General features: G+C 48.3%; 5 protein-coding genes across 9 annotated transcripts; 3 read left to right on the forward strand and 2 right to left on the reverse strand.

Annotated features, from left to right (window-relative positions):
• Positions 1-30,027: 30,027 nt before the first annotated feature.
• LOC120661347 lies at positions 30,028-32,604 on the forward strand. The gene is made up of 6 exons (XM_039940174.1): positions 30,028-30,356; positions 30,453-30,525; positions 31,741-31,792; positions 31,873-31,942; positions 32,140-32,263; positions 32,366-32,604. The coding sequence occupies exons 1-5, from the start codon at positions 30,285-30,287 to the stop codon at positions 32,221-32,223; spliced, it is 351 nt and encodes a 116-aa protein (XP_039796108.1). The 5' UTR covers positions 30,028-30,284; the 3' UTR covers positions 32,224-32,263; positions 32,366-32,604.
• A 1,629-nt stretch (positions 32,605-34,233) lies between these two features.
• On the forward strand, positions 34,234-39,288 carry LOC120662782 (vegetative cell wall protein gp1-like). The gene is made up of 2 exons (XM_039941859.1): positions 34,234-34,349; positions 38,844-39,288. The coding sequence occupies exons 1-2, from the start codon at positions 34,234-34,236 to the stop codon at positions 39,286-39,288; spliced, it is 561 nt and encodes a 186-aa protein (XP_039797793.1).
• A 169-nt stretch (positions 39,289-39,457) lies between these two features.
• Positions 39,458-43,302, forward strand: LOC120661348 (protein sym-1-like). Its single transcript, XM_039940175.1, has 8 exons — positions 39,458-39,773; positions 39,876-39,963; positions 40,739-40,833; positions 40,936-41,008; positions 41,159-41,251; positions 41,344-41,430; positions 41,516-41,596; positions 43,036-43,302. The coding sequence occupies exons 1-7, from the start codon at positions 39,502-39,504 to the stop codon at positions 41,594-41,596; spliced, it is 789 nt and encodes a 262-aa protein (XP_039796109.1). The 5' UTR covers positions 39,458-39,501; the 3' UTR covers positions 43,036-43,302.
• A 1,121-nt stretch (positions 43,303-44,423) lies between these two features.
• On the reverse strand, positions 44,424-50,134 carry LOC120661349 (polygalacturonate 4-alpha-galacturonosyltransferase-like). Of its 2 annotated transcripts, none has more exons than XM_039940178.1 (9): positions 50,028-50,134; positions 47,824-47,849; positions 47,695-47,739; positions 46,930-47,125; positions 46,807-46,847; positions 46,380-46,714; positions 45,935-46,292; positions 45,217-45,804; positions 44,424-45,090 (listed from the first exon to the last, which is right to left on the reverse strand). In XM_039940178.1, exons 3-9 carry the CDS (start codon positions 47,725-47,727, stop codon positions 44,815-44,817), a joined length of 1,827 nt encoding a protein of 608 aa, XP_039796112.1. In that variant the 5' UTR covers positions 47,728-47,739; positions 47,824-47,849; positions 50,028-50,134; the 3' UTR covers positions 44,424-44,814. The 2 variants fall into 2 exon arrangements, with proteins under 2 accessions (XP_039796112.1, XP_039796110.1); XM_039940176.1 differs by lacking the exon at positions 50,028-50,134 and adding an exon at positions 48,501-48,828.
• On the reverse strand, positions 49,199-51,603 carry LOC120661350 (protein STAY-GREEN, chloroplastic-like). 4 transcript variants are annotated; one of them, XM_039940181.1, is made up of 4 exons: positions 51,004-51,603; positions 50,520-50,873; positions 50,028-50,389; positions 49,199-49,449 (listed from the first exon to the last, which is right to left on the reverse strand). In XM_039940181.1, exons 1-3 carry the CDS (start codon positions 51,139-51,141, stop codon positions 50,048-50,050), a joined length of 834 nt encoding a protein of 277 aa, XP_039796115.1. In that variant the 5' UTR covers positions 51,142-51,603; the 3' UTR covers positions 49,199-49,449; positions 50,028-50,047. The 4 variants fall into 4 exon arrangements, with proteins under 4 accessions (XP_039796115.1, XP_039796116.1, XP_039796114.1 ...); XM_039940182.1 differs by lacking the exon at positions 49,199-49,449 and adding an exon at positions 49,456-49,655; XM_039940180.1 differs by lacking the exon at positions 49,199-49,449 and adding an exon at positions 49,456-49,663.
• Between the last annotated feature and the right edge of the window lie 18,087 nt (positions 51,604-69,690).

Genomic DNA, 69,690 nt, shown 5'->3' on the forward strand with positions numbered 1-69,690 from the left:
TCAGATGTACCACCTGAAAAACAAAGCCACAAGCAAGGCTGAGTATACTAATACTCAGCAAGGCTTACCCGACTAAGGGTATACTTAGCCCTTTATCTAGATATGCAAGACTTTTGGCTTGAGGGGTTTGTTTGCCGAAAAGCAGTAAAGAGTAGATCCTTAACTTCATATTTTAGCTTTCAGGTTCTAGTTCAATTAACCATTCTAGGTGAGCATCTATCCAATAGCATACATGGTGGAAACAATTATCTTTCATCATCCAACCAACCATATTCATCATCATCTTTCACTTCTTACTCTATGTGGCAAAAGGGTTAAGCAGTCCCAAACCGTGAGAAGCGGACGATTCGAATCGAATTTGTTAACCTGACCAGGCAGACCTAACACACACGCATGGGGATCGACGTCTCGCTTCGCCCACGCGACTTTTCCCTTCAATTCCCGCTGCACGGAATAGGCCCACCGCCCTCGACTACAAGAATCCACGCCACGGTACGGCGCCGGGTCGTGAGCCTCCTTGCATCCGCATGTGGCCGCATGAGAACAACGCTCAAAGACGGTGGGGAGGTATGTTCCGGCCTCGGTGCAATCCAGTACTTAAGCTTACCGATTACCATATTTCTCGGCATGTGATTAGTACGTTCAAAAGCTAAACCACCACTACCACACACTGCGGCCTTATCCATTTTCACTAAACAGATGGGGTATCACAAGTACCACAACCCCGGCCGTGAGCCTTATAGTTGCAGTATGTAGTAAACATTCAACCCCTATAATTCTCGCGAGTAACAGGAAATCACTCGACTTCTACCGAACCATTAGCCTAGCCATCTAGCGACCTACACATACTAGTGTTCAAGCATAGGTACCTAGGAATCATGCAGCTAAGGTTCCAAGCAACTCCTTTAAAATTAAATGCGCAAGTAGATAGAAATCATAAGTTGCATAAATTTAAAATAGATAGGACATGCTCCGGGGCTTGCCTGGGATTAACACTAGTTCAGTATTAGTTAGAGAACAACTGCTCGGCGAGCATCTTCCTTCGGTCATGCACATCGGGATCCATCCATCCATCTTCTAGATGTGTCCACCATTCATCGTCTTCTGGCTCGGCTTCAACGTCACATCTTTCACGTGGTTCATCTATCGTACCTAAATGAAATGCAGCAATGCATATGTATGAATGCACAGTTCCGAGTTGTTTAGCGATTTAGGTTTTATTATTTTTCCTCCACGAAAAAGTTGTAGTCCAACATAAAGTGAGTTGATATGGGAAACTTGTCAATTAATATTTCCTGGGCAGTCATTTATAGAGTAGTTATTTAACACAATTTAGTTCATAAAAGAACGGGGTGGGTTTCAAACTTTTGCTAAGACATGCAACACAAGTATTTCAACAAACAATAGACAAACAAGAATAAACTGTATAGATCAAAACATGCAAGTAATGGTAAAATTTTCAGATTTTTACAGATGAAACAACTATTTATCATGATATAGTGCCATTTATAAGGATTAAATCACAGAGCTAGTTACACATATCTAAAAATGTTCAAATCTAGATAGTTGTGTTCACATAGTATGCTAAGCACACAGAAAAAGTTTCATCCACAGATTTGTAGTGTAACAATCAGAACAAAAATACAAAGATTTATCCAAGATCTAGCAAAGGCTAGGTTTTCATCTAGCTACATATGTTATCTGGAGTTCAAAATTTTACACCAAGGTAGAGATAGCACAAAGTATTTACCAGCCAAAAATCATCAACAGATACTGAGTAGAACTTTTTGAACAATTATGTCCTATTTAAACTAACTTTATTTATGGATAAAAATAGAATCTGAATCTGAACATGTGAGTGTAACAAAACTTGTAGTTCTTGTTCTAAGGATTCTGGAACAATTTAGTTTGTATTTTTATGATTTTGTTACGATTTTATATGGAATTTACAAGTTTGCTGCCTTGAGGGTGTTTTTACAGATTAGACCCCGAAGTTTCGTTTCTTCTCATAGGAGGTCCCTGGTCGGGTCTCAGCAGAGGGGAGGGATGGGAGGCGCCGCTTCCAGCAAAGTCCGGCCCTGGAGGCGAGGGGAAAGTTGGGGGAAATAGAGAGGGGCTCAAGGTGCACCTAACGGTGGTCGTAGCTCGTCGGGAGAGGGCTGTAGGAGGGCTCCCCGCGGTGACCGGCGGACGGCGGAGGGGGTTCTCGCCGGCGGCGGCGCTCCAGCGCGTTCTGGAGGAGACGGTAAGGTCCAGGAGCTTCACCGAGATGAGGGGGTGCTAGTGGGGTGGTTAGTTCGGGCAATGCGTGAGCGGAGGGAAGGCTCCACGGCGAGCTGATCTCGCCATCAATGGAGGGCGCTGCAGGGGGTGGTCTGGTCGCGCGCGTGGGGTCGGGCTCTACCCTTTTGTAGTCGCAGTGAGGGAGGGAGGAGCTGGGCGCGCACGGGGTTTGGGGCGTGGCCTAAGGGAGGAGGGGAGAGGAGGAGGGCACGGCCATGGACGTGGCGGCGACCATGGCGGGCGGCGAGGCTCGCTCTGGGCAACAGGGAGGAGGGGAGCTCGGACTCTGGAAGAGGCAAAACGAAGAGGAGAAACACGGTTTGGCTTCGATGACAGCTTAAGCGGCGACGAGGGCAGCGGCACGGCGACGCGTGGACGCGGACGCCGAGAAGCTGCGGCGGCGCGAGCAGAGGAGTAGATGGAGGTGATGGCAGTTTCGTAAATAAAGCGAAGTTCAAAACTCCAGTTCGTAAACTCCATTTTTATCCCTATTCCAAATGTCAAACGAAAAACTTTTGAATATCAAACTTGCTTAAAATTTCGAGATCTCCAACTTTCGTTGTAGGCACTTTTTCATTTGAACACTGGTTTGGAAGATAAAAATTGAAACTTGAATACATTTGAAAATGTCGTATACACTTCGGAAATCAACTTTTTCTCCCATTTTTGTGTAGCAACTCGAAAAACTTTGAACACGAAAGTTGTTCGTCATTCGAAAACCTATAACATTGGTTTTGGGCAAAAATTCATTTGAGCAACAGTTTAAAATTAATTTTTAAAACATGTTCGTTACGATTTGAAAGATAATTTAAACGTTTAAAAACTGTGATTTGAAGAACTCGTCATTTCATGAGTAAAATTTTATTTTCTCCCCTTGACATCAACTAAACTTTGGTTTATCATGATGTTAATGATATGTCTAATCAATTTCACATGCACACGTGCATCGGTTCAAAAGTTATTTAAGTGTTCTCCCCTGTGTTCAAACACAAATAGACACACATACATATAGACATTCATACATACACATGCATTAATTCAGGGTTTCCTATTTAATGATGCATGATTTGGTTCTAATTACCCTAAATTGGCTATTTAAAAACCTGGGCCGTCACACTAGGCTGCTTCTGGCTGCATGGCTGCTGGCCGTCTGATTCCGACTGGAGCAGCTCCAGCCCATACCAGCCGGAAATGGTCCAGCCGAACACGGTTAATGCCTGAAGGTGAATTGAGCTAAACGACCGAAAATATAAAAAAAAAAGCTTGCCCCGTGCTGGCTGGACTCTGGAGGCATCTCCGCGGGTTAACACTAATGGTCAACAATGCAGATTTTCTTTCCTTTTCAAGACGAACGGTCAATACCGAACAACAGGCGCACCGCCTCCTAGCCCGGTGGTTGCTTTGCTTCCTGTCCGTGCAGTGCCTCTGCTCCAACCCACCCAGTCCAGAGTCCAAACTGCAAAGTCCACACGCACAGCTAGCAAGGGCGCGGACGCGGCCCAACCCTCGTCACCTCCCCCATCCCCTTCCCCAACCCTAGTGTTGAGGATTGGACCTTCGGATCAAGCCCCCACCCTCGGAAATGCTCCCTAACTCGTTTGCAGTGCCCCAACAAGAGGAAGGCAAGCATACCCGAAGGTGACGAATGGCTGCTCAGAAGCACAAGCTCAAAGACCAAGACCTTCGGTGACGAAGGATATCGCCTTCGGTTGGCCGAAGGTGACGAATGGTTGCTCAGAAGCGCAAGCTCAAAGACCAGGACCTTCGGGCAAAGGGATCGCCTTTGGGAACGAAGGCGACGGCTGATCGCTCGTTGACGGAACCAGGGCTGTGACCCCCGGAGCTCCCCGAAGGAAACAAAGACCTTCGCTTGGTGCAAGCGTGCGTGTAAAACGTGAATACATGAGAAGGTCGGGTTTGTACACCTGAATACGTGAGAAGGTCGGAGTTGTACACCTCTAACCCTGTAATTTTACCCTGAAACCGGTTGTAAGTGAGCTGTAAATGAGTTGGAAGGGGGCAGTTTAGGAAAACCCGGACGAAGGCTAGGGGTATAAATAGCCCCCTCCCTCCACAGTGTAAAGGGTTGAATTTTTCTGGCTATTACTGGAGAATTAAGTTCCTACTTTCATTGCCATTTTTATAATGTTCATGCTCCCTGTTTGGGCATCTAAGAAGCTAAGATCCCAACAGCGGCGCCCACCATTCCAGCTCGAGAAACAACCTTCGATGGCCCCAGCGAAGAAGAAAGCCTCCGCCGGCACCACAAGCAACACCGTTGAGCAGCACGAAGAAGCCAACACACGAATTCAAGACACCAACAACGAAGTTGTTCTTCATGGAGATCTGGTTGACGACATCGAAAACACCGAAGCTCACCAAAACCAATCCAAGGAGCTCACAGAAACAGCACTCAAGCTCAAGGCCCTGGAAATGAAGAAAAGTAACATCGAAGCTCAGCTCGCCACCAAAAAGAGGGCACTGGACCAAGCAAACAAGCTAGCTGAGGCTAGGCGCAAACTAGCAGAAATGGAGGCGGAAGTTGAGAATTTGCAGAGGGCATACCAAGAAATGCCCAAAGGTTACCTCCAACAAGAAAACCGCATCATCCACCAGACAACATTCGCTCACAATGAAGACCGAAGGCCACCACCGGTCAACCTCCCATATGACCCGACCTTGCCACTCTCAGTCGCTCTGCAGCGAACTTCATGGCCGCCTGGCTACAAGCCTACACAGCTCCCCAAGTACAACGCAACAACTGATCCAACCCAGTTCCTCATGGCCTACGAAGCAACCATCGCTTTGGCCGGAGGTGATGACTCTACCATGGCCATGTCCTTCGTCATGGCCTGCGAAGGTTCTGTGGCCAACTGGTACTCATACCTTCCCCTGCAATCAATCAACAACTGGTACCAGCTGAAAGGCAGGCTCCTCCAGGACTTTCAGGGATTCAGAAGGCTAAATACCAACACTGTGAAAGACTTCAAGTGCCCACAGCACGACCGTGAGCCTCTCTATGACTATTTCCGGAGGTTCGTGCAGAAGAAGGATCAAATCCCAAACTTCCCAGAGAAGGATGAGATCGAGAAATGCATCGAAGTTCTCCTGCCTGGCCAGCTTGCTTCTCATCTCACAAGAGAGCCCCCGAGGACCCTGGAGGAGCTCTATACAAAAGCAGAGAAGTACGCGAAGTCAGACACCGACCACCGCAGAAGGGTCGAGCAAAGAAGAATCATGCGTCAGGCAGAAAAATACAATCAGCAAACACGGCAGCAAGAGCAGCCAGCTCAGCAGCTCATCCTACCTCTGAAACCTTCGCATGATGATGAGGATAAGATAACCTTCGATCCCTTCATGATACCGCCAGAGTCAGAACCTAAGCACTCAAACGACAAGCAACCTACGTCCGGAGCATGGGGCAGAGGTCGCGGCAGAGGAAGGGGCCGAGGTCGTGGACCTTCGCGCGAGTCCAAAAAATTCTTCTGTCACTTCCACGGGTCTAACTCCGACCACAGAACAAACCAGTGCCCGGAGAAGAAAAAGACCCTCGACAGAATGGAGTCCGAGAAAAAAGCCAAGCTAGTTGGGCACACTACATGGCCTCAGACTCTACAAGCTCCTCAACAAATACAGTACACACAACCTTCGTTCATTCCACCCCCCACATTTACCCAAGCATACCGACCACCCATGTTCAACTACAACTACAACCACAACTGGCAGCCACAGCCAAACCCGCAAACACAACCCAGTCAACCCACCACCCAAGCTCAACCAACACAAGAACAGCTACCACCACCCCCAGCCCACCCACCAAAATAAGAAAACCAAACCACAAATGGCCAACCCGCGGCACTGCCAACCTTCGGAATGATCATGCCCATCTCCGGAGGATCCACCCTGGACTTCGAGAACAAGAGACAGCCCAGAGACTACTTTAGGCAAGTCCATTGCATCGTCTCCGAAGGTCCAACCAAGAGAACCCAGTGGTCACACTCTCCGATCACCTTCTCCGAAGAAGATGTCAACCTCATCAGCTACCCACACACAGATGCTCTTGGCATTGAGGCAAACATTCAGGGCTGGAGGATTGGCAAGAAACTGGTTGACACTGGCAGCTCTGCAGACACCATTTTTTCCGACACCTTCGACAAGATGGGCATCGACCGAAACCTGCTTCAGCCTTCGGATATCCCTTTAATGGGTTTCGGAGGAAAGAGAGTGAACGCAATCGGCAAACTTTCGCTCGTTGTGTCCTTCGGAGACACGACCAACGCAAGAACAGAGCACATCACCTTCGATGTGGTAGAGATGCCCTACCCATACCGCGCAATCCTAGGAAGGGGGACAATCAACAAGTTCGAAGCTATCGTTCATCAATTGTACTTGTGCATGAAAATTCCAGCTCCCGCGGGGGTCATCACCGTCCGTGGGGACCAGCAGCTTGCGCGGGACATAGAGCGGGGATACACCCCAGGCCAGAAAAATGTCCACAACCTTCGGACTGAATCCAAGCCTGCTACCTTCAAAGAGCAGCAGAGAGACAACGAGAAAGCAACCTTCGAGGAAGACTGCGAAGTCAAGAAGGTCCCCCTTGACGTACATCTACCCGACAAAATGGTAACCATCAATGCAACCCTAGAGCCCGAGGAAGAAAAAGAGCTTCTTGAATTTCTCCGCAAGAATCAAGATGTTTTCGCATGGTCCGCCAGTGACCTACGGGGCGTCAGCAGAGATATCATTGAGCATCACTTGGATATCAACCCAAACATCAAGCCAAAGAAGCAGAAGCTTCGCAAAATGGCAGATGAAAAAGTTGCAGCAGTCAAGGCCGAAGTCCAGAGACTACTAGATGCAAAAGTTATCCGAGAAGTCAAATACCCAACATGGCTGGCAAACACCGTGCCGGTCAGAAAGAAGAATGGCAAGTGGCGCATGTGCATCGATTTCACTGACCTCAATAAAGCCTGCCCGAAGGATGACTTCCCACTGCCAAGAATCGACAGAGTCGTCGATGATGCGGCAAACAGTCAACTGATGTCTCTGCTGGACTGCTTCTCCAGATACCATCAGATTTGGATGAGGAAAGAAGACGAAGAAAAAAGAAGCTTCATAACCCCCTTTGGCACCTACTGCTTCGTGAGGATGCCCGAAGGATTGAAAAATGCAGGACAGTCTTTTTCAAGAATGTCTTCGGTGGTCCTGGAGCACCAACTCAAAAGAAATGTCCTGGCTTACGTTGATGATATTGTAGTAACCAGCTCAATAAGAGGCAACCATGTGGCAGACCTGGCTGAAACCTTCGCAAGCCTAAGAAAAGCAGGCCTGTCCTTGAACCCCAGCAAGTGCATCTTCGGAGTTCACAAAGGAAAGGTGCTAGGATGCCTCGTGTCCACCAAAGGCATCGAAGCAAATCCTGACAAAGTAAAAGCTCTCTGGAACATGGAGGAGCCCAAGTCCATCAGGCTTGTACAGAAGCTCACAGGGCAGATAGCAGCCCTAAACAGATTTATCCCCCGCTCTGCTGACCGAAGCCTACCATTCTTCAAGGTCCTTCGCATTGCAAACAAATTCGAGTGGGGCCCCGAGAAAAGCGAAGCCCTTCAGGCACTCAAAAACCATCTCCAGAACATGGTCAAAATGACCTCACCTGACCCGAAGGATGTGTTGCTCCTGTACATCGCGGCATCCTACTCTGCTGTCAGTGCAGCGCTCGTGCTCAAGAGAGAAACCGAGGGAAAGAAGAAGAAGCTACCAGTTAACTTCGTATCCGAGGCTCTAGCTGGCTCGAAGCTCCTGTACTCAGAGCTAGAGAAAATTGCATATGCAGTAGTCATGTCTGATCAGAAGCTACGACACTACTTCGAAGCTCACAAGATAATTGTAGTTACAAATCAACCTCTGCATGACCTGTTCAACAACAGGGAGGCCTCAGTCAGGATTGCCAAATGGGCTTCAGAACTCTCTGAGTTCTACATAGACTTCGAGAGAAGAACAGCCATCAAGTCACAGGTATTGGCAGACTTCATTGCCGACTGGACATCCCCAGTCTTCAAGGAGGAACCTTCAACTGAAACCTGGACCGTGCACTGCGACGGAGCCTGGTACAACGAAGGAGCAGGAATTGCTGCAATCATAGAATCTCCTTCGGGAGCAAAAACAAGATACGCAGCACGGCTAAGCTTCGACAACCTCGAATCATCAACCAACAACACCACCGAGTATGAAGCCTTGCTCCTGGGCCTTCGCAAAATGAAAGCCCTTGGCCATCAAAATTTCATAGTCAGAATAGATTCGAAGGTTGTCAGAGACCACGTCGAAAAAGACGCAGAGGCAAGAAAACCAGAACTAATCGAGTACCTCGATGCCGTCAGAGCAATGGAGAAGCATTTCAAGGGCTTCGACATCATCCATATCCCGAGGCACATGAACGACGAAGCTGACAAACTGTCAAAAGCAGCATCTAGAAATGAACAATTACCCTCGGATGTATTTTTCGAAGAAATCACAGAACCTTCGGTCAAGCCGAAAAAAGAAAAACAAGTTTCAGTCATCTTAGCCGAAGATTGGAGAACACCTATAATGGAGTACCTTCGGGGAAACATCGAGCTGCCAAATGAGAAAGAGGAGAAAAAAATGTTCCAGAGAGCGAGGGGCTATATCATCTCCGAGGGAGAGTTGTTCAAGTCAGGCGTCACCAGCCCATGGTTAAAGTGCATCACGACAACCGAAGGAATCGAACTCCTCAAGGAAATTCACTCCGGGTTTTGTGGATCACACATTGGCTTCAGACAACTTGTCTCCAAAGCCTTTAGGCAAGGATTCTTCTTGCCAACGGCGCTGAAGGACGCTCAGCACATAGTGAAAACATGCCAAGCATGCCAAATGATGGGCCCGAAGTCCTCTAAACCTTCGGAGTCAACTCAGCTGATACCTCCGATCTGGCCCCTTCAAAGATGGGGAATTGACCTAGTTGGAACTCTACCCACAGCTCAGGGCAATTACAAGTACGCAGCAGTTGCTGTTGAGTACTTCACAAACTGGATCGAGGCCAAGTCATTCATCAACATAACATCAAAAACAATCAGAAAATTCTTCTGGCAGAACATCATCTGCAGGTTCGGGGTCCAAAGGGAGATCACTGTCGACAACGGCAAATAATTCGATTCACAGCTCTTCAGAGAATTCTGCTACAGTGTGGGCACGAAGGTAATCTTTGCCTCGGTTTACCACCCGCAATCCAACGGGGCCGTTGAAAGAGCCAAAGGCATCATCTTCGGCAGCATCAAAAAGTGCCTGTTTGATCAGAAAAAGGGCAAATGGGCCAATGGACTCCCGAAGGTCATCTGGTCACACAACACCTCAGAATCAAGAACAACCAAGTTCACCCCATTCAGGCTACTCTACGGTGCCGAAGCAATGACACCAGAGAAGCTCAAAAACCGAAGCCTAAGGGTCACCCACCAAGTTGAGGCCATCCCCTCTGATGACAAAGACCTCATGGAGCTAGACATCCTACAAGCCTCGGAAAACCTAGAAAAGTATCAACAAGAAACAACGAAGTGGAGTGACAAGAAGTCGTGAAAAAAAAGCATCACAGTCGGAGACTGGGTCCTAAAAAGAAAGCCAAACGCCGAAACCTCCGGCAAACTTCAATCCAAGTGGGAAGGGCCATTCCTAGTAATCAAGAGCAATAGGCCGAGGTCATATCACCTATCTGACGCCGAAGGCAATGAGCTGCAGCATCCTTGGAATGCGGACAGCCTTAAAAAGTACTACATTTAAGCTTGTGAAAAGGCCGCATCGCGAAACTATAAGCGATCGCGGACCTTCGTAGATGTTTTCAGTTCTTTTTACATTGTAAAAGGGACGTACTCTTTTCCTCACAGGGGGAAACTCCACACCGGAGGTGAGGTTTTTGATGAGGCGGACCCATTGTAAACCATTTCAATACAATGAATTTCCCCCAAACAAAAATCACCTTCGCCTAAGCAGCCCAAATGGCAAGCTTCGGCCAGCACCTACATGCTGCATAAGAAAGTAAGTTAGCAAAGTATGCAGAATCCGCAAACTTTGCATACTTATCAAAACGAGCGCCAAGGGGCTTCGACCTTTCAAAAGGTCCGAACCAAAAAACCTTCAGCACAATAAGTGCAAAACGAACACCAAGGGGCTTCGACCTTTTAAAGGTCCGAACCAAAAAACCTTGGCACTAAAGGCACAAAAAAGTGCAAAACGAACGCCAAGGGGCCTCGACCTTATAAAAGGTCCGAACCAAAAAACATTCGGCACAAAAGGCACAATAAGTGCAAAACGAGCGCCAAGGGGCTTCGACCTTATAAAAGGTCCGAACAAAAAAACCTTCAGCACAAAAGGCACAATAAGTGCAAAACGAACGCCAAGGGGCTTCGACCTTTTAAAGGTCCGAACCAAAAAACCTTCGACACAAAAGGCACAATAAGTGCAAAATGAACGCCAAGGGGCTTCGACCTTTTAAAGGTCCGAACCAAAAAAAAACCTTCGGCACTAAAGGCACAATAAGTGCAAAACGAACACCAAGGGACTTCGACCTTTTAAAGGTCCGAACCAAAAAACCTTCGGCACAAAAGGCACAATAAGTGCAAAACGAACGCCAAGGGGCTTCGATCTTTTAAAGGTCCGAACCAAAAAACCTTCAGCACTAAAGGCACAATTTGTGCAAAACGAATGCCAAGGGGCTTCGACCTTTCAAAAGGTCCGAAACAAAAAACCTTCGGCAGAAAAGGGGGCTTCGACTTCCAAAACGAACCGAACCAAAAGACCTTCGGCACAAAACAAAAAGAAAAAAACCCCTCGGAACGATCGAAACATGGATGCCAGAAAGGGGGGAGACGTTTTTTCCATCCAACACCTCGGCATCAACCACTCAATCCACAAGAAACAAAAAGAACAAAATCCCCCGAAGACAACAGCGCGCAAGAAAGGGGGGAGACATTTTTCCAAAAATACAAAATTTCCGCGTGTTGCATCGGGGGTAAGCAGATAGTCTATCAAGGTTCCACAAAAGAGAACTCCCCTTTCTACATAAACTGCCTCCGGGCAACAACTCGTTAGGAAGGGGGGAGACGTTTTTCGAAAAAAAACAATACCCTAACGAGCGTCACCTCGAAGGATGTACAAAATACAGCACCTCAAAGGATGCACATAACAAGGCACCTCGAAGGGTGCACAAAACACAGCACCTCGAAGGATGCACATAACAAAGAACCTCGAAGGATGCACAAAACACAGCACCTCGAAGGATGCACATAACAAGGCACCTCGAAGGGTGCACAGAAACAACACCTAGAAGGATGCACATAACAAGGCACCTCGAAGGGTGCACAGAAACAGCACCTCGAAGGATGCACATAACAAGGCACCTAGTCGGATGCACAAATAAAAACACCCGAAGGACATCGCAGGCATCTCGAAGGATGCACACAGAAAGGAAACCCGAAGGATACGCAATAAGAAGCCACGATAAAGGCAATTGCGAAGGTCACATTCAGACGAAAGAGAAAAACAGATTATAATGAATTTCTACCGGACCAGCATAAATATTCTGCAACGCTGCATCCAGGACGAGCAAGGCTGAAAGCCTCCCAGCTCATCAATACCATAGCGTTGTTCATATCCTGCACCATTGGAATATTTACAGACCAAAGTGCCAGAAACTACCAAAGTAAACTACAAACTAATCTCTAGACCTGAGCCCCCGACGAACCACCGACGTCATTCCCCGAAGGAGACCTCCGATCCTCGGACATTCGATTGTCCTCCGAAGGCCGATCAGGAGTCGCCCCTGCACCAAATAGACGAACCCAATCAAAAACAAGCAGAAGAAAAACGAACGATTGCTGGAACCAACCCTAGCTCAGCAGCAGCGGCTGCCAGAGTCCGAATGGCGACCTTGCCCGAAGGTTCCCAGAACTGCTCAAAAACGCAGCCTTCACCTCTTGAATCCTTGCCACCTCCTCAGCCAAACCTTCTGTAGCGAAAATGGCCTCTCATGCCATATTTCAATATAATGTTTTGAATATTGATGACACACACAACACTTGGACTAATATGATTGTTAAGATGACCATCCTCAGGCTTTTAGGTTCAAGTGATGACAAAGAGAATCAGGATGTAGCTAGGCCCAAAGGACAAAGAATTGAAGAGACCGTGAAGAAACCAAGTCAAAGAAATCAAGATAGAGATACTTTAGTATCACCAGTTGAACCGATGCTGAGAAAATCACATACGTCGGTGCATTGACTTGGAGCACACCAGGAAGTTTAGTATCACCGGTTGAACCGACGTTAGGAAAGTTGAATACGTCGGTGCAATGGACCCAGAAGCTAAGGCAAGGTCTATACACCGGATGAACCGACGATGGGGTCTTGGTGAACGTCGGTGCAGTTGTCCAGAGAGTTGGTTTTTCAGAGTTCACAGGACAACTACACTCACCGGTTAAACCGACGCAGCATCGGTTGATTGCCCATACACGTAACGACTAGTTTTTGAGGCGGGCAGTTTAGTATCACCGGTTGAATCGACGATGGCTATTGGAGGTGCGTCGAATTAACCGGCATTAAGTATTTTTTGGCAGCTTTTCTCCAATGGCTATATTTGCTTGTGCTGCCTATATATACCCCCAAGGCCGGGTCATTTGGGTGTGCTGGAGTTGCTGAAGCCTGCTACACTTGAAGAACACCTCCAACCACCTTAGAGCTTCATTGTACATCATATAGGCTTAAGCACACTTAGTGCTTAGTGCTTGATTAGGCTTAGTTCTTGAGAGAACTAGCTTGAGTGAAAGTCTTGCTGCGGCAAGCATCTTGTGTACTCGTCGTGTGATACTCCGACTTGGTGTGGAGAGGCAATGACACTTTGTGCGGGGAAGGAGACCACTCGGTGAGAAGCTCCGATAGTGAAGACGGTGCCGTGGGTGACGCTTCGAGAGAGACGGTGGCGGTGGCCTTGTCTTGGTGACTTGGGGTCACTTAGCCTTTGCTTGCCGGGAACCTTGGTGGCGAACGCAAGACGGTGATCAAGCGGAGAGACTCGGCATCACACTTGTTCGTGTTGGACAAGTGGCCGTGGACGTAGGGAGGGACTTGGTGTCCTAACCGAACCACGTTAAATCATGTGTCTTGGTGTCTTCACGGGAGTTTGCATATTCTCTCCCTTGCCACTTTACTTACCGTATTACGTTTCCGCATTTGCTCTATCTTGCGTGCCTTTACTTTCCTAGTTAGTTTGATTAGGATTGGCTATAGGTTGCAAGTCTTTTAGGGGTAAGTAGAGAGTAGCATAGATAAACCTTAGTCATAACTAGCATGTGTAGGACGTGTTAGGTTTATCTTATGCAAATAGATTGAGCCCTATGTAACACCCGGTTTATAAAAGAACATAAACCGAGCAATCATATACGTGCCAGGATCAAGTCACACGTATATACAACAGAATGAACAGTATATCACAGCACATATCACGAATAAGACATAATAAATCGAAATACGAATGTTATTTATTACAATAATGACAAAATGTCTGATACAGCGGAAGCGAAGTACAAAAATACGAATAAAGCTCTCCGAAGCTGAAGCAGGGCGCCACAGGGACGTCGACTGGGAGACGAAGCACCTAGAAGTCCTCGTAGTCCTGGTAGCGCTGGACGAACTCCCTCGCGTCGGCAGGAACTGAGCTGCAGTAGCGTAGCCAAGAGGAAAAAGTAGAGAAGAGGCAAGGGTGAGTACACAACTTGTACTCAACAAGTATAACACAAACTATGAGGCTCTAGGCTGGCTGACTCAACTGCATTAGCTTTTAAGTGTTGGCAAAATTGTATTAAAGCTATTTACTACGAGTTGTTGAATTACCATTAACCCAGTTACATAGTAATTAATCAGAATTGATCATACTACTACTGAGAACCAAACCACGACCAAGCCACCAAGGTAACCCCGAGAAGCACCTCCCTCGTCGGAAGGAGATAACTTCACTAATCAAAAGGAGGATCTGGGCCGCTCATAACCGTGAGCACGGCTAGTATACCAGTTTTACACTCTGCAGAGGTTGCACATCTTTACCCACAAGTCGTGAGCTACGCCAGTTGTTCATCACACTTCCTTAGGTGAGATGACCAGCGACTCACTACGAGGCCTTTACAAAGAATCTCGTTGGTAGGGAGTAACCGCGAGGGTGGATCAGCGACTATGGAGCAGGTCTAGTGGGCGTCAAGACACGAAGCACAGACGAAGCCACTCAGCACGAGGGCCATAGAAGCTTACCGCCCCTGCCCCGCAGGTAAGTTACTCCAGACCAAAAAGATCTAATTATTACGCCAAGTCTATCCCATTCTAGCCTTGTGGTAGCGCTGTTGTCCCAGGTTGTCGCTCTATGAACCGGTCCTTATGGAGAGTGGCCAACCAAGCACTAAGCACCGTGCTGGCCCCCTAAACCATGTTTCTACAAAACCATATTTTAACGAGACGTGAGCCTCTCAAGCACGAAGCACAGAGGGCCACTCTCAGAATTAAGTTCAAGTAAACCATTAATCAAATTAATTAAAAAGGACCAGAGTATGTTATAGCGCAGCAACCTAGCACAACTAACCAAAATGCAACCCAAGGATATATATAAAGGTTATAAAGTGGCTAGGAAATCCTTATAGGCATACAGTATTAAAATGCAGTATGAAAATGTATTTAAAGATGATAGGTTGTTCATGTTATACTTGCCTTCCTCGTACTGCTCTGGCTGCTGCTCAAACTGCTCCGAAGATGGCTGCTCCGGGTACTGGTACTGGGGCTCCTCAGATGGATCAACGTCTACTCACGAACACATGGCCAAAACAATGCACAATAATAAACATACAAGCAAACACTAAAAAAAAGCTAAAGAACAGTACATCAATACATAAAAACAGCAAGAAAAACTAAGCTAAAACTATTCTACGCGTTACAACGATCGCGTGGACATAAAGAACGCTAAAAACGGAGCTAAAACGCGTATTCTAGGCTAAAAACTAGGTTCAGGGGCTTATTTGTAAGAAAACTGAAGTTCCAGGGGCTTTTCTGCTAAAACCGAGGGCTAAAACATAATTAAACGTTAACTCCAGGGTCTAACTCGCAAAATTAGTAGCAAAGGATGGCGGGTTCTATTTCCAGAAAGGCCAGGGGGCTGCGTGTTAAAGTTTGGGCCAAACTGCAATTTCTTTTAACTAAGGGTGGACTGCGGGTTGATTTCTGGAAACTACAGGGGCTCTTTAACAAAAATCCCAGCCGAACCGTTACGCGCGAATCACGGCTGCTGGATCTCGATCTGGTGGTCCAGATCTGATCGGTTTGGGATCTAATCACGGCCGTCCAACGAAGATCGGGCGGCTCTGGATGGATGAGGCGTGGGCGGCGGCGCGGGGCAACGCCGGCGACGTTTCCCGCGGCGGCGCTCGGCAAAACTCGCCGGAGTTCAGCGATTTCGAGGCTTCAGGGGTTGGTTCGAGGTGGGGTTTGGCCTGGGATGATCACCGAGACATGCGTGATCCACCCAAGGCTTCTGCTGGGCGCGGGGAGGGCCGGAGCGGCGGCTTCGACGGCGGAGGCGGCTCGGCGGCCACCGAGTTCGTCGGAACTCGGTGCCTGGGCGCCTAGAGCGCGCCAGGGCCTACGGGATCTAGCGCACAGGGGTCAAGGGGCCCGGGCGGTGCTCACCGGGGGTCGTGGTGGCCGGAGACGTGACGCAGCGGCTCGGCGGCGAGGTACGACGGCGATGGCGTGACGGAGCTCGTGGCCGGGGTCGAGGAAGGGGCTTCCCGTGCTGCTGATCCACTGGGGAAGGTTCGCGGCGGTCCTGCAGCGGTGCCGAGGGGTCAGAGAGGCTTTGTGATTGCCGGCGGCGAGGAAATTGCAGTGGCGGTGCTTACCGGCGGCGGCGATCCTGGCAGAGGGATGCGGCGGCGCTGGTGGTTCGGGCGTGGAGCTGTGGGCGAGATAGGGTGCAGGGGGGGTCCGGCTTGGGCGTTTAAAGAGGCCGGGCGGAGATCGCGGCGGGGCGCAGCGGGATAAGGATCCCGGCGTCCTCGCCGGTGATCTCGGGGCTCTGTTTCGCGGCGGGGAGGAAGGAAAGGGGGAGAGGGAGCCGCTGACGGGTGGGGCCCAGGCGTCGGTGAGAGGGGGTCTGACGAGCGGGGCCCGGCTGCAGGCGGTGAGAGCGGGCGAGCGCTGGGCTTGCGTGGGCGCCGGGCGCTGGCGAGCTGGCCTGCGCGGGATGGGCTAGGCCGAGCGGGCTGCTGCGTGGCCGCGCTGGGCCGCGGCTGGGCAGGCCGGGGAGGTGAGGGTTTGGGCCGGACGAGAGAGAGAGGTGGGCTGCGAGTTGGGTTTTGAGTTTCTCTAACCTTTTCTATTTCTATTTTTCTCTTTCTAGTTCTAATTCAAACAAAGCTATTTGAATTCAAACAAAATTTGAATTCAACTCCTATGCATTCAAACAAAATAAAGCCATGCGCCAGCATGAATGCAACAAAAATTTAAACCTATGATAAATTTTAATTAATTAGGAACAAAAATTAGATTAAATGCCAACTAAACATAATAAACCTTAGAAAATTTAACTAAAGCCAATTAATTTATTAATAAATACTGAAATTTAAAATTAGGGTGTTACATACCCTACCCCCTTAAAGAAATCTCGTCCCGAGATTTAGCTGGGCTGGCTAGCAAAGAGATCTGGATAGGTCTTCTTCAACTCATCTTCTCGCTCCCAAGTAGCCTCAGCTTCACTGTGGTGACTCCACTGAACTCTGCACATCTTGATGCGCTTGTTCCGAGTAACCCTTTCAGATGTCTCCAGAATCTTCACCGGATGCTCAGTATAAGTCAGATCTTCCTGCACATCGACTCCATCCAGGGGTGCCTGCTCCTCGGGTACTCGCAGACACCTCTTCAGCTGAGATATATGGAAGACATCATGAACTCCTGAGAGGCTGAGAGGTAACTCCAGGCGATAAGCAACTTCGCCTTTCCGCTCTAGCACCTTGAATGGCCCCACATACCGAGGTGCTAACTTTCCATTGACATTAAATCTGCGGATTCCTCTCATCGGAGACACCTTCAGATATACATAATCACCGACACTGAAAGTCAGATCCCTCCGTTTGCCATCTGCATAGCTCTTCTGTCTGCTCTATGCAATCCTCAGATTTTCCCGCACAGCCTGAACCATCTGCTCTGCATCATCTATGATCTCAGGACCGAAGAGCTGCTTTTCACCAATCTGATCCCAATAGAGAGGAGTCCTGCACTTTCTGCCATACAATGCCTCGAAGGGTGACTTCTTCAGACTGGCCTGATAGCTGTTGTTGTATGAAAACTCAGCATAAGACAGGCACTTATCCCAACTAGTACCATACTGGATAGCACAAGCTCTCAGCATATCCTCCAACACTTGGTTGGTTCTCTCTGTCTGGCCATCTGTCTGAGGATGATAAGCCGTACTGAAACGCAGCTTCGTATCCAACGAATCATGGAGCTGCTCCCAGAAACGAGAAGTGAACTGAGACCCTCTGTCAGATATGATCTTCTTGGGCACACCATGCAAGCATACAATCCGAGAAATGTACAACTCGGCAAGTCTAGCTCTGGAGTAAGTAGTGTTCACTGGAATGAAGTGAGCAACCTTCGTCAATCGATCCACTACTACCCAAATGGAGTTGTACCCTTTCTGAGTACGAGGCAATCCAACAATGAAGTCCATAGTGATTTCCTCCCATTTCCACTCTGGAATCTTCAAAGGCTGCAATAGACCTGCTGGCCTCTGATGCTCAGCCTTGACACGCTGACAGGTGTCACAAATAGCCACGTACTCTGCCACTGAACGTTTCATCCCATACCACCAGAAACGTTCCTTCAGATCATAATACATCTTCGTGCTGCCCGGATGAATAGAATAAGCTGTATCATGGGCCTCACTCAGAATCAACTTCCGAAGATCCTTCACATCTGGCACACAGATCCGGTTCTTGTACCACAAGGTACCCTGATCATCCTCTCTAAAATGAGGAGACTTGCCCTTTTTGAGCAACTCACGGATCTCCTGCAGCTTCTCATCATCTTTCTGATGCTGCCTGATCTCTGACTCTAGAGTCGGTACTGCCTCAAATGCTGCACTGGAGGTATGATGCAAGAAGCCCAGACTCAACTGCTCGAACTCCTCGCATAACTCTGGAGGCATCTGAAAAGCCACGGCCATGTTGACATAACTTCTTCTGCTCAGAGCATCTGCTACAACATTGGCCTTGCCCGGATGATAGTGAATCTCCAGGTCATAGTCCTTGACTAACTCTAGCCATCTTCTCTGCCGCATGTTCAGCTCATTCTGCGTGAAAATGTACTTGAGGCTCTTGTGATCGGTGTAGATATCACACCGCTGCCCATACAAGTAATGCCTCCAAATCTTCAGAGCATGCACAACTGCGGCTAACTCAAGATCATGAGTAGGATAATTCAGCTCATGCCGACGTAACTGCCGTGAAGCATAAGCTATCACTCTGCCTTCCTGCATCAGAACACACCCAAGACCATCCTTCGAAGCATCACAATATACCGTGAACCTCTTCGTCTGGTCTGGCAGAGTCAGGACTGGCGCCGTAGTCAACCTCTTCTTCAGCTCATCAAAGGCCATCTGACGCTCATCAGTCCATACAAAAGCCACATTCTTCTCCAGCAAAGAAGTCAAAGGCTTCGCGATCTTGGAGAAATTCTCAATGAATCTCCGATAATATCCTGCTAAGCCCAAGAAAGACCTGACTTCCTTTACTGTCTGCGGTGTCTCCCACTCAAGCACATCCTTCACCTTGCTCGGATCAACAGCAATGCCTCCCTGAGAGATAACATGACAGAGGAATGGCACCTCGTCAATCCAGAACTCGCACTTGCTGAACTTGGCATACAACTGATGCTCTCTCAATCTCTGCAACACGAGCCTCAGATGCTCCTCGTGCTCTTCCTCTGTCTTGGAGAAGATCAGAATATCATCAATAAAGATCACCACGAAGACATCCAGATAATCCATGAAGACCATGTTCATCAGATGCATGAAGTAAGCCGGGGCATTAGTCAAGCCGAAGGACATGACTGTATACTCATATAGCCCGTACTTGCAAGTGAATGCCGTCTTCGGAATATCCCCAGGATGAATCCTCAGCTGAAAATAGCCCGAACGAAGATCAATCTTCGAGAATATACGAGCACCTCGAAGCAAATCGAAGAGATCCTCAATACGGGGCAGTGGATGCTTGTTCTTGATAGTAACTGCATTCAGCTCCCGATAATCGACACACATCCTCTTCGAGCCATCTTTCTTATCTACCAGCAATAATGGAAAAGCCCAAGGAGAGAAGCTGCGACGGATATAGCCCTTGGCTAGCAACTCATCAATAGTCTTCTTGACTTTTTCATGCTCTATAGGTGCCATACGGTAGGGCCGCTTTGCAATAGGAGCTGTGCCAGGCAAGAGATCAATACAAAACTCAATGGCGCGTTCAGGCGGCATACCTGGCAGATCATCCGGAAAGACATCCGGGAATTCAGACACCACGCGAATACCGTCCGTGGGTCTAGCCTCCATCTGATGAAGAAATCCAGAAGGCTCTGAAGCACTGACTATCACCTCTTGGCCATCAGATGCCGATAAGTGAACTGTCCGCTGAGCACAATCAATACGGACTCCCCATCTGGTAAGTGTCTCCATGCCCAAGATCACATCTATCCCCGAGGAGTCAATAACTATCAAGCCAGTGCGGAATTCTACCCCCTTTATGACAATACTAACTCTGGAGCATATAGAGCATGTACGAATCTGACCCCCAGGTGAGGTAACTACCATAGCTGTCCTCATACAAGAAACCGGTATACCATGCTGCTCGGCAAATGACTTGGAAATGAAAGAATGGGTGGCACCGGTATCGAAAAGCACTGTAGCGGGGTGAGAGTTGACCATGAACGTACCAATAACCACGTTAGGAGCCTCGGCCGCTGACTCGGCCGTCACGTGGTTCACTCGAGCCTGTGCTGGCGCCCTGGGCTGAGCTGGGCGTCCCTGCTGTCCCGCCTGCGCCTTCCGGGGGCAAGTGTTGGCGTAGTGCCCCGGCTGGCCGCAGTGATAGCAGACGCGTGCAAGTGTCGAAGCCTGCTGTCCGGTAGGGGCTGCCGGACGTGGAGCCTGCGGTGCTGGCGGAGCTGGTGGAGCAGCACGAGCCGGAGGTGCCGGTAACCTCTGGCCCTGACCTGCCTGCTGCTGTCGAGGCGGGTACTGCTGCAGTGGCCTCTGCTGGTACTGCTGAGGGGGCCGGTACTGAGGCTGGTACTGCTGGGGCTGCTGGAGTCGAGGACGAGTGTTGCTGCCGGAAGCAACGGGGACAGCCTTCCTCTTCTTGTCATCCATCTCCAGGTGCTTGCGCTCGGTGTTGAGCGCACTGTCAACCAGATGGTTGAAGTCGTCGAAGCGGAGGTTGAGCAGCGCGTACTGGAGGTAGTCCTCAAGACCCTCCATGAAGTGCTCCTGCTTCTTGCGGTCATCCGCAACCTCGGCAGGGGCGTAGCGTGCCAGCTGAAGAAAGCGATCACGATACTCCGTGACCGACATAGTCCCCTGAATTCACAAAGACAGATAGATATCGGAAGGTTAACTCAAAATTCCTAAGGATAGAACAAGGGGCATTAGCTCAAAAGAAAACGCTGAATGATTATACTTAAGATTACCTGCTTCAGCGCAAGGAACTCCTTCTGCTTCATCTTCATAACGCCCGCGGGGACGTTGTGGCTGCGGAAACGCTCCCTGAACTGGAGCCAGGTGAGAGACTCGCGGTCGTGAACTGGGTGGGACTCCCACCAGTCCAAAGCTGCCCCTCGCAGCTGTCCTGCTGCGTACAAGACGCGCTCACGGTCATCGCACTGGGCGATGTCCAGCTGACGCTCCACTGCACGGAGCCAGTCGTCGGCCTGAAGAGGGTCGGACGTGTGAGAAAACGTCGGCGGGTGACCCCTCAGGAACTCAGCACGCCTGTCGCGAGGCTGCGGCGGTGGAGGAGGCGGAGGCTGAGTGTGAGCGTGCTGAAGAGCCTGAACGGTGTTGTTCAGGGTAGCCATCATCTGCATCTGGAGCTGGAAGTACTGCTCCGGAGTCAAGGGCGGAGGTATCGGGATCCCAGTACCCTGGTTGTTCTGACCCTGCTGCTGGCCAGAACCGGAACCGGTGCTCCTGGTGTTCACCATCTGATTTGAACAAAAGATTTCACGGGTAAGGATATTGCAAGAATAAACTCAGATGGATATGATAACTCTTTGCAGAAAAAGACTCAGCCATGATAAAGTAGACAGGATAGAGTTGACTGTTTTACCCCCAACGATCTAACTCATTTTATAAATTAGTTAACTTTAACATCTGAGTGATTTTCTTTAAACAAATTTATACTACAAAACTATGCAATCAGTCAAAAATCCAAATCAACCATGTAGCATAATAACAAGCAGGCAATTTTCACAACTTAGCCGAGTTTAGCAATAGACTCGACTAACACAACGCGTCGCATAACGTGCTATCGTGTTATTATAAATAGGTCACCTAGCTAACTCATGGTGGTCAGATGACTGATTCAGGCCAAAATCTACGAAATCTATTCTTCAGAGAGAGAAATCAAGGCAAGACGGGTAAAAAGTCATAGAAGTCAAGGGGTATAATAGTAAAATAGTTTCAGCAGACAAGGATTGGTGAGAGAAGTCCTAAAACTCGACCAGTTCTATCTAGGCTTCGTCCTACAGTCGATATGGCTCTGATACCACTCTGTAACACCCGGTTTATAAAAGAACATAAACCGAGCAATCATATACGTGACAGGATCAAGTCACACGTATATACAACAGAATGAACAGTATATCACAGCACATATCACGAATAAGACATAATAAATCGAAATACGAATGTTATTTATTACAATAATGACAAAATGTCTGATACAGCGGAAGCGAAGTACAAAAATACGAATAAAGCTCTCCGAAGCTGAAGCAGGGCGCCACAGGGACGTCGACTGGGAGACGAAGCACCTAGAAGTCCTCGTAGTCCTGGTAGCGCTGGACGAACTCCCTCGCATTGGCAGGAACTGAGCAGCAGTAGCGTAGCCAAGAGGAAAAAGTAGAGAAGAGGCAAGGGTGAGTACACAACTTGTACTCAACAAGTATAACACAAACTATGAGGCTCTAGGCTGGCTGACTCAACTGCATTAGCTTTTAAGTGTTGGCAAAATTTTATTAAAGCTATTTACTACGAGTTGTTGAATTACCATTAACCCAGTTACATAGTAATTAATCAGAATTGATCATACTACTACTGAGAACCAAACCACGACCAAGCCACCAAGGTAACCCCGAGAAGCACCTCCCTCGTCGGAAGGAGATAACTTCACTAATCAAAAGGAGGATCTGGGCCGCTCATAACCGTGAGCACGGCTAGTATACCAGTTTTACACTCTGCAGAGGTTGCACATCTTTACCCACAAGTCGTGAGCTACGCCAGTTGTTCATCACACTTCCTTAGGTGAGATGACTAGCGACTCACTACGAGGCCTTTACAAAGAATCTCGTTGGTAGGGAGTAACCGCGAGGGTGGATCAGCGACTATGGAGCAGGTCTAGTGGGCGTCAAGACACGAAGCACAGACGAAGCCACTCAGCACGAGGGCCATAGAAGCTTACCGCCCCTGCCCCGCAGGTAAGTTACTCCAGACCAAAAAGATCTAATTATTACGCCAAGTCTATCCCATTCTAGCCTTGTGGTAGCGCTGTTGTCCCAGGTTGTCGCTCTATGAACCGGTCCTTATGGAGAGTGGCCAACCAAGCACTAAGCACCGTGCTGGCCCCCTAAACCATGTTTCTACAAAACCATATTTTAACGAGACGTGAGCCTCTCAAGCACGAAGCACAGAGGGCCACTCTCAGAATTAAGTTCAAGTAAACCATTAATCAAATTAATTAAAAAGGACCAGAGTATGTTATAGCGCAGCAACCTAGCACAACTAACCAAAATGCAACCCAAGGATATATATAAAGGTTATAAAGTGGCTAGGAAATCCTTATAGGCATACAGTATTAAAATGCAGTATGAAAATGTATTTAAAGATGATAGGTTGTTCATGTTATACTTGCCTTCCTCATACTGCTCTGGCTGCTGCTCAAACTGCTCCGAAGATGGCTGCTCCGGGTACTGGTACTGGGGCTCCTCAGATGGATCAACGTCTACTCACGAACACATGGCCAAAACAATGCACAATAATAAACATACAAGCAAACACTAAAAAAAAAGCTAAAGAACAGTACATCAATACATAAAAACAGCAAGAAAAACTAAGCTAAAACTATTCTACGCGTTACAACGATCGCGTGGACATAAAGAACGCTAAAAACGGAGCTAAAACGCGTATTCTAGGCTAAAAACTAGGTTCAGGGGCTTATTTGTAAGAAAACTGAAGTTCCAGGGGCTTTTCTGCTAAAACCGAGGGCTAAAACATAATTAAACGTTAACTCCAGGGTCTAACTCGCAAAATTAGTAGCAAAGGACGGCGGGTTCTATTTCCAGAAAGGCCAGGGGGCTGCGTGTTAAAGTTTGGGCCAAACTGCAATTTCTTTTAACTAAGGGTGGACTGCGGGTTGATTTCTGGAAACTACAGGGGCTCTTTAACAAAAATCCCAGCCGAACCGTTACGCGCGAATCACGGCCGCTGGATCTCGATCTGGTGGTCCAGATCTGATCGGTTTGGGATCTAATCACGGCCGTCCAACGAAGATCGGGCGGCTCTGGATGGATGAGGCGTGGGCGGCGGCGCGGGGCAACGCCGGCGACGTTTCCCGCGGCGGCGCTCGGCAAAACTCGCCGGAGTTCAGCGATTTCGAGGCTTCAGGGGTTGGTTCGAGGTGGGGTTTGGCCTGGGATGATCACCGAGACATGCGTGATCCACCCAAGGCTTCTGCTGGGCGCGGGGAGGGCCGGAGCGGCGGCTTCGACGGCGGAGGCGGCTCGGCGGCCACCGAGTTCGTCGGAACTCGGTGCCTGGGCGCCTAGAGCGCGCCAGGGCCTACGGGATCTAGCGCACAGGGGTCAAGGGGCCCGGGCGGTGCTCACCGGGGGTCGTGGTGGCCGGAGACGTGACGCAGCGGCTCGGCGGCGAGGTACGACGGCGATGGCGTGACGGAGCTCGTGGCCGGGGTCGAGGAAGGGGCTTCCCGTGCTGCTGATCCACCGGGGAAGGTTCGCGGCGGTCCTGCAGCGGTGCCGAGGGGTCAGAGAGGCTTTGTGATTGCCGGCGGCGAGGAAATTGCAGTGGCGGTGCTTACCGGCGGCGGCGATCCTGGCAGAGGGATGCGGCGGCGCTGGTGGTTCGGGCGTGGAGCTGTGGGCGAGATAGGGTGCAGGGGGGGTCCGGCTTGGGCGTTTAAAGAGGCCGGGCGGAGATCGCGGTGGGGCGCAGCGGGATAAGGATCCCGGCGTCCTCGCCGGTGATCTCGGGGCTCTGTTTCGCGGCGGGGAGGAAGGAAAGGGGGAGAGGGAGCCGCTGACGGGTGGGGCCCAGGCGTCGGTGAGAGGGGGTCTGACGAGCGGGGCCCGGCTGCAGGCGGTGAGAGCGGGCGAGCGCTGGGCTTGCGTGGGCGCCGGGCGCTGGCGAGCTGGCCTGCGCGGGATGGGCCAGGCCGAGCGGGCTGCTGCGTGGCCGCGCTGGGCCGCGGCTGGGCAGGCCGGGGAGGTGAGGGTTTGGGCCGGACGAGAGAGAGAGAGGTGGGCTGCGGGTTGGGTTTTGAGTTTCTCTAACCTTTTCTATTTCTATTTTTCTCTTTCTAGTTCTAATTCAAACAAAGCTATTTGAATTCAAACAAAATTTGAATTCAACTCCTATGCATTCAAACAAAATAAAGCCATGCGCCAGCATGAATGCAACAAAAATTTAAACCTATGATAAATTTTAATTAATTTGGAACAAAAATTAGATTAAATGCCAACTAAACACAATAAACCTTAGAAAATTTAACTAAAGCCAATTAATTTATTAATAAATACTGAAATTTAAAATTAGGGTGTTACACCCTAGGATAGAAAGCAATTAGCGACCCTATTCACCCCCTCCCTCTCTAGGGTCGGACAACCCGGTGATCCTTACACCTTCGTAGGGTACATATTGAAAACCCTCCAATCGGGTAAGATCAACTGCGCCGGCGCGAAGAAGGTTTCCAACAAGCCCCTCGAAGGAAACAGAGGCCGCGTTGTTATTTGCAACGCTCATCACCTCACCGAGGCCCTCAAACTCAGACATCATCCAATCCAAGAGCTGAAGGATGACCTGGGAACCTTCGGCCGGCTCAGGCAAGGGTAAAGGCTCCGCGCCAAGAGTGGCAAGAGCCTTCTTGTACTCTTGGTACACTCCATCGGCTCGTGTGGCGACCTTGGTGAAGACCTGCTCGAGTTCACCCATTTTAGCGTGAACCCTCTCTAGCTCATTGATCCTCCCCTTGAGGGCAGCCTTATCATTTGCATCCCCCTCAACAGTCCTCCGAAGGCTCTCTAGAACCTTCTCATTATCCGAAGCAGTTGACTCCAGCTTCGAACACTTGACCTTCAGTTGCTGGTTCTCGTCCTTCAGAGCGAGAACCTCCGCCTCAGCCTGCCGTAGTTTGTCAGCTAGACCCAATCTCTCGGCGGCACTCGTCACCTGAAGGTCCGCATCCGCCTTGGCCTTCTGCATCAAAATACGACTGGCGTGGGCAAGCTTCTTGCTCAACTCAGCAATGATGAAGGCAGCGTTGGAGGTATACGCCTCTGCCACGGCTGCATTAAACTCTGAATCAAACACAAAATCACCTTCGGGGACACCAAAAAGTGAAGGAAGGCTAAACGTAATCAGACTCCACCCTACCCCTTTCAGGAGGAAGAATCCCAGTCGTTCCAGGCCCGTGCATCAGAGCCAAAAGTTGCTTCATCGACGCAGAGACAACTGCGAAGGAAATAAAAGAGGGATATTATAAGGTCACAAAACAAAGGGTTCACAAAAACAAGGAAGCGAAGCTTACCGGCTTTGTCGAGATTCAATCCCTCCAACACCTCCACCTCCTTATCCGAAGGTAGAACCGACGACCCACCGGGGAAATCCTCGCCCCTGAGAGAGAGCAGCGTCTCACCAACCACAATCTCCCCCTCCTCGACACCCGCCGCAAGGGTAGGCTTGGCGACCGCCGTCATCGAGGCCGGATCCTTCGGGGCACTGGCCGGAGCCCTGGTGGGCCTAGGCTCAGGCGGCTTCGGAATGTCCGAAGGCTTGGAGCCAATCTTGACGAGACTCTGAATCCTCCGGCGTTTGGTTATACCTTCGGAGGGACAATAAAGGTTAATCAGCGCCCTTGCCACCTCAAAACGACGGCCAGAACCAAAAAGCATGGTCTCGTACTCATCGCTAAGATCATAACGGGATCTAAAAAGCCTCCCTTCGGGAACTACAATCTCCCCGCCCACCATCCCCATGAGCTCTTCCATAAATGAGGGCGTACCGCTGTCGCCTGAAGAAACCTCCTCATCTTGTGCCTTCCTCTTGGCGCTCTCAGTCCTCGCAACAGAAACCTTCGTGCTCGAAGGTTTCCGGCCACGCCCGCGCCCCCGCGTGCCAATAGCCCCGGAACTCCCCACCTCCTCCACCTTAGCCTAACCTCTAGACTTCGACCCGGGAACCTCCGAACCAACGTTCCCGGATGGCATCATTCTCGGAATGGCGTTCGCCGGCACCGGCCAAGGTTCATAGGCCACGCCCATCTCAGCCAAACACCGGTTCAACCGAAGGTTCTCCCCACACACCTCCACCAAAGAGCCATACTCCTTCCTGTTCCAGGGACCCAATATCTCCGCAGCCTGCCACTCCAGCTCAACCACTATAACTTCGTCGCTGCAACCTTCGGGTCTCCGAAGCCCACAAACCGGAGACGTCACGTCATACTTCAAGCCAGCAAAACGCTTACGCTCGAACCTCAACGGAGACCAGCCAGCAGACAAAGGCCAAACCTTCGCAGCCAAAAACTCCTCCACCACATCCCTACCGCCACAAATTTGGCAAGCCGTCATGAAGGCCTCCAGGCATGATTTGAAACCTGGCCCACGCTTGCTAAAGGTAGGCTGATAGACGTGTTCGAACATCTCGATGTCCGAAGCCAACAGATACTTCTCCTCGTCAGAACCTTTGGGATCAGGAAAGCCAATCTTGGCGTAAAACCAGTATCCCAACCAGTTCCCCTCCCACTTGTTCTTATAAGCCGTCGAAAGCATAACCTTTTCTAGGCCAATCCTCTTGTTCGGCTTGCGAGGAACAAAGGTGCAACATCCGTTCTGAACCTCGCTAAGCTTAGCCTCCTCATCCACATACACCTTGCGAGGCTGGCAATGCAGCTGAAAAAGCCTACAAAAGGCATCCACGGACACTTCTCCTCCGAAGGTCCGCACCACCCACAAAAACTTGGCCAAAGCAATGATCCCGTTCGGGGTGAAGTGGTGCAGCTTCACGTTGAATGGCTCCAAAAGCTTCGGCACAAGTGGATCCATCGGAAGTCTAAGCCCCGCAGTAAAAAAATCCTTAAAAACCACAACCTCGCCGGTCTCCGGTACAGGAATCACTTCCGCCCCTGGAGGATGACAAACACCTTCGGCGAAATAGCCTTTCAAAATGTAGAAGTCTATCGTGCTCTGAGAAACGACATATGGCTCGAAAAGCAAAGTCTTACGTTTCTCCGGAGCCAGTAGTTCCGAAATGTCTGCGGACACCGCCGAAAGGCTCTCGCTGGACTGCTGCTGCTGAGGTGGCTGTGAAGCACCCATCTCTCCTTCGGAAGCTGGACTAGAGTCTGCACGAAGAACCACCCTCTTAATGAATGCCATATCTACACAAAAGCGAAGAAAGGCAAATTAGGAAAAAGGGTTCAATCGAACCTTCGATCAACCTCGTTGTTTGCTTAGTGCGAGCCATGAACCACTAATCCACTTACACCGAGAAAAACGAGCAGCTTGATCACACACGAAAGCGGAACCTTCGGAAGAAGCGCTTTATAGTGGAAAGCGTCGAAGGTAACCAAAGCTCGAGAGGGCACAGGATTTACCCCCCCCCCCCCTCCGCTTATATAGGCGAGGGAAAGCAACAGTACCAATGGTAAAATCGAGGAGTCGGCCGCCCAAGCGGCGCAATCGGAGCCTGACACGTACGCCACCAAAACCGACCGTTGCAGCCGACAGTTCGGGAGACGTTTTTCCTCGGGAGCTTCCCGAAGGTTACACGCAATCTTCTTCTTCAACGTGGGTTCAGACCGTCGGCTTCGAACCTCGCCCTCGAGGGGCTACTGTTGGGGATTGGACCTTCGGGTCAAGCCCTCACCCTCGAAAATGCTCCCTAACTCGTTTGCAGGGCCCCAACGAGAGGAAGGCAAGCATACCCGAAGGTGACGAATGGCTGCTCAGAAGCACAAGCTCAAAGACCAAGACCTTCGGTGACGAAGGATATCGCCTTCGGTTGGCCGAAGGTGACGAATGGTTGCTCAGAAGCGCAAGCTCAAAGACCAGGACATTCGGGCAAAGGGATCGCCTTCGGGAACGAAGGCGACGGCTGATCGCTCGTTGACGGAACCAGGGTTGTGACCCACGGAGCTCCCCGAAGGAAACGAAGACCTTCGCTTGGTGCAAGCGTGCGTGTAAAACGTGAATACGTGAGAAGGTCGGGTCTGTACACCTGAATACGTGAGAAGGCCAGAGTTGTACACCTCTAACCCTGTAATTTTACCCTGAAACCGGTTGTAAGTGAGCTGTAAATGAGTTGGAAGAGGGCAGTTTAGGAAAACCCGGCCGAAAGCTAGGGGTATAAATAGCCCCCTCTCTCCACAGTGTAAAGGGTTGAATTTTCCTGGCTATTACTGGAGAATTAAGTTTCTACTTTCATTGTCATTTTCATACTGTGCATGCTCCCTGTTTGGGTATCTAAGAAGCTAAGATCCCAACACCTAGCCTCCGCAGCGGGGATAGATCTAGACCTCCGCCCACCGCCAGGCCCGTCGAGCCCTAGCTTCCCTCCCAAACTGCTGCGGTCGTGGTCGTCGCCGCGTCGCGCGGGGCGGAGGAGGATCCCGCACCCCCCCCCCCCCCAATCCCCGACGGCGGTGGCGGGCGGCGTGAAGAGGAGGCGCTGCGGCGCTGCACTGACTGCGTCTACTTCCTCGCCTCGCCCCTCACCTGCAAGAAGGTTCACCGCGCGCGCCCCTCGCTACTAGTCTCCACCTTTGATTGCGAGTCTGTTTGGTTCCCTGGTGGTATTTCGGGCGATTGGAGCCTGTAATTCTATGCGTGAGGCGGGTTCGGTTCAGGGATAGGGCCTGTTATTCAGTCTCTCGGAGATGCTTATAGAGATATTATAGAGGTAGGATCACCTATATGTGTTCTTAAGACTATATGTGTTTAGGAGTGAGCGTGGAGCATGTATTTTAGCGTCTCCATCTGTACTGTATAATCGCGTTTAAAAAATCACAAAGATTAGAAGGGTAAAGAAAAGGAAAAGAAGAAGAAGAAAAACAAACATGGGCCGCACTCTACCAAAAAAGATAGGCCGAACTCCTTACTGAAGATGGGCCGTGCTGGGCCATGCAATTTCGTGGTGGAGTAGGAAGATGTGTCGCTTCTGCACGCACCCAGCCTCGGCGAAACGCGACGAGCCGCAGGGCGCAGGCCGAGCACGCCGCCGCCGGCTCCCTCCCCACCGCCACCTCCCCTCTTTTCTCCGCCGGATCCTCCCACCGCCGTTCCCACCTCGGTGTAGCGGTGGGGCAGCAGGAGTCGATTGGAGTGGAGATCCCTTCGGTCGTGGATTGATTTCGTCCTTTGTTCTTCTCGGCGCACCAGGTGACGGCACGGGTTTTTGTTCAAAATTCCTGCCGCATGGACAACGTCGAGTCCGCCCCTGACTCCCCGGTGCAGGCGCCACCGTCCTCCGCCTCGTCTCTCCCTAAGGTCCCTCTATCCCCTCTCCTCCTCTTCTCTTTCTCAAGGAAGGGGGCGTGTTATCATTGTCACTGATTGTTTCCTGTTGTTTTTGGTATGATATAGGAGCAATCGCAGGTGGAGTTGGAGCTGAGGCTTCTCCAGGCTCTCGAGTTCTACCCTCCGTCCAAACTCAAAGGTTGAACCAAACCCGTATCTCCGTTCCGTTCCTTGCTTGTTTTCCCTTGAAATAATCGTCAGTTTTGGTAACACCCATGCCAATACCACTAATTTACTGAGGGGTAAAAGGCTAAAATATGGAGACAATGAGTGAGCTATCTGAATACCAATGAACCATATTCATGCCTGCATATAACATATGCTGGTGTATAATGCCACAAAAACCATGTACTTGCACTTTGAAAGAACCAACATGTCCACATTGCTGAATCCATGATAGGTACATTTGCCAAGTAATTTGATGTGCAAGGTTAGAATTGTTTTTGTGGTTTGATGCATAAGCTGGAATTAGTATTGTAGAATAGCAGGTGGATTTGGAAATTGAAAAAAAATATATGCAATTTCCCATTCGACTGGAACCAACCTGGTTCGGAGTTAATCACCCGAGGCATTATCTCCACCTCCATGATGGAATAGCACCTTACATGTGAGAGCATTGGTCGATCAAGATTAAGAGCAATCAAACAGAGCACATGTGATAGAGGATGAGCTCAGATCCAGGGAGTGTGTGCTGTTAGTGTTGCTGGGCTGTTTACCAAGTTCCTGGCTAGCTTACCCTGGGCCAAAGTGTGCTGCTGCTCTTAGTTTTGCTGTTGAGTTGTGTTTTTTTTTTGGGGGTGGGGGGGTGTTGCTGTGGTGCACAAGTGGTACAAAACTAGAAATTTGAGGGACCGCTATTTTTTGCATGAGTGCGTGTGCACCCAGTAGTCATTAAGTAGCTTCACACCTGAGTATGACAGTATAAATAATTTGTATGACGCTGTAGAAGGCAAAGCAGGGCACCATTGACATTCATAGATGATTGCCTATTTTATCAAGTTGTGCTGATAGAGCGCTTTGCAATAGAGGTATAGAAGTTTTTAATCTTTGACAATTGACACAACATAAAATTGGTGCAGAATGATTAGAATGACGTAGATTATATTATACTGCTGGTAAAAGAGTGGTGATAATTATACATGATCAATGGACACAAGAGGTTCAGGAAAGAAATACTACAAAGAAATAGATAAAATGGATTGTCTGAAAAGAACTGGGAACCAACTAGTTCCTGTCTCTTGTCTAGGATTTGGGAATTCTGGCAAATATTGTTTTGTTAGCCAACATAAACAATATTCTAAAGAATACCTTTCTTTTATTTACATATGTTCTAATTTGGGATGCTTGTTTGTAGGCGTTCATCGTCACTTTGTTCTCTATGGCCTCATGGAATATTTGAGAAAAAGGTGGCTGCGTTGGAATCCTTCAATTTCCACCACAATGAAAATATATGGAATCTGGGCTGACCATGTATTATATTTTGCAGCCTTGACCGTCAATTCTCTGCTGATGAGGTTTTGCAACTATTGGATCGTTTCTTTAACCTAGAAATGCTGGTAATATGAGAAACCTGATATCTGAATTCCTTATGTTCCTTTTATTCTGGTCTTATATTTGTGTGAATGATTGGAATCAATTAGACTTGAGTCGTGCATCAGTTTACCACAATTTCACATTCGTGTCTAGAATCTACAGTGTGGTTTCAAGTTGCAAGACTTAATTATTATTTTTTGTTTTGTCGAAACAAATGCAGAAACCAGAGGATGATGAAAAGGACAACTTCAGTCAAGGGGAAGAATTTTCCTTGCCAGAGAGCTTTCTCAACAAGGAAGAATAATAGCAAGTAGCTCATAACATGCTTCACAATGGCATCGAAGGTAGGCATTGTACAGCTTCTAAATAATTGAATGGTTCTAGCTTGCTGTTATTTTTTTAATCATCATGTACGATCGCGATCGTAAATTGCTCTGGTCTTGCAGGTACTTCGAGTGTCCTCTGGAAAAGAAATCAGGGAGCTGGTTCTTAGTAACTCCAACTTCCTAGTAGTTGTCGTCTAGGCCATCCGATGGTAGTAGGCATCGGCACTGAAGGAACACTCAAACACTTGCTCAGTTGTGTTCTTGTTTACTGAGTTGTACAGATTTTGTTGACTCTTGGATATCCAATCAATCGAGTTGCGCGGTTGCTTCCACTAGTTACAAGGATTTTGCAATGCACATTTTATTTGTGTCAACTATGTTGTGGAATGCTTATTTTAGTCATTGATGATGGGCTTGAATTGCTCTACGCGGGCTTGAACCAAAATTAGACTGGGAATAAGAGATAATTAACAAATTGAAAGCTTAGACAGTAGGTTGATACGGATCCCAGCTCATTTTGGAATATAGTAATGAAAAGAAATAAACCCTGGTAGTGTGCCTGAATATGTCTGAGAAGGTTTTCCACTGTTAAACGTGTCTTCGAGCTTTACTGAATTTTCAAACACATATCATGAAGCACGCAATTTCAGGGAGTGACTTCTTTCTGAACAGATGGAGTTTTTTGGGCTCTTCCTGCTGAATAAGATTTGAAATACTGTCAAATATTGACAATCACTAAGCACAACAATTTGTTAACGGCGCATGCGTTATTCCCAACATAATGGGCTCAAGCTAAACTTAGGCCTCCAAAGGTGAAGTAGCTCATAACTATACCACATCAGTTTTTTACTCATGTGGAAGAGAGGGAAATAAGAACTATGCCATAGATTCCCAGCATAATGGGCTCCAGCTGATCTTATAAAACTACGCCAAAGAAAAGTATCTTCGCTTACAACTAGGTACATACTCACTTATAATATCAAATAAACGCACTATTAAAATTCTTTCATGTTGGATTTAGTGAAAACGATTTAATTTAAAACATTTACATACTTTAGATATAAGTTTGTGAATTGTGATAAAACTAGAGTCTTATATTTTAGAAAGGAGGATGGAGGACGATGTTGGCCTGATACTGGCTGAACGGCAGCAATTAACACTGAGCTGGAGCACTTGAGAGAACTGGAGGCATGTAGGAGGGTCGGTACTCCGTGGCCTGGCCTGCAGGCTGCAGGACTGCACTTTTTTTTTCTGAGGGAAGCCCCACCAGTTAGCGACCGAAAACCGCGGCGCCACGAGGCCACGACGTGCGTGCGCTTCGCTCGCTGGACAGGCCGCAGCGGCCGGCACATGGGCGGCACCGGGCAGTAGTCGGGCTCCAAAGCGCATCTCCTTTCCCCCGGATGAGCCCGTGACACCCACTCCGCCCCGCCAGGCAGCGTGTCGGCGGCGGCGCACGCCTGCGAGTCGATCGGCACCGGCGGGTACAGCCGCATCAACTCCGTGAGCGCGGCACCGGATGACAGTTCCTTCGCTTGGCACGTTGGCCGTTTACCCGACGCGTGCGCCCCGTCTTTGCACGCTGCATGCGCCCGTCTTTGCACGCCGCGTGCCCTCTCAGGTGGCGTCAGCTCGCGCTGCCTCGTCGCAGTAAGGTGTGGTTAGTTTATGAAAATTTTTGGATTTGGGTACTGTAGTATTTTTGTTGTTATTTAGTAATTAATATTTAATTATAAACTAATTAGATTTAAAAGATTTATCTCGTCATTTCTAGTTAAATTGTGTAGTTATTTATTTTTTTAACTATATTTAATACTCCGTGTATGTATCCGATGATTCGATGTGACGTTTAAGAAAAAAATTTCGAGGATGAAATCCGGAGCTGGCGGCAGGCCTGCTGCATAAGGCCATCGACGAACATAACGCAGCCGCCGTGTCGGTGGAGACCGGAGGAGTACAAGGCCGCGCCAAGCTCTTCCACTGCAGCGATGCCGGGCCGAAGCCCAACTGCGTCGCCGTGGGAAGCTCCCCACGCTTTCAAGGTGCACGACGTGGACTTCGGATTCGGCAGGCCCGAGCGCGTGAGCAGCGGCGGCAACAACAAGTTCGACGGATGTACCTGGGCGTCGCGGCGAGGGAGGCAACGACGTCGAGCTGGCGCTGTAGCAGGAGCCGATGCAGAGACACGCAGACTTCCTCCTGGATGCTATGCTACGGCCTGTCGCATTCTTACAAACAACCTGTTGGTTTATTATATTAGTATATCCGTTGTTGCTTGCTTTGTCATTCCAATCAATCATCGATTATGGTCTAGTATCTTGTTATATGTACCACTGGAATTGATCGTTAAGAATAAATAAATCTAGTAATGATTGATTCTCAGGCACCTTTTGTTGTACTAGCCAGCCCTTCATAAGTACTCTCTGTTTCATTTCAAATTATAGATAGTCTATGGGCACTATACTAGTATATGTACAAAGAGTAAATAGAAACAAAGTTGATGGTATTATATACGTCTATTATATTAATTGTAGCAATGTATGGGCACTATGCTAATATATGTAAATTAAAAACATAGTTTAGTTCGTTCAATCAGACCCGCAGTTGTAATATACTCACAACTATTCCCTATTTCCACTTCAATTACAGTGTCTTTCCAAGTTGTTTGCCTATACGCGCGCGCACAATTAGAGCTGCTCGTCGCTGTATCACTCCGAACCACCGGGAATTTTTCATCTAAACAACGCTAGATTTGTTGTAATTACAAAGTTGTTTAGATCTGATTCTCGGTGCACTCTCGATGAGCAGCACGACTTTGTTTAGATCTGATTTTTTATATTTAAATGTTGTGTCGATTATTTAAACACCAGAATGATTCTAAATGAAAAAAGTTTGAATTACAAAGTTGTAGATCTCGTCGAGGTCTATAATTTTCGTATAAATTTTATCTCCATCCGAATCCATATGAATTTGTTATAATTTTTTGAAAATATGCTACAGTGAATTTCTATAGTACCGTCTGTTGCTTTGTTGGTAAGTCGCTACAGTGCAAGTGAAAATTGTTACACTAACCTTTCGCCGGATGAACCGACGGTATATTTTCTACAGTGCACCTACCGCCGGTGAAGCGTCCCCTCATAAGAGAAGACTTAAATGTGTTACAAACATCAGTCCCAGGAGGCTGATGACACATTTATTACATCAGATGGTTCATTACCGTACAACTCTACGAGCAGAGAAACGCCACTATTGCGAAGATTACAATCCACACACACACGCAATGATATTAAAAACAAAAAGAAAATCATCAGAGTCTGGCGCCATGCGGTATCTCCTGCGGGTGACCCTAATCCACAGGCAAGGCTGGGTGCAGGACGGTACCCCTACTCAACGTCGTCAGTTACAAAGTCTGGATCTTCTTCTATAAAAATAAAGAATGGGGTGAGTACAAACGTACTCAGCAAGTCCAACCACAGCCACGGGGGTTATATCAGAATAACATGCTCAGGTAAAACAAGGATAAGGTTATGGTTTAATTTGCAGAAAACTAAACTTTATGCAGGGGTTCGTTTAGTCGAAAACATTTCAAAAACCAGTTTTGGTATTGAGTAACACGGAGTTCAAGTTTTAAACTGTTACCGGACTCCCCGACCGTCGTAGCACACGGCACAACTGCCGGACACATTTCCAAAACAACTCACGCTAGCCCAACCCAAAGTAAACACTAGTTGTGAGACCACACCGTAACTCGCCCAGTACCGTGGGCATGGACTATTCGAATAGATTTCAACTCTGCAGAGGTGTGCAACTTTACCCACAAGCGGGGTACCGCAACACGATCACCTTAGTGTCGGTGCAGATCCCAACAAAGCCATTACCCACCCTAGCTAGACCTGACTAGCCATCACGGGATGCACCAAGGGGTCATCGACCGTTCACCTAGGTTTAACCAGGGCATAAGTCACTCGGGGCTTATCCCTTCTCCTTAGTCACCCATTGCTCTCGGCTCTCCTGATGGCTATCAGACTAACTAGTGGGATTTATGCTAAGCCATTGCCCATACAACGGTCGAGTGGTTTGCACGATAGTGGAGTTAGGTGAGATGTAACACCAACTCGGTCCTTAGGGGTGACAAGATGGATATCTCCCTTCCTTGCTCTGCCACACCGGCACGAGCACACCAAACGGCAAATCACACTGAAATGCCATCCATCCCGTCTAGACTCATCTTTCGAAAATCCACTTTTATCCCTTCCCACACACACACCTTTTCTTTATAAAACAAGTTGTATAAAGTAGCAGATCCTAAGCATTCTAGTATCGATTAACGTCCAAGCAAAATCAGACATTAATCTAGGTGGTCAAGAAATGATCATAACAAATCAAGGGGTGGCAATCCAACCGTGTTTTTAGCAAGTAAAACATATATAATTTTGTAAAACATGTCAATGGGTTGTGTTTATAAAAATTAGGACAAAAGCATGCATCAAAGGGCGGTATTGAACTTGCCGTCTTCGAAGCCTTCAGGGAGATCCTGGTCGAAGCACTGTCCTTCGGGCTCGGGGTCGCGAAGCTGGTCCTCGTTCACGGGCTCGTAGCACTGCTCGTCAACGGGCTCTCCTTCGTTCACACCGTGGTTTATGACATGCACAAACAAACACACAATCAAGAAAAGGAAATAAAAGTTTTATCGTTGAGCTCGAATCGGGAATAATTAAGATACGGAGTTCGGAGTAATGTTTTCATGTGGTTTCCTAATAGCATGGCCAAAACTAGGTTAAGAAAGGCGTGGTAAAGTTTCGGGCCGATCAGAGTTCGTTTGGTGCATAAAATAATAGAGCAACGGGATGATTAGGGTTAAATCAGTGGTTCAGGGGCTTGTTTGTAAGTTTTTCTGGAAAAGAAAGGGCTTGGTTATAATTTCTAAGAATATGTGGGCCTAATAGAAGAGTGTAGGGGTCTATTTGTTATTAAGTTTAACTAGCGGAGGGTTTGTTTGCAAAATAGGAAAACAGGAAGGGTGTTTTTGGAAAAAAAGGGTTATAAAGGGAGGGGTTCTTTAATAAAATGGGAGGAGAGGGAGGGCCTAAAAGCAAAATGGCCACTCATCCCCTTCCTCCCGATGCGGAACAGGGGAGGCGGCCAAGGTTGTCGGCGGCGGCCAATCCGGCCGCTCCGGGCCTCGGGGGCGGCCGGGACCGAGGGGAAAAGGGAGAGAGGGTTGCGGGGGATCGATCCCCAGCCTCACCTCTAGCTAGGGTGACGCGCAGAGGCGGCTCGGCGGAAGCGGGCGGCAGTGGGCGGAGCGGTTCGCGGCGCCGGTGCTGCTGCGACTCGGGAGGAGGCGGGCGGCGGCTGTGATAGCTTGGGGTGTGGAGGAGCGACGCCGAGGAACTTTTATAGGCGCACTAGGTCGGTGAGGCGGAGCGGGTAGGTGCGGCTGGTGGGGGCGGTCCAGCGAGCGGCGCGGGGCGAAGTAATGGCGTGCGGTCGTCTGCTTGCGTCGTGACGCGGCGTGCGGCGAGGGCGTGGGCGCCGAGGCCGTCGTCGAGCACGTGGTCTTAGCGGCGAGCGGGACCGGGTGGCCAGAGAGCGGCGTGGCCACGCGTGTGCGTGCGCGCCAAGGCGGCGAGTGGCACAGGGAGGTGGTGTTGGCGTGGGCCGGCGGGCGGCGCGGGCACGAGGAGGTGGCAGCGGCGGGCGGCTCGGCGTGCGGCGCGAGCACGCAATGGTGGCAGCGGCAGGTGGTGCGGGCGCGTGGAGCACGCGCGGGGCAAGCTCGGGGCGTGCGCGGCTCGGGCACGAACCTGGAGGCCGCGACGTCGCGGCGGGCGCGTGAGCGGGGGAGCAGGCCGTGGTGGCGAGCAGAGCGGCGCGCGAGGGAGAGTGAGGCCAGAGCCGGGGAGTTGCACGGCTCGGCGCGGCGAGCGCGTGCGCGTGTGCACACGGTCCCGGGGTGGCTCGGCGCAATGCGGTGTACGGCCAGGGGCATGCAGGGGTGAGCGGGAGGTGGTGCGGCACGCGCGCGTGTGGGAGCGGGGCGTGCGCCCGCAAGCAGAGCGGCGCGGCTGAGCGGCGCTCGGAGGAGGTGTGCGGCAGTGAGCAGTGAGGAAGAAGAGAGAGGGCAGGGAGGAGGAGAAAAAAAAGAAAAGGAAAGGGAGAAATGGAAAAGAGAAAAAGAAAAAGAAGGAAGAGAGAGGGCGGGATTCGCGCCGATCGCGGCGCCGACCGCGACTGCACGCGCACGCGTGTCGGTCGGGCGTGACGCGCGGCACAGGAAAAAGAGAGGGCCGCGACAGGGATTGGACATCGGGATGTTCGGAACAGGGAAAATTCCCGAAATAATAGGATTAGGACTTTAGGGAAAAACTTGAGCTCAACGATGAAAAACGTTTTTTTGAAACTATTAAACGTACGATTTAATTTGGTGAATTTTGGGATGTTACAGCCGGTTCATCCGGCGGTACCTACCTTCCGCCAGATGAACTGGCGGCAGGATGACATTTTTGCAAAAAAAAGCAGCATATATTTTTGATAAATCGGAAAAAAAATAATATAAAAATTAAAAAATTCCTACATGTATGTTTATTCATTTCAGCCCAGCCCACCAAGGCACCAACCCACTTAATCCTAATCCTAGGCCCCAGCCGCCGCAGTTCCCGCTCCCGCTCCCGCACCGCATAGGGCACAGCGCCCCGCCGCGCCCCGCCGCGGCGCCGCCTCTCAGGCCCCCACGCGGCCGCGCCACAGCGCCCAGCCGCTCACCGTGCCACGTCGCCATCGCCCGCCGGCTGCCGCCGCACCACAGCGCCCACCGCCCGCCTCCACTGGCAGCGCGCCTGCGCCTACGCCTGCGCAAGCAACCGAGCGTGCAGCCGTGCCGGCCCCCGAGCCCGAGGCGGCGAGGCCCCTTCTCCCCGGCATCGCTCTCCGCCTCTCCTCGTCAAGACCTCGACTCGACTGCAGTCTGCAGGCCGGCCAGCAGGGCGCCACTGGCCACCGCCGTCCGCCAGTTCCTCAGACTGGGGGTGGATTTGATTTGATATGTGATATGTGAAGTGTGAGAAAATTGGGTAATTCGGGTAAATCCGAACTCGAACCAAAATTTTCGGGTACCCGAATTTTCGGATTCTTTTTTTTCAAACTAATTTCGAGTAGTATTTTTGAAAACACGAAATTTCTAAAATCCGAAATAACCGACTCGAAATTTTTAGGTAACCCGAACGCCCAGCCATACCTGCAGCTGCCATCCTGCCATGGCCATGGCGTCCGCCCTTGCGCTCCTCCTCGCACCCCGGCCCGTCTCCGCGCGGCCCACCTCGCCTCATCTCCACTCCCGCCGCCTCGCTCTTCCTCCTCCCCGACCCACCACCCTCTCCGCCCAAGCCGCCACCAACCCGCGCAAGGCCGGGGCCGGGCGTCTCCAGCAGCTCCTTGCCGCCTCCTGCTGCAATAATTCCGCTCCGGCCGCAGGAACCAAAGGAGGAAGCGCTACCGGCGCGAAGGATTGGCGGTTCTTCTTGGCATGGTAATTCGATTCTGCGCTCAGTACGTCTTATGCTCTGCCTGCAGCTGCTACAGATTTATGCAGTGCTAACATCTTCAAACTGTATTTTTTGCAATACTACAGGTATTTGATGTCTCTTGATAAGAATCCGATTGCAACTAAGGCGGTCACTTCTGCTGTGCTAACTCTGGCCGGGGACCTCATCTGCCAGGTACATTTGTAGCATTTGGCTTCAGTCTGATGCAATGAAGCATGGATTTCGTAGTGACTTTCAGGCAGCCTAGTACGTCTATGTTTCTGTCTGTTTTGTAGACCACAAAACTGTCAAGTTTTATGGTTTCATATAATCAAAGCACTATCTACCAACCTAATTGTGTTCAGATTTTTTCCCAGTGCAAATCAGTTGTATGAAACTATGAATCCACCATGAATCTCGGTGTCCGGATAATCCCACTGAAATTTTGTTGCCAACCATGATGTTCTGTAGATTATGTGGAGTTATTTTTGTTTGCAACATTAATATATAATTTCCACTGGCCTTTGCTGGGGTAGGTACTTATGGAACTTGAAAGACCAAAATTCTGTCTTTTTTTTTTAAAAAAAAAAGACCAACACTCTCAGACAAGCAAAGTAATACAGACTCCTATTCTACTGTATGACAAAAGGGTATTGTTACCAACTTTGTGAAATCACGTATAAATGTATGCAAGTCAAAATTGAAATATAGAGTTTAAACAAACAACTAACAAGCAAGAAAACAGAAACAATCTAAGAAATCCAATCCATTGACTCTATAGGGGACTGCAGCAAGAAGTGTATCGCAGCAATGATTGGAAAACATTCTGATTTCATTGTCTGAAATTGTTAAGGTTGAAAGCTTGCCTCTCATTGAAGTGTTTTTATCCTATATTCATGGCAATCGCTGTTGTTTGCTACTCATACACTTAAAATGTGTAGTTCTAAATCCACTTTTCTTTCTATCCCAGCTTGTGATTGATCGAGTTCCAGAGCTTGATTTAAGGAGAACATTTGTGTTCACATTTTTGGGGCTTGCCCTTGTGGGGCCAACTTTACATATCTGGTAATCTTTTCTGAGCTGAAGTAATTGTCACTTTATCAGTACATAGTGTAGTCAACATTCTCCGCCACTGCTCTTTGTTTGATAGTTACTCTTCATATGCAGGTACCTTTATTTGAGTAAATTAGTGACAATCAGCGGAGCATCAGGTGCCATTGCTCGCCTTATACTTGATCAGGTTTTGCATTCTTTTCCTCTTTCCCTTGCAACCCTGAGGAAATATATTGTAGTCATGACATTTTCTTGTGTGTCCTTCAGTTTCTTTGTTTCAATGTTTCTACAATTATTGTATTTGCTTTTGATGTTGTCTTAATCTTCTCCTTCTCAGTTCATTTTCTCTCCCATTTTCATCGGCATTTTTATGAGCTTACTAGTCACCTTGGAGGGAAAGCCCTCTCTTGTAGTGCCAAAGCTTAAGCAGGTGAGCCGAACCTTACCATACTCTTTCACCCCCTGACACGACGTGCACATACACTTTTCTGGCTATCTAATTTTCATTTCTGACATCTACAGGAGTGGTTATCGTCAGTGTTGGCAAATTGGCAATTATGGATACCGTTTCAGTTTCTGGATTTTTACTTTGTTCCTCAGAAGTTTCAGGTCTTTGAAGATACTCATGTTCACAAGTTGTTATATTAGCACGCTTTGTGTCTTGCCCTCACCAACTTACTGCCATTTTTTTCAGGTGCTTGCTGCTAATTTTGTAGCCCTTGCATGGAATGTGATTTTGTCATTTATGGCTCATAAGGAGGTTATTGCGAAATAGGTACTATTAGCTGGTCTATCTTACCCTGGCTTTAGGCTCTTTAGATTTACTTACTGTTGTTTATAACAAAGAAGTAGTAAGTGAACATAAAATTGGTATGACATGTCTTTCCTATTGGTGCTTCGATGTGGTTATTCATCATTTCCTGCTGATGACATTCATGCAAGCAATTTTCCTAGAACAGTGTATCTGTGATCGTGCATGCACATATTTCTCTTTCCCGGTTACTTTATGGTAGGTGCTGCATCTCAATTTCATGTTCCATTCCGGGAGTAAAGAATAATTGAAATCTCCTGTACTTCAATTTGCACTAATGATGCGTTAGGAACTTATGGTCTATGATATTTATTTATTTATTTATTTTTATGATGAGGCATATGTGCTGCGTGTGACTTTTTCAAACCCAAATTTGACCTATGTGCTCATAGTTCATCAAAATTGAGTGTGTCAGGTGTTTTCTCTCAGACATATTGAATCTGATGTGCATTACATGATACTATGCATCATGGAAGTAGATGGTATAGTGGACCAGCATTCACCAAAGTGTTTTATAGGTTGAGGAATTTACTGTCCTTCCATCCTGGACTCTGCTAAGATGTGTTTGAACTGCGACTTTGTATCAAAAAGTTTTTTCTTATTTTTTGTGACTTTCAAATCAAATGGGGGGATAATGGTTCACATACTAAACCCCTTTTCTAATGGTTATTGTTCATGGGCTTAACATCATGTTGTTCTGAAGTTATTGTCACTTGACATCCCAAAGTCAGACACCATGATAGCTTCCTATGCCTTTCCCAGTTCAACATGATGTTAATTGATGCTAAAGTTTTTTGTTGTTGTTGTTTTTTAGCATCTTGTGGACTCCTATGCAGATTTTATGTCAATTTTACCATGATTATTAAATGTCTTGCTATCGTGGACTCCAATAAGACGTGTTTTAATAGTAGGTAATGAAAGATCTAAAAAGAGAGGAGATGGCACTAGGCATTGTGTATGCCTCTTAGCTTCTCTTTCGTTTTCTTTCTGGCTAGCCCAGCTCAGTTTCTCCGTGCTTTACTCTGTGATAATGAACTTTCATTTCTGGACCTAGTTTTCCGGCACCCCGGGAGGCAACACTGTGGATGACTTGTGACTGCCTATTGTAACTTTACCTCCAAAGCCAGAGCTGTCAGTTTCCACCTTTTGCAATTTAACTTGATCAGAATATACCTTTTGTTTTTTTGCAAAAGGTCTTTAAAATCAAAGGCGACGTGGTCTAAAAGTTGATGTTCTGGATTAAAATCTTGTTGCATGACTGCTAGCACTTACTGTGCGAGTATTAGGATAAGTTGATTTTCTTGCTGTATTTAAAATTTCAATGTTTTCAGTTAGTAATTCTATACTTCATCAATTATGTTGTCACTCACTTATCACTCGCCTGCTCTTTGTTAATATCTTAGGTTTCACTACGAGTGTAGCTGCCCACCAGAGCAATTATTTCTTGCGGGAGCGAACTTCAAGAGAGAGTGGTGGCCAATACTTGCAGGTAGATGTAAATTATTGTGCAGGGGTGCGTCGTTCTGATCAAAGTTGAAACCGGATGTATCATGGTGATGTATAATATGCTGGAGGATCATGGAGTTGTAGGTTTTCCGGTGTGCATTATGTTGATCTATCACACCTCCTATTTTTAGCATTAACATGTGCGTTATTCTGTATTTCTGTTATGATGGATCAGTGGATCCATGAATGGGCAGTGTTGCACATGCATGTTGCACCGTGTTCGGCAGGCTGGAGCTGGAGGATGGAGCTGGAGTGGTGTGAGAGAAAAATACTGTTACCTAGCTGGTGGCTGGAGACTGGAGCTGGAATGGTGTGAGAGAGAAACACTGTAGAGCTGGAGTGCTGTATACCAGCCGAACACAGGGATTGTTGGGCATTGGCCTTGTGTTGGTTGCTGTGTAGCTGGATCAGCAGCAGAGGTGATAGCCAGCTACCCGCGGCGGGTAACCTTTTTTTTACTAGATGAGCTGTGCTCGTGGTGCTCGCCACAAGTTTGGATTTTGGAAGACGATTGTTGGGCCCTTCGGCGGCACCTATGGATGCCTGCCATCCTAATTCCTAACTGCATTGTTTAGCCCGTTACTTCAGTTGGGACGAACGCTAATCAACTGACGTGCCTAGCTCCTGGTCCTGAAACAGTGCAACTATACATTGCCGATCCAGCACCATGGATCACACAAGCCACCACCGGAAAAGGAGCAGAGGGCCATGCGCTGCCGCTACCAGCAATGTCGTTCAGGTATTGTGACACTGGGATCACTGCTTGCAGCGGCGGCCGCAGCGCTGCTCCTCTTGGTGGTGGCTGACGCAGGGGCAGCCGGTGGCAGCCATGATGGCTAGCTGATCGGGCTGCCCAACTGCACCACCACCAGCAGCTGATCGGCTGGCGAGGAACTTCGAAGGGGCGGTGGCGGCATCTTAGATGCGACTGGACGGGAGGAAGAAGGGTCGGCTGCACACAGGACACATGTAATGGCCTAACAGGTGATATTGGTGGGTAATTTCAATACAACTTCATGAGGAGGTGTGAAAATAGAATATCTGATGCACCCTTTGAAGAGCTGTAAAAAAACATAAAGCTGGCCTCTAGCTCCATTTTTTTTCCCGAAGCCAGAGTTCATGAAGCTTTTTTTTTCCGAAGCCGGAGTTCGTGAAGCTGGACATGTTTAGCAATTAGCACAAGAATTTGGAAGCAGAGCTGAAATTGATGAGGAATCGGAGAAATGGCTACAGATCCAGGAATCATCTTCAACAGGGAACTGCTTTTCATAAGACAGCAGAGAAATAGTTCAGTATCAGTTAATCCATTTGATTCATGCCTTTGGCTTTTACTTAAGATCATCTGGTACATAACGCAATGCAATAGCAACAACACTCATCAATTCTCTAGACACGCCTCAAAATGAGCAGGGAACACCAACCCACACGCACATTTTAACAGCTTCTCTCCCAACAATTATGACAGCGAAACAAAATGAACATATAATTGAATAAAAAAACAGCTAGCTATATACATCACTCGTGAGATCATCAATCAGCGATTTCTCACGAGGGAAGGCAATCAATAGCTCCAGGCAATACTGCTTCGCTGAATAAAAGATACGGTACCGCAATGACATGGGACCAAACACTTGTGTCCAGCTAGCTCCTGTCCGTTAGGTTTTCTTCACATCTCTCTACTCACTCAAGTTGCATCCACGGATGTAGGGGTGATCATACTTGATATACTTGGTCCAATATGGTCGGTACTTGGTCATTGCCAGCTCCAACCATGGCTTCATGTTCCCATTGTAATGAACAACAGCAGCACCGTCTATCTCCGAACGGTCTATGCTTGGGTTGTATCCTAATCCAAGAACGTGCCAGGACTTATCCAGGGGATGCGTCAATTTGTAGAAGGTCAAGAGGCCAGGCGGAAGTGTCCCAAGCTTCCAAAGAACTCTGTCTTCATTCTGGAAGAACAGAACAGCAAGATGATCATGTGAGATATGATGAGTGTAAACTAAGAATATAGGGTTTTGTTAAACATCTTCCATCTGTATACAAATGCAACTCGGTAAGAAGAGTAGAAATATCACCTTGTTTTGCCATTTGTGGTAGATCCCAGTAATATCTTTCTTCTTCCACTCCTTCAGATCAAAGATGTTCATCCCATAAGCCCAGCCGCATGCATTTGGATCAAAGTTCCGAGCAATATGTGGATTTGAAAAATTAAGGTACTTGTCAAAACGGTGGAAACTCTCCCCACAGGTCTCCACAGCACCATTGACATTTCCATTAAGATCAACATCCCACAACCCTGTCAAATCTTTCTGCACAACTATGTCATCATCAAGGAAAAGTATCTTATCCAACTTTGGATAGACCTCTGGGAGATAAAACCTCAAGTGGTTCAGCATAGAGAGGTACTTGGGGTTCCGATACTTTAGGTTTGAGGAACCTGCTGAGAGAGTGGTGGGGCGATCAGCTTTGAAATAGTACTCTTTCATGGCAGCAGACTCAAGTTGCCGCAGCACAGGACAGTACGATGAGTTCAACCACTTAAATTCGTCCACATTCTCAACATGGATGGTGGCCTTGCCCGGTGGGTTCAGCAGAAACCACATGTTCATGGCTCCAAAGTTTAACTTATCAGTCACAAGATGGAAAACATGTTTCTCTGGTTCCTGAAACAGTCATTCGAAGCAATCACTGTTAGAAACCACCAATGTGATTGGTAACGCAAAGACAGCTAGTTATTGTCTCTTCCTTCAAGTGTAGTGGCGGTACAATTGAATAAAAGGACATGCAAATTACCTTGGCATTCATGATGGTCGAGTTCACAACAACAGAAGCTGCCAAGACGTTGTCTGAGAAAAGTGCATAGTGGTAGAGACTTGGGTTTTCTAAGTTCTCACTCCTTGGGAATTTCCGTTTCTCCAGGGGGAGGAGATAGTAATCAATTGTCAGTCGCATAGACAAGCAGTGAATGCTATTTGGAATTGTCTTTGCAGCCAACTGGCTAAGAAATGTACTCTGCTTCTTCAAGCTCCTGACCTGTTCATCAGCTGACTGAAGCATAGCCCTCAGCCTCTGAGTTATAGCTCTGCAATCGTACACTTCTTCTCTAGCCTTTGATAAAACTTGACCCATTGCTCTGATTTTCTCAGGAGCGCTGTAAAGTAGATGTTTTTTGTTAAAAGAAAGCAAAGTAAGAAAATTATTTTTATAGAACAAGGAAAGAAGTGAAACAGATTCACACCTGTGATGCAGGTCAGCATCAGCAGCAGCCTCTCCAACAGCCCGCTGGCTTTCCTTGATTCGGGTCTGCAGTTCTTGAAACAGCCCACTCTTGTTCTTTGATTTAGCAAGCGCAGAATAGACACGAGCCATAATAATTTGGTCCCTTATCAACCTAACTGTAGTGTCTGAATTCTCATTCTCATTCTCTTTCCTCCATATGCTATATTTCCCAAGCACAGCAGAATCGACAGCCTTTGATCGCTCAATAGCGGCATTCTCCAGCTTAACACGCGCTTCATCATCTTTACTCAGCAAATCCATTGCTCTCTTCTCACGCCTCTTCTCCCTCAGTTTCTACAATATCCAGGCAAGTAAAAAGGACGTGAGAAATGTTTATCAACAGAGACAAGAACAAGGCAATATGCATACAAGATTAGTACTATTACCCTTCGAGCTATTTTTGCTGCTGTGTCAACTTGATGTTCATCTGCATTTAAAAATATTTTATTTCCAGGTGTACCTAATCAGAAGATGGAAATAGCTTCTGAAATTCATGTTTATATTTGCACCTGGATCTTTGGGTGAATTATTTGTTGGTAAATCATGTTCTGCTGCACTGTTTTCAGCTTTAGCCTTGTCATCGACATTCATGCCCTTGTCAGTGACTAGATCATCAGTTTTCCATGAGGGAGATTCATGATTCCTAAAAAAGTCAACACTCAATGTGCCTTTTTCTTGTTGACTAGCAGCTATAGCATCAATCACCTGAAGACAAAAAAATTTGCAAATACAAACAAATTAAGGACAGATAAAAAAGACAAATGGCAGTTTCATATGTGACCAACATGATAATTGATAGTTAAACGAACATGCAATAAACAGACTGCAACAGTACAACCAATAGCCAGTATGCTAGGCCATGAAAATTATTTTCTATAACTTCAAATTACATGAGACAGGGACACAACATTAGTTGCTCAGAATGAGATAAAAAGAGAGATAGGATAACTGGCTGTAATGCTATGGTTTATGCACCTCATTCTGACATGGGTCATCCATTGACACTACACATAGTTTGGTGCATAAGCTACGTGCACATCATTCAAAAGTAGAAACATCTGGACTTAGTACTAAGCATAAGCTACGTGCACATCATTGCATAAGCTACGTGCACATCATTCAAAAGTAGGAACATCTGGACTTAGTATTAAGGAACATGGGAGAAGTCAACATCCAAGGCAAATAGAGCATGTATGACTATGTACAATAAAAGAAGTATAGAAACATAAAATATCAGAAAAAACATTGCACCACTGGTTGCAAGATGTTCTGACCTCCTTTGGCAAAATAGATTTTAGATTCATCATTGCAACTGCTTCCTGCAAAATAATTCATAAAGTGAAACGAATCCTCAAAAACTAGGATAGTGAAGCAATAGCATCCCTTTCGAGTTTGACAAGTACCTGATCATCATTCCTAACCTTGGGATCTGCAGGTAAACAAAAGATGTCATCACTTATCTATCTCAAGTAAAACAGTGAATTCAAACAGTAACGTATTCTCACTGCTAACAATGACATAATGCGGATTGTGAAATCATATATAATGTACTTATATCAACAATATTTCATCTCAGCCAATGGTAATGCCCAGCATGCTTATGACCACCCACTATACAGTTCTGTTTGCAGCCAAATGTGTATAGTTTTGTTCGAGCACAATCATATTATATGGATGCAGTTCAATTTCTACAGTGGCAGCCTACTGTCACCCTCTTATCATCAAACCTAGCAACAGCGAAGTGTAACTTTGCAGTGCTAGAGGATAACAATTCCTAAAATTGCTAGGGTAGTAGGGTCACATTGCCCTTTAACACAGAGCAACTTGCTCAAATTTTGCATCCAAACGGACAGAGCAAGCAACAGCACAACTGGTACTAAAATGACAAATCCCTAAATCACTCAAAACTACACAGATGATGCCATGATGGAGTTCTCCAACTAAACCGCGCCGAACTACTGCTGGAAAGCCCATCAATCCAAATTTAGGTGCTCATCCCGCAAACAATAACCGCAGATTAACAATTCACGGGACCAGACATCAGGGGCTCAGGGAACTAGGGAAGGGAGGCGAATCGCACCGGAGGCGACGTGGACGTGGCCGCGGCCTCCATTGCACACGACGAAGAAGAGCGACGGCGCGACCACGAAGAGGAACACGAGGACCACCACGGGGGGCAGCACGCCGGAGCCGGAGGCGCCGCGCCTCCCCCCTCCGCCCCCGCCGGCGGTGGAGTAGGGGAGCCGCTGCTTCGGGGTCGGCATCGGCTGCGCAGAGGTGCCAGCGCGGATCCGGATCCGGATCCGATCCGATCCGCCGGCGGCGGGCGGGGGCTCGCCGGAGGGCGGGGCGCGTGCGCTTCGCTTCCTTGGGAGAGACGGAGAGTGGGGAGTGGTGTGAAGAGGCGAGGAAACGGAAAGCACCCGATGCAGGCCGATGGCGTGGAGTGCCTCGTGGGCTTTTGGTTCTGACGCTGCTGCTTCTAACTAAAGGCCCGTTTAATGCCCAGTAGTACACTGGGGTGACATGTGGGCCTTATGGGCTTTCTGAATTGTGTGTGCCTTGCACGTTCAGAATCTCCAGTTTTTACTACTTTTTCCCGAAAAGAAGTTTTTGCTACTTTCTCAGAAACCCCTAAAAACTACTTTTTCAGAAGTGATACTCTATCCCTCCCACTTAAAAAATTTCTCTCCCTCCCCCTTAAAAAAAACTCTATCCCTCCACTAAAAAACTCTCCCCCAAAAATTAACATCATGCTGACAGATGAGCTGATGTACAGGAGAAAAAAAAGGCCTGCAGGCCTTGTAGTTTGTACACTGTAGTCTTTCTTTATTTCGTTTGCAAGAGCCTAATATCTTTGGTTCTATTTTTTTCGTCGGGCATGCGGCATGCGGGGTTTGTGGCGATCCCCTGCTCCGATGCAGAGCACGTACGCACCAGTCAAGCAAATCGACGGCTCCCGACAAAGTTGCCGATTCCAGCAATGACGCAACCCGGCAACGGCAAGACGATCTTTCGCCCTAATCCACCTAGCAACGTGGAAACGCATCAGTTTGGGAGAAAGCTCCAGAGCCAGTTTCGTCGAGCCGGCACGCAAACGTGAAAGCTACTGTTTACTCCAGTGCCCAGACTCGCCGGTATCGGTGTCGGTGTCCATCTCCGGTCCACACAATATCACCAAACTCGCAACGACTTCTCCTCCCGGTTCCAGACTTGAGACGCATCTTCACACCTCCTGACAGGCTGACAGTGACATTACCCATGACTGTCGACTAAAAATCATTTAATCATTCCCATTTACATGTTTTTTTTTATTTCACTACGGAGTTCCAGTCCAAGAGCTGATCCATTGTACAGATGAAACTTGCCTGCCGGCCCTTGAACACGCCATATCTTTGCAGCTGCAGCAACGTGCGCTTTCTTTGCCAAGTTTTGCCATCCACACCAAGCGTTCTACATTACTACTAGCTATGTACAAGGCGCGACCATGTTCATGAGTTTGATCCCCTGACCAAGCTAAGTCTAGAGACGAAGAGCTTTGCTGGAGTAGAGCTGAGCTAAAGCTACCAATTAAAGAATAGGCGCTAGTCTAGTAGCTACGGCTTACATTTGCTTGCGGCGTCGCTGTCACTGCTGCTGGGCCTGGCCGGCGGCGGGGGCGTCGGCGGCCATGTCGTGCTCGTTCGGCCAGGGGATGAGGCTGTGCAGCGGGAAGCAGCAGTCGCACTGCTGGGGGCACCGGCGCGGCCACTCGCCCACGGGCATCGCCGTCGCCTGGCCCTCCGCCTCGGCGGCCGCGGAGCCGCCGTCGTCCTCGGCGGGCGCGGCGGCGTCGCGGAGCGTGCCCCAGCACTCGACGCGGTTGAAGCGCGGCAGGTTGGAGTGGAAGTAGACCCACACCGTGGCCTCCTCCAGCTCCGGGTGCCGGCTGAACAGGTCGCCGTCGCCGTGCACGAACGCCTTCAGAACCTGCAGCCGCGCACATCCACGAACACTTTGAGTCTGACCGAGCGACCAGATGTTCAATTTTAAACCCTAAAAAATTGGGCCACAGCACCGAGTGTGTGGGCAGGAGGCGGGACACGTAGCTGCGACGTACCACGGGGAGCTCCTTGCGGAAGATGTAGTAGCGGAGGCCGGCGATGAGGTCGAGCAGGAAGTGGCCGCCGGATATGTGGCAGTGGACGTGCAGCGACATCCGGCCGCGCACCTTGTTCCACTCCGCCACCACCTCGTCGCGCTGCAGCCGGTTGTACCACCCCTGCAGCTGCGCGCGGTTGATGGTGTGGGACACGGCCAGCGTCAGGCTCGCCGTCACGTCGCTGTGCGTCAGCGTGTACGTCCGCGGCAGCACCCCCTGGCCCTGCTGCCTCCCGCTCTCCTCGTCCACGCCCAGGAACAGCACCTTCAGCTTCGACGCCTCGAAGATCGCCGGCCCGAACAGCCTCGCCGTCTACACATGTACGAGGAGAAGAACAACCAACCCCTGCCGACTCATCAGCTCAAAGGCGCCCCCAAAACAAAATCGAATTTCCTATCAAAGGATCGATCGGGGGAATCGAGCTGAGGGGGTCACCACGTACCGGCACGACGTATCGCCTCCGCCGCGCGTCCCGGGGCCGCCGCCGGAACACGACCACGGCACCGGCGCCGTGGTGCTGCTGCTTCAGCTGGGAGATCGGGAGCAGGGACATGGTAGAAGCGGAAGTGGCCGCCGCCATGTTTGCTCGATCGCCCTCGCTCTCTCTTCCTCACCGGCGCGCCACAAAAGTCGCAAGCGAGAATCGGGACCAAGAATAAGAGCCGGCGGCTCTCCGCGGAAGCTGGATCGATCGAGCTCCGCCGGCGGCTAATTTAATCCCCGGCGAGGAAGGAACCTTGCACGCCTCTCTGCCGGGTCCCGGTGGATGACCGGATTTTGAAAGCCTGGTACGCAAGTGGTGTGGCGTCTGTCTCGGGCCGGTTCCTGGTTGTGTAGCTCGCGAATGGCTTCCTGGACTGCAGGGAGTCGTTATATGAGTGGGCGTGACGGGTAGGGGACGACGAAGAAGAAACAGGAGGCGCGCAACTCTGCACTGCAGCGGCGCCGGCCGAGTGGGTGGTGGTGGAGTGAGGGGTCGGGAAACGTCGCGGTTGTGTGCGCGGGCGGCCAAGCTCTCGTCCGTCTGCCTCCTCTCTTCTCGGCAAGGGTCGGAGCTGATGCGTGTGGGAGTGGGAAGAAATAGCAGTCGCCCATGGACGCGGGAACGCTTCGGTGGCCGCTCGCCCGCGTTGCAGGTGTCGCGTGCTCAGTGGTGCGGTGAGTTTTTTTTTTTGAATTAAGTGGTGCGGTGAGGTTCTAGCAGCCGCGTGGTCGTCGGGTAACTTTCACTTTCTATTTTACCCGCAAAAAAAAACCTTTCACTTTCTATGCAACTCTAACATTAACCGCGGTGAGCTGATGATCGGTGAATCTCACTTTCTTAGGCACGTGACGGGTCAATCAAGAATTGTAAAATCAACACCGGCAAATGGCGTATGATTTATGGTAGGCTGTATATTAGTTGCGTGCTTTGACTCTCAGTTAGTAAGGCTATGTGAAAATGAGCTTACCATTGAAAGCTGATGCAAACATAAAATGAGCTTACCATTTGAAAGCTGATGTAAACATAAAATACGACCGGAAAGGTATGATTGCTCCACTAAAAGGAAGCAATAGGCTTCCCGAATTCTAGCCACGCAGCGAGAGGTTTTTTTTAACTCCAATTTAAAATTTGCTCTCGCGAAAAGTCGAACACAGCACCTAATAAAATAGTGTTAATAGAGGCACTAATTCAACTAGAGATCCATTCGAAAGCTGATGCTAATTTCTCGGAAGAGATTGAAGGCACTATCAACCTCCGGTCAATGTTAGTTTAAATGTTAAACGGTGAACGGTCGCTCACACACCGTGTAGCAAATAGTCGGAATAAATGGCCGTTTAAACGGTTTTATAAACGGTCGAAACGGTTTTATGCGGCTTTACACGGCAAATCGGTCTACATAGCTACCCATCGAGTAGCGTTTGCACGCAGTGTAAACAGTGTAAACGGCCGTGTAGACGAACAGTACCTCCGGTGCATCTTCATGGAGGAGGTCCTCAGGACCCAATGGCGATCGCCTGATGTAAAGAAGATCAAAATGGGGCGGTGAAGATTCCAGTCTCACCAATCTGCTGTTTGTTGCCTTCGCTCTGCTGATGTAATTTTCGTTTTCTGGATCTCTTTCTGTGCTCGTGGCTGCCTCGCGGTAGTTTCTTTGTACCAGCATGTTTTTTATTTAGGGTTAACTAGCCTATCAACCTGTGCCCCCATACGGGTTGATTATAATTATTTTTAAAAATAAATCATTGAAATTAATAATTATAATTATCTATCTCACGCACTCACATCTATTAAATATTCTAACACATATAAAATATTTATCATAATATAGTTACAATAGATTTCATTTTACACCACATCTCCATGTGTATTTGATATATATAGTTAATTGAACTATTTATTTATGAATTAGTGTTCTTATCTCTTCATCATATACTCTCACACTTATCGCGGATAGGATTTTTATATAAACAATATTATAATAATGATAGAAATAATAATTTAGAATTTATATTGATATACTTTAGTATTTTATTATAATCATATAATTTAGATTCAGATTTAAGGGTTAGTTTAACTTTAATAATAACATCATTGGATAATTTGTATATGAACTAGCATCAATTAGGATTTCAATTGATTTATCCGGGTTCTGATTATGATTCTGATTGATTTATCCAGGTTCCAATTAGGATTTCGATTGACGGAAGGCTAGTCCAACTCGCATATGAGATGGACTAAGACCCGCATGTCAATGACACAAGATGGACCAAACCAAAAATTTAGGTGGAAATCTTACTCGCTTTAATAATACGTATAGATTTAGGGGCCATTTTGCATTATTATTTTAATGATATAGGTGGGTGATTTACACGAAGATTAGGGGGTTACTTTAGATTTTTTTATAATGGCAGATGTGGGTAATTTACATACATGTTTAGGGGTTACTTTAGTCTATTTTTATAATAGTAGATGTGGATAATTTATTAGAAAAGATAACGGATCCCATGACTATTATGATTAGAGTAATCAGATGGATGACTATATGTTTCTAATTTTTGTGAAATTTTTTAGAATTTCTTTTTTTAGAGTGTCCACCTAGAGTCCTAAATAACTTCATGTGGAGATTTTAAGAAACCCTTCAATTAGTAATTAGTAATAGTAAGACTAAAGACGCGCTCCCTGCTTACGCCGGTAGAAAATGGAGCAGGGCGTTTTTGCCTCTTCCTAAAAGAATGAGATTACCAATTCTTAACAAGTGCCAGAATAAAACAATGACCTTGAAAAATGGAAATACTCCAATTGAAGGCTTTACTGAAACGAAAGGATTCCCTCTCTTGTACTGGTCCTGTGGTCACTCTGAGGATCCCATCCCCCCACCCCCACCCCGGTTTTATTGACCTCGCTATTTCATCATCAGGATCCTAGTTGGTCCGATTAGGGCGTTGACAGAGGGATCCAGATATTTTTCAGTAAACCTAACGTTCCATACACGGGTCCTGTGTTACGTGGTGTGACGATACGGTACGCTGTTACATGTTTCTTGGCAGTCTCGGTACTCAGTACCGTCATAATCTGGATTGATGCGTGCACTACTGCTAGTTCGCATAGAGTGCAAGCAATGCTGTGGAATCTCCGTGCCATGGCCGGCTCAAGAAGGAACATTCATTGCACTACCCCGGTGCATAACCGGTCATCCCATGCCAACTTGGATGACAAATTCATTCTGAAGGGGGGAAATTCGCCACGATTATCTGTTTGCCTACCACTCCCCTCTTTCCAGGAAGAACACGGCTCTTGCTTCCCGACGTGTCAAATAAATTTAAACTTGACTAAATATATACAAAATATATTAATATTTATACTTTTAAAGAGATTTGGTATAAAAACATATTACATGATTAATCTCATGATACTATTTTGTAATATAAATATTAGTATTATTTTGTATAATTAGTCAAATTTAAAATTATTTAGCTTCTAATAAAATCGGGAGCCGCATTCTTTCAAGGATGGATGGAGTACTACTGTGGATAGATGATGATGATGATGTGGTTCCCAAAAAAAAGAGATGATGATGATGTGTACTCAGTGAGCAGCAAAACTTTATCCACTTTATTTCTTTGCTCGTAAAAGAAGAGGCAGAATGACTATCTTCGTTTCTTTTTTTTTTAATCGAATCCAACGAAAAAAAGGAAGATGAATCGTCTTTGTTTCTCCTTTTTGTCTCGTCGGTGGACTTGTGGAGTTAGCGCCATGTCTGTCTCTCGCCTCGTTTCAGGTCGAGAGATGAGTCAGACCAAAACGTGGTGAGCGAGGAACTCTGTACGAGACTCAGGGTGAGCACGTGTTCTGCTCGTATTTCGCCAGGCCACCGGAAGAGCACGGAGCCCCCTCGCTTCCGCCGCCCGCGGCCGGTAGCGGCTGCCCGGCCCCGGGGTCGCCGCCCGTCGGTGTCGGGGAAGAATCCAAAGCCCCGCGCGGACCAGCAAATCCTTGCGAGGCCGGGCGATCCGGGAAGCGGTGGTCACGTGGAGGAGCCGGGCGGCCTGCGGCGCGCGTGTTCGCCATGCTTGCAAGGCACGTCGGTCGACCTTAGCCGTGGCGTGGCATATCGATCGGAGATGGCTCTCCTTCCGTGGCGGGCTTTTTTGGGGGCTTTTGGAGTGAGAGATGTTGGTCCACGTACGCACGTCTGGTGACCAGGAGCGCCGAGCGCGGCACGATGTCCACCCCCCCCCCCCCCACCCCACCCCACCGGCGGCGGCGACCAAGCGCCTCCGCCGAGCAAGATCGACGGCGACACGTTGCGCGCATGTAGGCGTGCAACGTGTAGTATGTAGGCTAGGCCGCCTTCCGGGTACTTCCAGGCTCGCCGTCGCGGTTCACGGGCGGCAGCAAGGCCCGACGAGTAGTAGGGGCCCTCCCGGGCCATGAACATTTCCATGGTGTCTGCACGACCTTTGAACGAGTTCGGATTCCGGGCAGGATCACCTGCCAACATATTGTTTCCACGGGTTTCACGTACTCTACTTGTAACACCCAAGTGTTAAACTTGGGTTTAACTAGCTAACTAGTGACCAAATTCTCTCGGTTACAAGTCGAGTCACAAATCGACTCAAAACTCGATTTCAAATCCTGGAGCTAGCCGAACCCGGATACTCCGGGTACGAATCCGGAAATTCCGGATTTACCCGGATACTCCCGATATTCTTCCGGATACTCCGGACCTGGAACTTTATATCTCATGTTTTGGTCTTTTTGCTGTTCCCAAATGTTATAAAACATTACTCACTCTCTCCCGTGCTCTCTCTCACTCCCTCCCGTGTCTCTCCCTCTCTCTCTCGTGCTCTCTTTCCCCCAAACCCTAGAGACTCAAAACCCTCCCTCTACCCTTGATCCAAGGCCCACGGGAGCTTCACTTGGGTGGTGGATCATCTATCCCGCGTGCTCCATCCCTGGACGGCTTGGGTTCAACCCTTGGAGCAAGGAAGAGCTCACCCCAAGGTAAATAAGCTAGGGTTCGGCAAGTCCCGTGTTCTAGGGGGTTCGAATCGATTTCCTCCGGTTAGTCATCTTCTTATGAATCACTCTACTAGGGTCTAGGAGGGTTTCTATTTTTGTGGATTGGTTTTTCTAGAAATCACGATTTCAGTTTTTGGGGCGAAAAGTGCTGTCGGATCCGGAGACTCCGGGTATAAGCCCGGAAACTCCGGGTTTTGAAAACTCCGGGCGAAACTCCGGGTATAGTCCCGGAAACTCCGGATTTCGGAATCCGGATACTCCGGGTATGAATCCGGATATTCCGGATTTTAATAGAACTGTTGGGTGTAGAATTGGGTAAATTTGGGGTAAAGTTGTAGTGTTTCTACTTGGGCATTTCAAGGATTGTTGTTGCATATCGTTTTTGCATGCATTCTCATATCATTGCATACGTGTAGACGCTGCCGCCGAGGGAGCCGTATACGCAGTGGTTGCGGAACCACAGGAGCCGCAGGGGCCAGCCCCACAAGAGGAGGTTCGCGGGGAGTCGGCCCAAGGCCCCACTCACCCCAGTGTTGAGCAGCAGACGCAAGGCAAGCCCCGGTGCATGTCCTATTACTTTTAAATTTATGACACCTACTTATGTTTCTAATACTTGTGCAGTAGGTTCAGGAATTGGTTGGAACCCTAGTTGCATGATCCTTAGGTTTCCCTGAGTTATACTAGCATGTATAGGACGATAGCAGTGCTATGCTTAATGGTTCCCGATAGAAGACGAGTGATCTCTTGTCACTCGCGAGACATAGGATGTTAGAAGTCGAGTAATTTCCGGTTACTCGCGAGATGTAAGATATATGTATTTATATTCCAGTACATGAGTTATTGATTTTGATATGGAAATTGAGACCGGACGGGGAATGATGAGAATGTTAGGGATGGCAGCAGGACAGGGTTTCTGGGTGCCTTAGCCCCGTCTGAGTCGTTTAAGGACCGGTCGTTGTGGTAGTGCTGATCGGGGATTGAATTGTACTAACCGCATGCCGGGAGTAGGAGGTAGTCGAAACCGGTAAGCCTAGTACTGCCTTGCTTCGAAAGTACAGGACTCCATCTCACCTCCTGGGGTAGTCGAGTAGTCGCAGAGAATTGGGAATGCATGTATTACTTTTGGTGGTCTCATGTTGAGCTCGGGTGACCATATGATGGTGGGGCGGTCCTGTAGTTCGAGGCGGGGAGGGGAAGGGTTGGTGCGTGTGGTCCGACGGGGCTTATACGCGCCGTGTTGGTTAGGTCCACCTTGCAAGGTTAAATCGGATCGATTCGCCGTGTCTCGCGGTTATGAGGGCTTTGATCTCTTTGTCACACCGTAGCAAATGAGATAGAATATTAGAAACATAAAAATGGATACTATTCTGAAATCTTAATTTTGTATGCCCCAACTTGGGTGTTTAGATAGGCAAACATTAGTAAGAGTCTATCTAACAAAATTATGGGGCTAAAACATGGGAAGTAAGGATACACCTCTAGTTGCTTTTTCTGCAAAACAAACCACCAGCCAAAGGCCGTGCATGTCTAGTTATGTGGGCTAAGTTATACCCACTGGTCGGGTAAACCTTACTGAGTATTAGAATACTCAGGGTTTGTTGCCACATTTATTATTTCAGGACACCCGGACGTTGACTTCTGCCCCTGTTGTGTCAAGTTCATCCGCCGGATGCAGAGGGGTGGCAGGTCGTGGAGCGGGACCCTTAGGCTAGGGCTTTGTCGAGTCGTATACCTGGGGCTGTGTGTGCAGCTTGTCTGCTTTTGCGCGGACCGGTCTGACCGGTCTTGTTAGATCAGAACTGGTGAAAGCTACAGTAGTTGTAGTATCTTTTATATATTTGAACTTCAGTCGTATCTATTGTAAAGTTAGGTTGTAATTTATTTATGTATTTGAACTCGGTTTGTAAAACTAAAGGTTTCGTATCGTGATCACCCTTGTATTTTCAAGTAATGAGTCGTGCTTGTACCATCTGCGCCCACTTTCGTGTGGGACTACCGGTGTTGTTTCGATCGGGCCGTGGGTTGAGAAAGGATCGCCAAATTAAGCCGTTAAGCGAATGTGCCTGATGTGTTCAAATGATGGCCATTACGCTTAATTAGAGTTTTAATTTGGCGGTTCCGGCACAGCTGGTATCAGAGCCGAAACGCACTGGGGGTGGTACGAGTACGACTATTTTGGTTAAAATTTTCTTAGTTAAAAAAATGAGTTTCTGATTTAAAGTAAAAATTGGTGGGGTTATTCGTACTAAGCCCTATAAGGTTAGTATTAGGGTCGCGTGTAAACGGTGGGTTTGGGCTGAGAGGTTACCGTAGGACGATCATGCATTGTGCATCATGCCATTCATTGATTTAAAAGAATTCTTGCATTTAGTGGGTGGGAATAATGTAAACGTGACATGAATACCCGGATACTCCGGATATAGTTCCGGATATTCCGGGTTGGGGTACCCGGATATTCCGGATGAAAATCCGGATATTCCGGATTTGGTTGGAAAAGATTCCTGGCTTTTTGATTTACTTTACGCTTCCTGCGTTCTTCCATGGTGGATTGTTTTATAATTAAAGTTATGGTACTAATCCAACCATGGCTGGATGCAGAATGGGGGAACCACCGAACCCTCCGGATTTGGCTCAGGCCATTGCGGCCATGTTGACTGGGCGCGACGAGCAGACGGCACTCCTTCGTCGGCTCGTGGAGCAAGGGGCAGCGCCACGGCCAGGACACCACCCACCACCTGTTCCTGGGTACCAAGAGTTCCTGGGGACCCAGCCGCCGCTTTTTCACAAAGCGTACGAGCCATTGGAAGCCGACAGCTGGCTTAAGACCATCGAGTCCAAATTCACGTTATACCCATACAATGATGGGGACAAAGCCGCCTTTGCAGCACAGCAGCTCCGAGGTCCGGCACGTACGTGGTGGGACAACCACATGGCTATGTTTCCTGCTGGCACTCAATTCACGTGGGCAGAGTTCAAGGAGGCCTTCAGGGCACACCATGTTCTAGCAGGGGTAATTAGAAGGAAATTGACTGAGTTCTTGGCCCTAAAGCAGGGCAACAACAGTGTGATGCAGTATGCCCAGACGTTCAACACCCTATCCCAATATGCTGGTTATCATGTAGACACTGATGAGAAGAAACAGGCGTGCTTCAGGCAGGGGCTTAGCAGCAAGCTCCAGGATCGCCTGGCAATGTTCAAGTTCAACACGTTCAGTGAGCTGGTGAATGGGGCTATCATTCAGGAGGACGCCCACCTGGCTCACAAGGCAGAGAAGAAGAGAAAGGCACCGGCAGTGGCCTCTTCGAGCAGCGCCCCGCAGCGGTTTCGCCTTGTCCAGTCGGGCCCGCAGAGAGCCCCCTTTCAGCACCAGCCACAGCAGCAGTGGGGGTATCGGCCACCCCAGTATACACAGCCTCAGGGGGCGGTCAGGCCTCCTGTTCCTCAGCAGAGCGAGCAGAAGGCCTGAGTGCAGTAGCCGGGGGTACGCCCCAATCTGTTTCCGTGTTACAACTGCGGGCAGCCGGGTCACTTTGCACGGAACTGCCCGATGCCACCAAAGCAGGGCCAGCAGGCCGGTCAGCAGAGCCAGAAGCAGAACGTGGCTCATTTCAAGCCGGGGCAAGTGCACCACACCACCCTCGAGGGCATTCCAGAGGGAGCTCCAGTGATGGCGGGTACGTTTTCTGTGAACAATCATCCCGTCACCATATTGTTTGACTCTGGGGCATCTCATACGTTCATTAGCAAGGAGTGTGCCATTAGGCTGGGTTTGAAAATAGAAACATGCCAAATCCATACAACATTCATTCGCCTGGGGGTCAATTAATTACCAACCAAGTTGTCAGGCGAGTGCCTCTCCAGTTACAAGGAAAAGGATTTATAGCACATCTTATAGTACTCCCAACTCAAAGAGTGGATATTATACTCGGCATGAACTGGATGAAGGAACAGGGAGTTCTTTTAGACACTAATGCACATTCTGTGCATATAAAATCATCTGACCAAGGGTCTATGACCTTGTCTTTAAGGAACCTTGAGTCAACCACTTCCACTGTGAATCACACTGAGGGCAAGGCTTTGGCCGACATACCAGTGGTGTGTGAGTACCCGGATGTTTTTCCGGAGGATCTACCCGGGATGCCACCTGACCGTGATGTGGAATTTGCCATTGAATTGCAACCGGGTACGGCACCGATATCTAGGAGACCTTACCGGATGCCACCTAATGAATTAGCAGAGTTAAAGAAACAATTGCAGGAATTGCTTGATAAGGGCTATATCCGTCCTAGTACCTCACCTTGGGGCTGTCCTGCACTCTTTGTAAAAAAGAAAGATGAAAGCTTCGGGTTGTGTGTGGACTATAGACTTCTGAAGGCCGTCACAATCAAAAATAAATATCCCCTTCCCCGGATTGATATTCTGTTTGATCAGCTATTCGGGGCCAAATTATTTTCCAAGATTGATCTTCGCTCTGGCTATTATCAGATAAAGATTAGAGCTGAGGATATTCCCAAGATGGCTTTTTCCACCAGATACGGACTTTTCGAATATCTGGTCATGTCTTTCGGGCTAACGAATGCCCCTGCTCATTTCATGTATCTCATGAACTCGGTATTCATGCCTGAGCTAGATAAGTTCGTCGTGATTTTCATTGACGACATTCTGATATTTTCCAAGAATGAGGAAGAGCATGCAGAGCATCTCCGCATTGTGCTTCAGCGCTTGCGGGAGCACAAGCTGTATGCCAAATTTAGCAAATGTGATTTCTGGCTCAAGGAAGTCCAGTTCTTGGGCCACATCTCAGACAAAGGGATTTCTGTTGATCCTAGCAAGATTCAGGATGTCCTGAATTGGAAGACTCCAGAGTCTGTTTCAGAGATCCGGAGTTTCCTTGGGCTAGCAGGATATTATCGCCGGTTTGTATCGGAGTTCTCAAAAATTGCTAGACCCATGACTGAATTACTCAAGAAGGGGGTGAGATTCAAGTGGGATGACAAATGTGAGCAGGCTTTTCAGACCCTGAGAAAGCTTCTGACGTCTGCCCCTGTCCTGGCTTAGCCGGATATAACTCGGCCCTTTGATGTATATTGTGATGCATCAGGTACGGGACTCGGCTGCGTACTCATGCAAGACCAGAGGGTAATTGCTTATGCTTCCAGAGCCCTCAGGCGGCATGAGGAAAATTATGCCACGCATGATCTAGAATTGGCAGCCGTGGTACATGCATTAAAAATCTGGCGCCATTATCTTCTGGGCAACCCTGTTCATATATACTCAGACCATAAGAGTCTTAAGTATATTTTCACCCAGAGCGAACTGAATTTGCGCCAGAGACGGTGGTTAGAACTCATCAAGGATTATGACCTGGAGATTCATTATCATCCGGGCAAGGCTAATGTTGTGGCCGATGCGTTGAGTCGCAAAGCCAGTTGCAGTTGTATCTCAGCCACAGCGGTGCATGCAACCTTATGTCAAGAAATGGAGAAATTAAATCTGGCCATTGTATCTGAAGGCACACTTGCTAATATCACTCTCACACCTACACTCCGGGATCGAATTGTGGAGGCTCAGAAAAATAATGCTGGCATGGAGAAGATTAGGCAGAGGCTTATGGAAAATGATCCTAAGGCTGCATGTTTTCATCAGGATGGTGAGGGTGTGTTATGGTTTAATAGTCGCTTGGTGGTACCTAAAGATTTGGAGTTACGGAAGCAGATTCTTGATGAAGCCCATCTCTCTAGGTATTCCATCCATCCAGACAGTAATAAAATGTACCAAGATTTGAAGCAGCATTTCTGGTGGACCAGAATGAAGCGGGAGATTGCCAAATATGTGTCAGAATGTGACACTTGTCAGAGGGTTAAAGCGAGCCATTTGAGATCAGCCGGCCCTTTGCAGCCCCTGAGTATTCCATCCTGGAAATGGGAGGACATTAGTATGGATTTCATTGTAGGCTTACCCAAAACTTCCAAGGGATATGATTCCATATGGGTTATTGTGGATCGCCTTACCAAGTCGGCTCATTTTCTGCCGGTAAAGACAACACATACGGCCAAACAATATGCACAATTGTATATAGACCGTATTGTGAGTCTCCATGGAATTCCAAAGACAATCATTTCGGACCGGGGTACTCAATTCATAGCCCGGTTTTGGGAACATTTCCATGCCGCTCTTGGTACACAACTGATCCGCAGTTCAGCCTATCATCCTCAGACAGATGGCCAGACAGAAAGGGTTAATCAGATTCTAGAGGATATGCTCAGAGCGTGTGCACTCGCCTATAGCCAGAAATGGGATGAATGTCTACCCTTAGCCGAGTTTGCTTATAACAATAGCTATCAAGAGAGCATCAGAATGGCTCCTTTTGAGGCATTATATGGGCGAAGATGTAGAACCCCATTGAACTGGTCTGAAGACGGGGAAAGGAACTTTTTCGGACCCGATATTGTTTTTGAGGCTGAAGAACAAGTTCGGGTTATTCAAGAAAATTTAAAGGTTGCGAAATCCCGACAGAAGAGTTACGCGGATAAAAAACGCCGATCTATCCTATTGCAAGTGGGAGATCATGTTTACTTACGGGTCTCTCCAATGAAAGGGGTTCAGCGATTCGGCATAAAAGGAAAACTTGCACCTCGCTACGTTGGGCCTTTTCTTATCATTGAGCAATGTGGGCCGGTAGCGTATCGCCTGGAACTTCCTGCTCGATTATCCGCAGTTCATAATATTTTCCATGTCTCCCAGCTCCGGAAATGTCTCCGCGTTCCAGAAAAGGTGATTGACGTAGAGAAATTGCAACTGGAACCCGATCTTGTTTATCCGGAGCACCCGGTGAAAATTGTTGATTACAAGACCAGAGTCACTCGGAATCAAACTAGCAAATTCTATAAGGTGCAATGGAGTAATCACTCCGAGCGAGAAGCTACTTGGGAGACGGAGGACTTTGTTCGGTCTAAATATCCGGAATTGTTACAAATGTATCAAGGTACTCACCAAGTTCTATTTTCTCAATTTAGCATATCCATTAAATCTCGGGACGAGATTTCTTTTTGGGGGGGAGATTGTAACACCCAAGTGTTAAACTTGGGTTTAACTAGCTAACTAGTGACCAAATTCTCTCGGTTACAAGTCGAGTCACAAATCGACTCAAAACTCGATTTCAAATCCTGGAGCTAGCCGAACCCGGATACTCCGGGTACGAATCCGGAAATTCCGGATTTACCTGGATACTCCGGATATTCTTCTGGATACTCCGGACTTGGAACTTTATATCTCATATTTTGGTCTTTTTGCTGTTCCCAAATGTTATAAAACATTACTCACTCTCTCCCGTGCTCTCTCTCACTCCCTCCCGTGTCTCTCCCTCTCTCTCTCTCGTGCTCTCTTTCCCCCAAACCCTAGAGACCCAAAACCCTCCCTCTACCCTTGATCCAAGGCCCACGGGAGCTTCACTTGGGTGGTGGATCATCTATCCCGCGTGCTCCATCCCTGGACGGCTTGGGTTCAACCCTTGGAGCAAGGAAGAGCTCACCCCAAGGTAAATAAGCTAGGGTTCGGCAAGTCCCGTGTTCTAGGGGGTTCGAATCGATTTCCTCCGGTTAGTCATCTTCTTATGAATCACTCTACTAGGGTCTAGGAGGGTTTCTATTTTTGTGGATTGGTTTTTCTAGAAATCACGATTTCAGTTTTTGGGGCGAAAAGTGCTGTCGGATCCGGAGACTCCGGGTATAAGCCCGGAAACTCCGGGTTTTGAAAACTCCGGGCGAAACTCCGGGTATAGTCCCGGAAACTCCGGATTTCGGAATCCGGATACTCCGGGTTTGAATCCGGATATTCCGGGTTTTAATAGAACTGTTGGGTGTAGAATTGGGTAAATTTGGGGTAAAGTTGTAGTGTTTCTACTTGGGCATTTCAAGGATTGTTGTTGCATATCGTTTTTGCATGCATTCTCATATCATTGCATACGTGTAGACGCTGCCGCCGAGGGAGCCGTATACGCAGTGGTTGCGGAGCCACAGGAGCCGCAGGGGTCAGCCCCGCAGGAGGAGGTTCGCGGGGAGTCGGCCCAAGGCCCCACTCACCCCAGTGTTGAGCAGCAGACGCAAGGCAAGCCCCGGTGCATGTCCTATTACTTTTAAATTTATGACACCTACTTATGTTTCTAATACTTGTGCAGTAGGTTCAGGAATTGGTTGGAACCCTAGTTGCATGATCCTTAGGTTTCCCTGAGTTATACTAGCATGTATAGGACGATAGCAGTGCTATGCTTAATGGTTCCCGATAGAAGACGAGTGATCTCTTGTCACTCGCGAGACATAGGATGTTAGAAGTCGAGTAATTTCCGGTTACTCGCGAGATGTAAGATATATGTATTTATATTCCAGTACATGAGTTATTGATTTTGATATGGAAATTGAGACCGGACGGGGAATGATGAGAATGTTAGGGATGGCAGCAGGACAGGGTTTCTGGGTGCCTTAGCCCCGTCTGAGTCGTTTAAGGACCGGTCGTTGTGGTAGTGCTGATCGGGGATTGAATTGTACTAACCGCATGCCGGGAGTAGGAGGTAGTCGAAACCGGTAAGCCTAGTACTGCCTTGCTTCGAAAGTACAGGACTCCATCTCACCTCCTGGGGTAGTCGAGTAGTCGCAGAGAATTGGGAATGCATGTATTACTTTTGGTGGTCTCATGTTGAGCTCGGGTGACCATATGATGGTGGGGCAGTCCTGTAGTTCGAGGCGGGGAGGGGAAGGGTTGGTGCGTGTGGTCCGACGGAGCTTATACGCGCCGTGTTGGTTAGGTCCACCTTGCAAGGTTAAATCGGATCGATTCGCCGTGTCTCGCGGTTATGAGGGCTTTGATCTCTTTGTCACACCGTAGCAAATGAGATAGAATATTAGAAACATAAAAATGGATACTATTCTGAAATCTTAATTTTGTATGCCCCAACTTGGGTGTTTAGATAGGCAAACATTAGTAAGAGTCTATCTAACAAAATTATGGGGCTAAAACATGGGAAGTAAGGATACACCTCTAGTTGCTTTTTCTGCAAAACAAACCACCAGCCAAAGGCCGTGCATGTCTAGTTATGTGGGCTAAGTTATACCCACTGGTCGGGTAAACCTTACTGAGTATTAGAATACTCAGGGTTTGTTGCCACATTTATTATTTCAGGACACCCGGACGTTGACTTCTGCCCCTGTTGTGTCAAGTTCATCCGCCGGGATGCAGAGGGGTGGCAGGTCGTGGAGCGGGACCCTTAGGCTAGGGCTTTGTCGAGTCGTATACCTGGGGCTGCGTGTGCAGCTTGTCTGCTTTTGCGCGGACCGGTCTGACCGGTCTTGTTAGATCAGAACTGATGAAAGCTACAGTAGTTGTAGTATCTTTTATATATTTGAACTTCAGTCGTATCTATTGTAAAGTTAGGTTGTAATTTATTTATGTATTTGAACTCGGTTTGTAAAACTAAAGGTTTCGTATCGTGATCACCCTTGTATTTTCAAGTAATGAGTCGTGCTTGTACCATCTGCGCCCACCTTCATGTGGGACTACCGGTGTTGTTTCGATCGGGCCGTGGGTTGAGAAAGGATCGCCAAATTAAGCCGTTAAGCGAATGTGCCTGATGTGTTCAAATGATGGCCATTATGCTTAATTAGAGTTTTAATTTGGCGGTTCCGTCACACTACTCCAAAAGGAACAGTTTTCTCGAGAAAATCTTCCCTGAGGCGTCTATTTGTCACGTCTATCCAAACGTAGAGCCGAGCGCCCCGTCGTCCTCTGCCTCCGCTGGCTCCGGTGCCGTTTCCAACGCCTTCATCACCACCTTTCACTGCCGCTACTCCTAACCGGTCTTGCCACCGTACCGCCCATCCATTCGTCATGTCTCCCGTGCCGCCTCGCCCTCTACTGGCCGAATCATCACCACCATTCATCCCCCTCCTCTCCTCTTCTATAGCCGGAGGCCATGGAACCGTCCCGTCCTCAGCAACCCCGAATCCTAAAGCTCCACCGCATCCCTCCACCATCCCAGTCGTCAACGACCTCACCGACGGTCGCTGCCCCCACCTCCCACCCCGGATCCAACAACCCCCTCCCCTACCCCTGACACCACCCTACATCACAAGCTCGAGGTTGAAGAAGCCCACGGGCCCACCTACAGGAGTGTCGCTGCCTTCTGCGATAGCTCACACGCCAGCAACGCGCGAGTAATAGATTTTCCCATCTTCCCCTCGTAAATTACAACGGAATCAGGAGTCTTTTCTATACTATAAGGATTCATGACAATTGAAACAATTTTCATCAAAGTTATCCCTCATATCCACCTCACAAACCTCACTTTTGGATCCATATGTAAGACTAAAAGTTTGATAGGAGAGGATGGCAGACGGATTTGGTCGCGCCCTCCTCTTGTTCGCGATCCCCCCTCCGCCTCGACGACGAAATTATTTTCACCGACGCGCCGCTTACCCGCCCGCGTCAATCACGCGCCCTGCAGCCCTGCTCCTTCCCCGCCGCACGCCTCGCGACGCCGCCTCCCCGCGTCGCCCTCCGCCCCAACTCACGGCCCTTGCGGCGCCGGCTCGCGGCCTCTTCCGCCGGAACCCTAGATCCGGCTCAAGACCTGAGGTCATGCGTCGCCCCTGCTTCACGCGGGCCCGTCACCGTGACACTCCTTCGCCCCCTCGGCCCCCGTCACGCCCCCACGGCCCCCGTCGCCACGCCACTCCTCCGCTCCAGGCCTGCACCGCCGCCGCCGGGGATGAGGCCGCCTCCCTCCGTGCGCGCCTCGTCGACGACGGGGCCGACGCCGCCACGATGCATTCCCGCACCGAGCGACTCGAGCGTGTGGCCACCTCGCGCGTCAAGGACTCCGCCGCTGGAGACGATCCGATAGGTGGAATCATGATAAACACGCCAAGTTGGAGACGATCCGATAGAGGTACAAGTGGTTAATATGCTGTTAAAAGATTAAATAAATTATTTAAGTATCTTAATGACTTCAAATGAAAAAAAACTCAAAACTATAAAGTTGTAGATCTAGTTGTGAGCTATAATTTTCATATAAAAATCATCTTCATCCGAGTTCGTATGAAAAAGATATGATTTTTCTAAGGTTAGACCTCGTCGCGCCGGCGGGGTGGCGTGACAAGACTATACTGTCGCGCCGGTGGAAGTGGCGTGACAAGCTTGACACGTGGAATATGCGCTGACAGACCCCTTCTGAGCGCGCTCCAGAGCGTGCCAACGTGGCACACCTTGTCACGCCAATGCATGTGGCGCGGCGCGACAGCATATTTTTGTCACGCCACGCGGATTGATGCGACCAAATGGGTGTGATCTGCAAATATTTATTTGAGTGGGTTATTTTTAAAATAAAACTTAAAAATAGGTTAAAATAAAAAAAATTCCCCGCACTGAGGCCGCGACAAGGAGGAGGAGGATCGGGCGCCCACGACGCGCGTGGGGAGTAGGAGCACGACGCTCGTGGGGAGCAGTTGGACCATGCCTCGATACCACCGGCGCCAAGGCCCTCGCGGCCGCCGCCGCGCTCTACGCTCAGCGGCGCCAGAAGCACGACGACGACTTCTACACGGCTACCTGCACCTCCTCCACCTTTGACTGCCACCATGATTAATCCCAGGTGCCCTCTCTTTTTTTCCCATGGTGAATCCCTAAATTCCTAGATGCTGGTGTTTTTTTTTCCTTTTGCTTGCGTGTTTGGACATTGGATAATATGCAGGGTTTTCATCTAGACATGGCGACAGTAGAGTGTGCCAATGAATGTATTAAATCTTAGACAATGGTAGCAAATCGATTGCACAATCATCTTATAATCACCCATAGTGTTCCACTTTGATGGTCATTAGCTATGGCAACAATAATTGTGAATCTAGCTCTAACTCATTTACTTGCATTCGAATTGACTGCATTAAAAAATTATCTGAATGCCTAATCGATTCTTGTGAATACTTATCTCTGACATTTTCTTTGTCTTCAGAATTTTCTTACCATTATCTTGATGGCCAATTTAATCATACTTAGCAGATTAACTAGAACTACCTGCCACGAAACTTTGGATATCTCATTGCTTTATGTCTCCAAACTGAATACTTTTATTTGAGTGATATGGTGTGTTGAGGTAAGCCAAAGTTGGAAAGCCTGTTGGGAACTTCTTATTTTGCTAAGATTGTGGGTTAGTTGTATTTCTGCAGCAAATATGAGTTGTTGAGGTTAATTGAATGTGGCATGCCACCAAAATGAACCTAGAGTTGGAGTCTATATGATAAAAAAGTTACTTTAAATTAAATGCAAAAGGAATAAGCCTGCGTACAAAAGTTTACTCCTTTTGCATTTAACAATCAACTTTTCCATAACTCTGCAGGCAGCAAGCAATGGGGAACAAAAGAGGAGGATTATGTTAGAAGGATGTAAAAGAAGCGGCTCCAAAAGCCATGCATTTTCTATAGAATCAATTTATTACTATGTACATAATATGAGTACTTTTTCATATTTTTCTCTGTCATGTTGGCGTATTTCAGGTCACAAAGGTGTGTTAGGCCATTACCATTGCATTACCTCACTCTTCTTCACAAATGTGTAGTACTCTCTATGCCTAAAAATTGTTTGCTTGCCTGCTCCAGGGAAGTATATTGCTTGGATTATTCTTGAATGAGATCCCTTTTTTTTTAGACTGAATGAGATCCCTTATTGAATTGCCTGCAAGTGGATTGCTCTAGGGTTTACTGGTCCCTTTTTTTAGCAGTTTGACTGAGCAATGATCAGTTGACAAGAATGCTTCATCTTGAAATATTCTGATGACTACATCTGTCTTCACTCAAGCTTCTGATGACACACTTTCACATGCATCCATCTAGAGATAGTCTGCCAATGGACAAGATTGGAACAGGTGCATCCAGAGATCCCAGATCTCAGCTCCATGTGTCCTACCATTTCTTGTATTGTTTTTCCTTGGGAGGTATCAGGAGTTAGCAATCTTAATGAGTTATATAATTCTATAGGGAACCACAACAGGAGAACAAGGCTCTGACAATTGATAAGAGAAACATGATCCAGCAGTCAAACCTCCACTATGTGACACCAAATGGTATCCCATATGTTGTCTGGTATGTGTCTAACTCATTTTAGCCTACAATTTATTAGTTAAGTTTCAGTTAACAGTTAGCATGCAAGTCTGCAGTGATTACAACCGCACAAAAAGGAACCTAACTTTTTCCGGTTTCATCCAAATCCTGCGTTGTTTAGTTTGGTCAAGCGCAAATGCTCTTTATTATAAACGGGAAAGTGTATAAGGCTTTTGCGAGATCAGGTTGGTCAAATTCATAGGATAGAGAACAGTCAAAACACCATGGTATTGCAGACGCTACATGTATTTCTGAATTGTTCAGGAAATGCAGATTCTTCTTATCTATACTATAAGGATCCATGGAAATTGAAACACTTCTCACCAAAATTAGTCCCCATACCCACCTCACAAATCCCACTTTGAGGCCCACGTGTAAGACCAAAATGTTTGACAGGAAACCTGGCAGACTGAAATCGTCGCCCCCGCCAGTTCAATCGCGATGGCGCGCCCCTCCCCCGACATTTTTTTTCACCGCGTTT

Source organism: Panicum virgatum, chromosome 2N (genome assembly GCF_016808335.1).
Source record: "Panicum virgatum strain AP13 chromosome 2N, P.virgatum_v5, whole genome shotgun sequence".
NCBI lineage: Eukaryota > Viridiplantae > Streptophyta > Magnoliopsida > Poales > Poaceae > Panicum > Panicum virgatum.

Coding starts and splice junctions, on each gene's coding strand:
- LOC120661347 (XM_039940174.1), top strand. CDS start 30,285: ATGGACAACGTCGAGTCCGCCCCTGACTCCCCGGTGCAGGCGCCACCG. Junction 30,357..30,452: donor CCGCCTCGTCTCTCCCTAAG/GTCCCTCTATCC, acceptor GGTATGATATAG/GAGCAATCGCAGGTGGAGTT. Junction 31,943..32,139: donor TCTTTAACCTAGAAATGCTG/GTAATATGAGAA, acceptor AAACAAATGCAG/AAACCAGAGGATGATGAAAA.
- LOC120662782 (XM_039941859.1), top strand. CDS start 34,234: ATGCCGGGCCGAAGCCCAACTGCGTCGCCGTGGGAAGCTCCCCACGCT. Junction 34,350..38,843: donor AGCAGCGGCGGCAACAACAA/GTTCGACGGATG, acceptor TATTCATTTCAG/CCCAGCCCACCAAGGCACCA.
- LOC120661348 (XM_039940175.1), top strand. CDS start 39,502: ATGGCCATGGCGTCCGCCCTTGCGCTCCTCCTCGCACCCCGGCCCGTC. Junction 39,774..39,875: donor TGGCGGTTCTTCTTGGCATG/GTAATTCGATTC, acceptor GCAATACTACAG/GTATTTGATGTCTCTTGATA. Junction 40,834..40,935: donor GGGCCAACTTTACATATCTG/GTAATCTTTTCT, acceptor CTTCATATGCAG/GTACCTTTATTTGAGTAAAT.
- LOC120661349 (XM_039940176.1), bottom strand. CDS start 48,684: ATGCCGACCCCGAAGCAGCGGCTCCCCTACTCCACCGCCGGCGGGGGC. Junction 47,740..47,823: donor AGGTTAGGAATGATGATCAG/GTACTTGTCAAA, acceptor ATTATTTTGCAG/GAAGCAGTTGCAATGATGAA. Junction 47,126..47,694: donor AATCTATTTTGCCAAAGGAG/GTCAGAACATCT, acceptor TTTTGTCTTCAG/GTGATTGATGCTATAGCTGC.
- LOC120661350 (XM_039940181.1), bottom strand. CDS start 51,141: ATGGCGGCGGCCACTTCCGCTTCTACCATGTCCCTGCTCCCGATCTCC. Junction 50,874..51,003: donor GGAGGCGATACGTCGTGCCG/GTACGTGGTGAC, acceptor GTACATGTGTAG/ACGGCGAGGCTGTTCGGGCC. Junction 50,390..50,519: donor TCCGCAAGGAGCTCCCCGTG/GTACGTCGCAGC, acceptor GCGCGGCTGCAG/GTTCTGAAGGCGTTCGTGCA.